The 72,089-nt window shown below is 36.1% G+C and overlaps 3 long non-coding RNA genes across 3 annotated transcripts; 2 read left to right on the top strand and 1 right to left on the bottom strand.

Annotated features, from left to right (window-relative positions):
- Nucleotides 1–14,654: 14,654 nt before the first annotated feature.
- On the bottom strand, nt 14,655–16,882 carry LOC120068063. Its single transcript, XR_005479078.1, has 2 exons — nt 15,117–16,882; nt 14,655–14,936 (listed from the first exon to the last, which is right to left on the bottom strand). It is a non-coding gene; the product is annotated as an uncharacterized LOC120068063 (long non-coding RNA).
- Nucleotides 16,883–26,558: 9,676 nt separating this feature from the next.
- Nucleotides 26,559–27,515, top strand: LOC120067044. Its single transcript, XR_005478910.1, has 2 exons — nt 26,559–26,782; nt 27,085–27,515. It is a non-coding gene; the product is annotated as an uncharacterized LOC120067044 (long non-coding RNA).
- A 1,611-nt stretch (nt 27,516–29,126) lies between these two features.
- Nucleotides 29,127–30,387, top strand: LOC120067043. The gene is made up of 2 exons (XR_005478909.1): nt 29,127–29,577; nt 29,962–30,387. It is a non-coding gene; the product is annotated as an uncharacterized LOC120067043 (long non-coding RNA).
- The last annotated feature ends 41,702 nt before the right edge of the window (nt 30,388–72,089 follow it).

Here is a 72,089-nt window from a genome sequence, read left to right as displayed (position 1 = left end):
ACGAAAAATGCATATAGGACCCATCTCATCTCTTTAACCTCTTGAGGCGTCTTAGGACACATGTCCTTAGACAGAGTGACTCCATGCCTGAACAGCAGTAGGCCTCTGTTGGAGTCCTGCATCGAGTACTTGAGCAACATCTTATCAATATACGATGTCTAAGACAGCACTAGCACTTTGTTCTTATGATCCCAAAATATCTGTATACCTTGAACAAACTGAGCCTCACCCAAATATTTTGTTTGGAATTGGGTCGCTAGTCAGTTCTTAACTACAATCAATAGCCCTACATCATTCCCAATGAGTAGAATATCGTCTATATACAACACTAAGAAAACTACTGAATTGCTGACGATCTTCTTGTAGACACAAGGCTCATCAACGTTTTGGTCAAAGCCGTAGATTTGATCGTAGTATCAAACCAAATATTTCAAGATCGAGACGTCTGTTTCAGCCTATAAATGGACTGATTCAGTTTGCAAACCTTTTGCTCTTGACCTTGGACAATGAATCCCTAGGCTACACCATATAAATGGTTTCCTCAAGATTGCCATTCAGAAAAGTCGTCTTAACGTCCATTTGCCAGATCTCATAATCATAATAAGCGGCAATGGACAGGAGGATGCGGATCGACTTTAACATAGCAACAGACAAGAAAGTCTCCTCATAGTTGACTCCCTCCACCTAGGTATAACCCTTTGCCACAAGTTGAGCCTTGAAGGTTTGCATCTTCGCATCGGTACCCCGTTTGTGCTTGTAGATTCATTTACAACCTATAGGTCTTACCCCATCAAGCTGATCTACAAGATCCCATACTGAATTAAAGTACATCGACTCGATCTCGAGATCCATGACTTTGACCCATTCATCTCGGTCAACATCCTTCATTGCCTTTTGATAAGACAATAGATCCTCAACGTCGCCATCGACTACCATAGCCAGGATTTCTGTGAAACCCAGATAGCAAACGAGTGGATTCGCAACCCTCCTACTGCGTCGAGGTTCCCTCAACTCTTGAGGTGGAACCGACCTACCAGATGAACTACATCAACAACTCTTGCTGATAAAGCAGGCTCTTCAACAACTCTTGTTGAAGTTTCACTAGTTTCGTTGGAAAGCTCACGTAACACAACTTTATTATGTGGATTTTTCTATCTAATATGATCCTCCTTTAGGAAAGTAACGTTCGTGGAAACAAACACTCTATTTTCTGACGGATCATAAAAATAACCTGTGTACCTTTGGGGTAGCCTACAAAGAGGCACAATCTCGACTGTGGTTCCAACTTCTTGGGATTAGCCTCAAGCACATGTGTTGGCCAACCCCATATGCGGAAATGACGTAAACTAGCTTTACGCCCATTCCACAACTCCAGAGATGTTCTCGCAACACTCTTAGAAGGAACACAGTTGAGTATGTATACCGTAGTCTCCATTAAAAAACCCTAAAATGAGTCTGGTAAGGAAGCGTAACTCATCATCAAATGAACCATGTCCAATAAGGTTTTATTTCTCCTCTCCACTACACCATTCTGCTGAGGTGTACCCAGTGTTCAGAGTTGGAAAACGATTCCATGTTCTATTAAATAGTCCTGGAACCCCGAATCCAAAAACTCTCCACCTCGATCCGATCGAAGTGTCTTAATCCGTCTATCCAATGCATTTTCAACTTTAGCCTTGACTCTTTGAACTTTTCAAAGGATTCGGACTTCTGTTGCATCAGATAAACATACCCATACCTAGAGTAATCATCATTAAAACTGATAAAATACTGATGCTTTATACATTCATTGTCTCCCTCTTATCTGCTGTAATTTCTGGTAGAAGTATTTCTGGATCAAGAATTGCCTTGGATACTTTTTGTTCTCCAAGAAGAGCTTTGATTTTTGCTTTCCATAGCTCGAAATCTCCCTTACTATCAAACTTTTCAATGTAAAATCTTGTTGTTGCCATCATTCAGTTAAGAACTTGAATCTTGGTCTTTCAAGAACTAATTTCTTGATTTTCTTTTTGCTCTGATACCAATTTAATGGGCTTAATTTTATGTTTTTGTAAAAAAACCCAATACTAGAAATGATCCAAAAGATGAAGAAGTTGGTTTGATGTGTGATTCTGGTGAAGCCACATTGCACAGCTTAGAAGCACTTGTTTTTTGTTAAGAAAATAATTCTTTTCTTCTCTCTTAGATCATTTTCAGTTCAAGTATAGAAAAAACTCTCTCTCTCTCTCCGATTTTTGAAATCTTCAATGGCGATTTTAACAGTTTTTGTGATTTTTTTGCATACAGATGAAAGTAGTAGAAGATGAAGAAGAAGAAGAAGATGATGATGAGATGATTTAGAGTGGTTCGACAACAAAGGCCTATATCCATTATGAAGATGGGAACAACTTTTATTCAGAGGATCAACTTTAAAGAGGATACAGAAAGCTAAGTTTTTCTTTTCTCTGATTCATTCTCACAACTCTATTAGTTTTGAATATGGAGTTTTATATAGAGAGAATGATTTAGTTAGTTATGAAACTGTTTCTTACAGATTGCTTTCACTTATTGACATAGTCTTTTGTCTTCAACAATATAGATTTTCAAATTTTTAATTTTATACCATATATATTTAACAAGCACTTTTTAAAAATTATAGATGAACTTAACACAAAACACACATTTCAAGAATTTTTTACACGTTTTAAAATAAATATTTAAAGATCTATTAAAATAACGTTGAATTTTAAAATAACTCCATTACACACTTTTTGAGGTCGAGACTTCATAGACACAATCCATATTCACTAAAAGCTTTTAAGTTTAACCTAAATTTTATCTATTCATATTAGTTCAAGGCTCATTTGGATCCACTTCAAAAAAAATTGTTTATGAAAAACTCATTTTTATTTAAAAAATTTTGATAAAAATTGATTAAAATACATTGAAAAAACTGTTTTGAGTGATTGTTAAACACTCTAATTTTTTCTAAAATGACTTATTTTTTAAATTAAATACTTAAAGATGTATTACAAACATACCCTTAGTTTTAAAATAAGACTACCTTTGAGTTAATGGTAAATTTAACAAAAGCAAGACAACTTAAAAGCACAACTCAACAGTACTAGGTAGCTAGCAAACCTTTCCATTCAATTTTTTACATTGATGGCTACAATATTACATTAAATGCATATTTACTTTTTCATGATGGAAATAAGCTTTAATCGAATGGAAAATGATCGTAAATGGGAATGAAAGTCCTTTGATTTTGCTTATTTGGAGTTGGTTGGAATCGTAATAATCAAAATCTCATTGTTGCTGTGTACTCGCATATGAAATTGGAATCAAACAGGTAGGATTACTAAAATGCTCTTTTACATTTTTTATTAATTAAAATGCAATAGTTAAAGGCTATGCTTCAAAATTAAAATGTCATATTTTGAAATAATGAACCAAACACCCCTTATATAAGTATAGTATATACCTCATATTTTGTTTAGTCAATTAAGCATCTACCATTATTGGAGCAAGGTTATGAAAACCATAGTTTGTTTAAAGTTCTCCCATTCTCATAAGTCATATCTTTAAGGTCTTATCTAGATAGACTCCTCAAAGGTTTGTTAATTCTTTTCCCATACTATGATTTTTTTTTTCTTTTGAAGCACACTTACCATAATGTTGATAAGCTAACCCGTGGTTATTTAATCTAATAGAATTCATAAATCTGATAATTTGGTTGTTATTTTGGTCTCAATTTGATTGTTGGATTTGGCTAATTTTGAAAATTGAGAGTATTAGCCCAAGTTAGAAAAGTGCCAAGGACAGGGCTTACAAGCTCAACTTTTATTGGGCCAGAATAAGATGGGTCAACTTTAACCATTAGCCCAAATCATGTTTTGTGGATGAAAGTTGATGGGGGAATTAAAGAATAATAGGGGAAAATGGAGTAAATATTGAGAAATACATATGTAAACAATTAGATTGAGGTACAAATATCTCGCTCTCTTTAAGGAGATTCAAGTCCTCTACAGTGTGTATTGAATTTCTTTATATCAACCATCGGTGCAACAGATATTCTCTAGCTTGTTCCCTCTAGGATACAACAAATCAACTAAAACGTTGTGTAGTTCAAACCACTCTGGTCTGAAAGGTTGAGCTCAAAGCTTTACAACTAAAACACCTTTTAATTTTGGTCAATTGCTCTTAAAAGAGCCTGAGAGGGTAAGAAAGAAAGATATATTGAGTATTGGTTGGTGTTTTGTGTTATGATCTGAGAGAAAGAAACACTAGGTATTTATATTGAATTTTTAGATCTAGACAATTAACATATAATTAATGAATTTCATTTTACATTCTCAAATAGCCACAAAAAATATGTTTTTTCTCTAGTTTATTAACAAAACTTCTTTTAACTTTTAACTTCTAACTTGTCTCATGTATGACTTAAAACTCATTAAAACTATTAAAATTGTAACAACAATCCCCCACTCATTTTTAATACTTAAAATAAGTAACAAGATAGATGATCAAAAGAAAGATAATTATGCATCATAAAGATTTGACTCTACATTGAACCTTTACTAGTAAAATTATAATTTGTATTCCAACGTTAGTAGTGGTCTCTGACTTGAACTATAACGCTAAAGAGGAAATAGAAAACTTATTATCCATACATAATTATCTAAGTGTTGTCATGAGCTTTATTATTAACACTTTAAGGCCTTAATCATAGTATTTCATGAATGTATTTGAGAATAAACTCCATATTCTCATTGAGAGCGGCCCGACTCTCACACTCATATACATAAAATTTTTCAAGGGTACTCCTACAATATAACACGCCCTACTCATAAGAGTTACGAATTTTATTAAGAATTTATTGAAAAAAAAATCAACCCACCATATCTTTATAGGATAATGCACTCACATCATAGGGATGGATCAATATATAAAGATAGTGCATTTCTTGGCCATTTATAATTCATTTTTCACTTTGAACCTAGTTCTCAAGATCTCTAATCACTAGGTAGGTATCCTTATATATGGCTCATGATAATTATAAGGGCTTCAACCCCATCTCTCTTGATGTGTTCTAGATCTTTTCTTTAGTTAAGGTATTTGTTAATAGATCTGCAAGATTATCACAAGATTTAATATAATTTACATTAATGATTTCATTACTCCAATAAGATCTCACAGTACTGTGTTTCTTCTTGTAGGTTTGGATTTATCATTATAAAAACAACTTTTTACTCTACCAATTATGGTAGTGGTATCACAATTTATCAAGATTGGAGATACTGGTTTCTCCCACTTTGGAATAAATCTCTTAAGTCAACTGGCTTCCTCAATAGCTGCAGCTAAAACAATAAGCTCTACTTCCATAGTGAAATTAGTAATAATCGTTTGTTTTTTTAGATTTTCAACAAATAGCATTACTTCCCAAGGTAAAAATATACCATGTAGTGGATAGATAATCATCTGACAATGTATTCCAGTAAGCATTAGAAAAATCCTTCAATAATATTAGGATATTTCTTTATAGAGTAATCCATTATCTTTTGTTCCCAATAAATATTTCATAACATGGTCATTGACATGCCAATGCTCCTTACCTGGCTTACTTATAAATCTGCTAAGAACTCCTACTACATATACATTGTTAGGTCTAGTACAATCAATTGCATATCATAGGCTACCAGTCACACTAGCATACTTCTTTTTTAATTTAATTTCACTACTATCATTTTTCAATAGGAAATAAGTGAATTGAATCAAATGGAGTAAACACGTGTTTACAATCAAAATAATTATATTTCTTAAGTATTTTCTCGATATAATGTGATTGATTAAGAAAAAATCCATCTGGACTTTTCATTATTTTCAAATCCAGAATAAAATTAGCCTCGTCAAGATCTTTAATATCAAAATGACTATTCAACAACTTTTTTGTTTCATTTATAACAAAATTATTTGAGCCAAAGATTAGTAAATCATCAACATATAGGCTAATAATAACATGAAAATTTTTCCATGATTTATGATAGATGCACTTGTCAGTAAATCATCAACATGCAAGAATCAAATTTTTCATATCACTCCTCTAGAGCTTGCTTTAAGTCATATAAAGATTTAGTAAGCTTACATACTTTGTTCTCTTATCCAGGCTCTAGAAAACCTTGAAGTTGGTCCATATCATTTTTTTCTTCTAAATCACAATTTAAAAAACTTGTTTTCACATCCATTTGATGAATATTCATTTAAAAGATTACAGCAATTGCACTTAACAATCTAATAGATGTGATTCTTGTAAACGGAGAAAATGTATCAAAGAAGTCTAAATCTTCCTTTTGTTTAAACCTTTTGCGACTAGTGTAGCTTTATACTTGTCTATACTACCAACTAGTTTCAATTTTTTTCTTAGAATCCATTTACACCCAATAGTTTTACAACCTAGTGGCAAATCAACTAACTTCCAAATTTTATTAGAAATTAGTGATTTCATCTCATCATTTACAACATCTTTCCACAAAATTGCATATGGGGATGTTAAAGTTTCTTGCAAAGAAATTGGTGTTTCCTAAATATTATAAACACAAAAATTAGGACAAAAAAAACTTTCACAGTTCTAGCTCTTTTACTTCACCTCAATTCAACTGGGGAATTGTTGTCATTATTATCACTAGGAGTAGAGGAACCAAACTTAGAAGTTTGGTCACTACTTTGACCCCACTATTTCTTCACTTGAAAGGAAATATTTCTTCGTGAAAAATTACATTATTTGATTAAAAAAATCACATTATGTTCAATATCAAGAAATTTATTGGTTGGACTATTAGTTGCATATATCCAAGAAAAATAGAAGAAGTAGCTTTATACCCTAATTTTAGTCTTTTATGATCTATTAGCCTTACAAAAGCTAAATATCCAAAATTTGACTTATACCATTTCCATAATTGAAAAGATGTAATCTTTGTCATTTTATGTGGTACTCTATTTAACACATGACAAGTAGTCAAAACTTCACCCCAAAGAGTAATAGATGCACCTGCTTCTAGTAGCATAGCATGTCAAACCAAGTGAATATCCGGAAGTAGTCTCATGAATTATTCCTAATGATTTAGCATATTAACTAAATTCAACTAATTCATATTCTCGACCTCTAATTCTTTTTAACTTTTCTATCAAATTGATTTTCAAATTCGAGGATAATTTTTTAAAATTCTCAAAAGCATCACTTTTATTTTTAATAAATAAACATAAGTATATTTTGACAAATCATCAATATAAGTGATAAAGTATCTATTTCTTCCTCTAGTTAAAATTCCTTTAAATTCACGTAAATTTGTGTGAATTAATTCTAGTAATTTGATATTTCTTTCAAGGTTCTTTTGTGATCTAGTTTTACTGTATGTTCAAAATTATTTTTTAAGCTAGGAATTAATTCAAGGCTACTAATTATCCCCACATATTTACTATTTATATGACATAAAGAAGCATGCCAAAAATTTAAATAATAGAGCATATAAACTGAACTGGTAGATGCTTTATTGATATTCTTGATGTTCAATTTGAACATTCCATCACATGTATAACCTTTCCCAACAAAAATTTCCTTTTTTGTTATTACATACTGATCAGATTCCATAGTTTGTTCAAAGTCTGCTTTATTAAGAAAATAACTCGACATCAAATCCTTTCTCATGGAGGGTGTGTAGAGCACATCTTTCAAAATCATAACTCTTCCAGGTGAACTTAATTCAACCTCACCAATCCTTAGAATTTGGGTGGCATGAGAATCACCAAGCATTATTATTTTAGGCTCCTCAAAAGTGAAAGAGATAACAACGTACATGTGCAAGCAGTTTGAATCTTAAGCACTCCAACTATATTAATTTTAAGGATCAAGCATGCATGTTCATAACAAGATTTTAGGGTTTAAGATTACAACCTCTGTAGAACTCAAAATTTCAGCAACTCCTTGGTAACTTCTGATCATGAACACTTCGTGGACTATTGCTAGAGTCTTTCCCGCTATTCTTTAGCCTTAAAACAGATTGTGAGATCCAATTTGTGAAGAAATTTAAGGGAATTTGAGAGAGTTGATAGGTTTTTAGTGTGTGAAAGTTAAGAACAAATTCTTCTTTAAATATGTAAAATTGCATGAAAAAATTTCCAACCAATTTTTCTTCTATTTATAGAAGAAACTCATGCAATCTAATTGCATGTTAATTTGACACCAAATAATCTACTAATTTAGTGGGATTCAAAGTGTTAAATTAAGTGGAAAAAGTGGGAAAATCCCACTTTCAAAATTCTTTTACTTTTAAATAAATTTTCAAAAAATCAATTTAAAATGAATTTTGATTTTAATTTGAATTTCATAAATTCAAATTTAGGTTTAAATAAAATTAATTCAAATAATTAATTACATAATTTAATTAAATTAATAAAACACCTATCTCAAACATGAATCCCCATTCATATATTCAATATTTAAATCATATTTAAATATTTTCAACCCTTTAATTTGTTTATTTTCATAATTAAACGTTAATTATATCACATATATTTAATTATAATTCCCTGAACCGATTTTGAACATTTCAATTCTCTCAACACATTGCCCCAAGGTTTAGTCTGATATGAGCTAGCAGGGAGACCTAATAGACCTACAGATCATGAGCTCCAACGATCCGAGATTAATCAGCTAAACTTTTTAATCCAATTAATTAGCATTTGTTTCTTTAATACAAGTAAACATCGTCAATTTTCTAGCGTCACACTTTAGGTGGTGGTGACCTTTTCCTTGGACTGACTTATATTTCTTTAAGTTCTTTACATACCCTTTAAGAAATGGATCAAGCCATGACATGGTTCAATTTATTTTTTTTTCTTTTACTGGACTGAACTTGAAGTTTTCTTCAAGATGCCTACGTACTCTTTATAATGAATAAGGATCAAGTCATAACATAATTCAAAAGATTTTTTTTTTCTTTTGTCGTTCACCTTTTAAGTTCATGCAGGCAAGAAGCACCATGCAGTTTATAATCTTACGATAAGGATTTTTTTTTTTTTTTTTTTTTTTTTTTACATATCAAGCATAAAATTTCATAAGAAACTTGTCGTTGATTGAGCCAATTGTTAATCCTTCTTGATCAACGATCTTGTATGCTCCATTTGTGTAGACCTTTTTGACGATGTAAGGTCCATCCCATTTAGGTGTGAACTTATTTCTCGTATGTCTCGTCGTGATAATGGGTCTTCTTACAGGAAGCACCAGATCACCGACTTGAAAAGATCTAGGTTTCATGTGCTTATCAAAGGCTTTAGACATTCACGCTTAGTAACACCCCAATGCTCGTTAAGCTTCCAGCCATTTTTCGTCAAGTGCTTCTAACTCTTGAAGCTGTAACTTGCCGTTGTCTTTTGTAATCAATGTTTCTTGTAGTGCCATTCTTAGTGATGGAATTCCTCTTTCCAAAGGGAGGACAACTTCTACTCCATAAACAAAAGAGCATGGTGTAACTTCTGTAGGGATAGGATGAGTGGTTCGATAATCCCACAATGTCTCACTAATCTTCTCTTGCCAATCACCCTTCGACTTAGAAACAATTTTCTTCAGTAGGTTGCATAATGTTTTGTTGAATATCTTAGCCAACCCCTTTGTAGTGGTGTATGACTTGTATTGCTTGAACTTGAATTTCTCACACAACCTATCCATCAAGTTATTAGAGAACTGCCTCCCATTATCTGTCACAATTTGATGGGGGATACTGTACCGATAGATGATGTGAGTATGGATAAAGTTCACCAAGTTTTCCTTTTTAGCTTCTCTCAAGGCGATAACCTCCGTCTATCTTGAAAAGTAATAAGTGGCTGTGAGGATGTACGAATGTCCTACTGGCGACTTATGTATTATAGGGCCAACAAGATCAAGTCCCCATGCTTCAAAAGGCCATGAAGTTACAATCGGATGTAGAGGCTCAGGCAATTGATGAATGAAGTTTGCATGGTATTAACAAGCCTCACACTTCTTTTGTTGGGAAAAAACTCGCAGTTCGTAATCATGGAAACATATTCTATTTTTCAATAAAAGTATTGTTGAAGCATTTATTCAATAAAAGTGTTATTGAAATTGCATTATGTAATAAAATCCAATAAATGAATCCATGGATATAATATGAATACTTTAACTTTATGTAGAGACAGAAAAGAGAATCAAGTTATAGTATACAGCCAAAAAGGTCTATAAGTATATGACTAAGATTGGAAACCTCATCTTGTGGGCATTATGGATGCGATCTACTTTGTATACTAACAAACGATGTGATCCCAAAATCGCTCATGTGGAAACATGCGAGTTGAGGCATCCTATGCAAAAGATTTTTGCATAAGACCGGACTACGAAATAGTCATTTTTCTTTATAATGACCGTATACTGTTACAATTGACTATTTCAAATTCGATATATTGGGGTTGATGCCCTAAATCTCGTAGGATCTCGCAGTTTGTAAACACATGTATGAACAAACACTTGTGATGTAATAATATGAGATATTTTCTTCACTGTTGTCTATGAAATATGAGATATTTTAGTTGCATTAACTACAAACCAATAAACTAAGATCCCTAGTTATCGTTGTGACTTAAGCATGTATATGGAGACATACAAGTGGATCATGCCTTAAGTGATAACCTAAATGGTCTGTAGTATATGGATATAGAAGGGAAACCTTATCCTGATGACACTATGGGTACGGCCCGCTTTGTAGATGTTACAAGTGTTGTTAAGTGCTACAGATGGTATGATCCTAATCATTCATGTGGAGACATGCGAGCGGGGGTGTCCTATACAAAGGAGTTTGCATACGATCGGACCACGAAATGTTTAGTCTCATTATATAATGTCGTTCATGACAGAGACTTTCATTTCATTAGGATGACTATAGGTAATATGACCTTAATCCTGAGTGAGTTGGGAACTCCTGCTTATGAGAGTGGTCCTTTGATTTGCATGGGTGCGAGTGGCCAGATTGCCAACTAAAACCTACCACTTTGGGGATTTTTCTGATTGGGGAGCTGGGAACTCAGCTACACAAGATGGAATTCACTCCTTCCCCGAAGTAGAGGTAAGTAGATAGATTGCTCCCTTAAGGGCTGATTCCAGGCCTTGAATGATATGTCGCCATACATTTTCTCATGGCTCGAGAGGTGTTTACTCATAGTAAGACTATGATATATTGTTCATTAGAAGAATCAGTGGTACTTAAAGAGTTAGATGTAACTATAGGGGCAAAACAATAAATTGGCCCAGCTGTACTTACGAGTGATCTGTGAAAGGTTACCGTATTGTTGATTGGTTATATCCAATGGACAAAAAAATATATCTGTAGTGGGAAGAGTGTAGTTGTCGGTCTTTAGTGGAATGCTCGACAGTTAACGGACAGTAGATTTCGTGATTAAAGAGTTTAGTCAGTTATTCATGTACCGTTGGAGCTTCAAGCTACAGGTTCATAAGGTCCCCTTGGTAGCTCAATGGATTCAAGTTGATAATCAGTTTTTGGGTTAGTTTGAAGTGTTCAAATTAACAAAAGGGAATTTGATTATATAGGATATAATTAAATTAGTTCAATTACATGTGATATAATTGATATGATGTATGAGATATATTAATTGGAGGATTTTGATATAAATATAATTTATATTAATTAAAGAAGAAGAGAACTATGGTTTAAATATTACATATGATGTGATATTAAAAATATAGGTTATAAATATAATATGATGAGTTAGTTATTATATTTATTTATAATTAAAACAATTATGTGATAATTGTGGTTGGTTATTTTCTCCATTAACCGTGAAGGTGGGAGGTTATTTTTAGTTTTGGATAACTGAAGATAAAATAAAAAGTGTTTTCATTTTGTTAAGGGATCGCTTCATTAGTTGCATTACTAATCGTTTACTCACGAGAGACTACACGATAGCCTTCTAGCGAGAGACTAAACGATAGTGTAAAGCGAGAGACTAAACGATCGTGTAAATGATCTAGTGATTTACTAAACTATCGTGTAAACAATATAGTGATTTACTAAACGATTGTATACTAGCGAGATTTACTAAACGATCAAGCATTCTCAGTCTATGCGATAGATAGAACCTTCTCCCACTTGCTTGATCATGTAGTTCGATCGTTTTCTTCCTTTATCCCTCTACCAAATTCACACAAAGCCTACACCTCTTGGATTCTCACTCCGAGAATACCAAGGTTGTCGAGTGGTAGTGTCGAAGGGTGCTTGTTCAAGGAGAAGACTGTTTGTGATTACTAGACAATTGGCAAGACAATCTGAATGATAGCGAGAAGTTGCTGTCTAGTTCTTCACGAGAGCGAGAGATTGATAAAAGAAGTGTTCTTCAAAGGTATGCCTTTCATTCCCTTTTTTATTTGATTACTAAAGTATGTTGTAATTTGTTCTAAGATGCATAACGGTTCTGTATGTTTGTGAATGCACTTTATTCTTTCACAATGGACTTGGAAAGATCTTGCTTCCGCTCACTGGTTCTCTTGAATAAGAGTTCCTTCACGATGACCTAAGGTAACTCGATCTTAATCCTGAGCTAACTATGAACTCCTGTTTATTCGGGATTATCCTTTGATCTGCATAGGCGAGAGTAGTTAAATAGCACTGCTAAACAAGCCTCCCATTTTGGGGATAAGACCGGATAGATAGCTGAGGACATAGTACTGCAAGATGGAATTCACCCCTACCTGTTTTAGGGTTAGTAGATAGGTTGTTCCCTTAAGTACTGATTTCTGGTCTTGAACAAAGAGGCCCCACCATTCTTGGCCGTGAGGGACATAGTTTATTAGTTGGACTATAAACCAATTGTTCAATAGAGGATCACTAGCAGCTTAAGGAGCAAGATGTATTTACAGGGGTAAAACGATAATTTTGACCTAGCTGTAAATATGAATGACCTGTGAAGGATCGACTTATTGATCATGGTTAAATCAAATGGATAAAAATATATCTATAGTGAGGAGAGTGCAACTATCGAGCTATAGTGGTCTGTCTTGGTGGGCAACAAATATTGATTAAGTCGGTTTAAAAAGTTAGCCAATTAATCTCAAGTCGTTGGAGCTCATGATCTGTAGGTTCATAAGGTCTCTCTATTAGTTCATAAAACATTACACCTTGGATTAGAATATTGAGCGAATTTGAAATGTTCAAATTCAAAATTAGGGCTAGAATTTGATTTAAATATTGATTACATGAATAGGGATTCATGTTTGAATTAGTTGTTTTATTAATTTACATTTGATATTAAATTATTAAATTAGAGAAATTAGAATTTCGAGTGGAAAAATCCAACATTTGATGTTTTAGTGGTTTTTTCCACATTTCAACACCTTGTCCACTCACTTAGTGCTAATTGAAGTGCCAATAAGTTGAATGTATGAGTGCTTTCATGCTTGAACTTTTTAAATACTTCTATGTCAAAAATTGGAGAGAAATGCATGCTGAATTATTGGAAAATTATGAGAATTTTTTAAATTCTCTCAAACCCTCTCCAACCCCAACCTCTATACCTCTCAATTTAGAGTTTCCACCACTCAATCCAAGACTGAGAATAGTAGAGAAGCTTCTCTTGGTGGTCTACTAGAGATTTGGAGTTTCTTCGTGGATTAAGCAAGGAACAAGAGGAAATTAACAAAGATATACATAAATGAAACCCACTTTCTATTGAAACTGTTTTTCAGCATGTTTGAACTCAAATTAAGTATAATTAGAGTGTTTAATTATTCTGTTAACTTTTTCATTTTGCATCTTTACTCTATCAATTGATATCAGAGCATGATTTAAGCACTCAATTAATGTAAATTTGAGTTTGGTGCGTGAAATTCTAGTAATGCATGTTTGGTGACTGATATGGTTTTTAATTCAACTTTGGCATTAGAATTCTCTTTCATTCAGTTGTTAAATTTGTAACTGGCTCTTGATTGATGGGTCTTAATGTATGATTAAGGGTTTGTAATTTTATTGGAGTCAATAGAGTTGAAAATAGGCTGTAATTGAAGATTCAAGCAAGCAAGGTCAGCTGCAGAAATTAAAAAACAACCACTGCCTTCGCAGCGTCATGACGCCATTGCAACGTTGGGATGAAGCATTGCAATACCGCTCATCCCAGTCCAGAGACACATGATGCGAGGATCGATTCATGGGAGATGGCCGGTTCGACCAATTTTGACTTCCTTGGGTCTAGTTCAACCCATTTTAGACCGATTCATCCACTTTTGAAGCTTTTGAGGGCCGCACTACTACAAAAATTGTATTACTTGACGTTTTTCCAATGTCAAGTAATATAAGCGTCGAGTATTCGACTGTCAAGTATAGTGTGATAACTTGACTCTGAAAAAACGTCAAGACAAATGTTTCTTGATACAATTTTTGTGTCAAGAAAGATAATACACTTGACATTGGTGGTATGTCAAGTTTATTGATTCTTGATATTGATTACGTATCATATATACTAACTCTTGACGTTTTTTAATTGTCAAGTATATGTCTTTTTTTTTTCAAATTAAATGCCTCAATTGATATTCTCATTTTTTGCCTTGTATTCCAACAATACAATTATATGAACTAAATAAACATTATACATTTAAGATCTATCAACTCAATATATTCACTAAAAATTCCATATGTTCAACTATGACCTTTCATATGAACACTGCTCATAAATTACAACAGTATTTCTTTTTCACATGTACATGCACAAAATAAAATCTCAACTATTGTTTTTGTATACAAAACTCAACTTTCAACAAACACAAAAGTGACTGTTTAATAAGTAACCTCTCAACAAAGTACATTATTTAATCTATACATTGAGCTTTGAAGTCTAAAGATCGAGAACTAAGGGTCAGGCAAGCCATGTTTAAGCAAGTCAACCTGCGAAATAGAATAAAAGGCGATAACATCAAATTTCAAAATATAGAAATAAGTGTTAAGATACAACAATGACAAAAAGTCACGCACAAGGAAAAATGTACATGATTGGCTTACTTTATGCAATGGAAAAATATCATACTCGTGACTTAAAAAATCTACAACTTAAAGTTAGGTACTTACTGGGATTTCATTCATTCTCTTTTGACCATATTCAACCTAACACTTACCTTTTGCTACAAAACAAACGAAGATGGGAGAGATTTGAGAAAATATAACAAAGAAGAAGAAGATTATCAACAAATCAAACATATGCTAAAATTTAAAATAGAAGAATGAAGATACCTTTCCCCCAACTTTCACAACTTTCACAACTTTCAGGCGAAAGAGACTTGACACAATTGTAATCCATCTATAAAGGGAATCAAAGTGCATCTTTAATAGAAAACTAATACAAGAATCAATGAGTAGAAGAGAATATTGGAAGCCCAATCTTATCTACAAGCAATAAAAAAGTTCTTCAAAATTTCATTCACCAAAATAACCAATTAACTCCAAATAGATTACCCAAAGTGTGGCTTGATCCAAATGTCACTTCAAAACTACAACAAAGTAATCTAACCTACGAAAAGTTCAATAATAATGGTTACAAAACGCAAATTCCAGCAACTATGTAACAATTTCAAAAGAGTTTCAAGGCCTTAATAGCTATCAACTGTGGCTCCAATCCCTTGAAATATTTTAATTGCACATCAAAAATTGAAAATAACTTAATTATTAGACCAATACTTCAATGGGTAACAAAGAACTATTAATACTAACCTGATTTATATTCCATCCCATCGAATAGAACATTGACACATAAGTTGGAATTTATAAATCTATCTATATGTATATAATATATATGATCCAGTATACATCAATCCCATGCATGCTAAAGTATTAAAAAAGTAAGAAGTAATATAAAATCAATGGATTTATGGTAAAATCCCTACCTGATACATTTTATCAAAATTTTGGTTGGCTGGTAAAGGGATCAATGGTATATTTTGTTGGTAGATTGGATGATTAGAAACATGACTATTGCTTTCCAATTGGCTGTTTTTGCATTAATTGTTACTTGATCAATCTTACTGATTAGTGTGCCCGTTGTATTTGCTTCTCCTAATGGTTGGTCGGGTAACAAAAATGTTTCATTTTTGTATCGAGAACGAAGAGGTTCAAGAGATAAGAGAATTAAGGATACTCACCAGAAAGACTAATGCAATCCATAATGATGTACCACCGAAACTTACCAAAACCTTGCGAAGATCGGTCTCAAACCTATTGGACAACAACTCAACTCCTTCCAACACTTCAAAATCAATCTTATCATCAAACATTCAAGCAAGCAAATCATTACAAAAGATGCTACATTATAGCCCAAATCACAAATTAAATATTTGAAAGTACGGGACTAGAATTGGAAAAATCCCAAATTATAGAGAATAAAATGATAATAAGAGAAAAATGAGTTAAACCAAACCTACAGTCGGTAAAAAAACACCCACATATACCAAGAGATCCACGGACAACTAACACCTCTGAAAGCCAGACACGCCCGTGGAAGACAACCCCTGAAACTGGAATCAATCTACCCGAAAAACACCTACATCGGAAACCCACTCGCCGGACGCAAACCGGAACCCACGCGGCTACACTAAACCAACTGGACACTCCACGCCTCGAACGCCAGGGTCGACGACAGACGTCTTCAAATGGGTGGTACACAATGGTACACGACTTCAGATGGGTGGTACACGATTTACCCGTCTGGAATGCCAGTGTCGACGACGGACGACTTCAGATGGCTTCAGACGGCTTCTGTGTTCTCTCTTGCTCAAAATTTGCAGCCCCAATCTCTTATTTTAGGTGGTACACGATGGGTGACCTAGTAAGAAGAAGATTAGATTAATTACAAAAATGCTACCAGCCCATATTTACAAGTTTGTCTTTGGGCCTTTAATTCCACCAATTTCCTAATAAAAGCTCACTTAAATAACTTGTTATTTTCTACAAATTTCTCATAACAAGACTAAAGTAAAAATGGAGAGAAAGATAAAAAGAAAATAAAAGGGATTTGGAAATTAGGTTTTCTTTTGTTCTCCCTTTTTGCTCTTTACTTTTTTTCTTTTCAATAAAGGGGGAAGGTCGAACGGACGCAGCTGCTGCACGTAAGAGGTTGAAGGTTGATCGACTAAATCTAGGACATTTAACTCTTTTACTTCTTTAAAATAATTAGTCAATTATTTTTTATATTTTCTTGACACGAAAAACGTATCAAGTAATAGTTCGTGTGAAAATATTCAAAACATTCCATTAATCTCCGCTTTTTTAACCCTTTTACTTGACATTTTCTTTTCTAGAAGGTCATTACTTGACGTTTTTTCCAAAGAAACGGCAAGTAATTAAAAACTACAAGTGTCAAGTAATGTAGATTTTGTAGTAGTGCCAGTTAGGGTGGTTTGGGTTTAGTTCGGGTTGGTTCGAGCGATCCAGAGGCTTTCTCAAGCTCTTTTTGCTTTAGTTTTGTAATAAATTAGTTTATTGCTTGTTTAGGATGCCAAAGTTGGTCCATATCAATGTTGTTTAAATATTTTATGCATGTGATGTATGTTATATTTAAATTAAACATGTATGTGCATATTATATGTCATGTATGAAGGAAATCAAACATAAGGATTTCTATGAGCAACGGAATGATCTTTCCAAATTTCATTCGTAAATGAACATTAACAATTACAATCTAAAAACGGAAACATACTGGTCATGCGAACAACGAAATTATAGCATGCTTTACTATACGATCAAGGGTAGAATTACACATACCTTTAAAGACTCATTTTCAACACCTTTGATCACGAACGCTCAAACAATCAGCAAGACTGCAACCCTGAATGCTTGAGCACTACAACCGCTACACTGCACGATCACAGGGACCACGAACTCAGCGATCTCCAAGATCACGAACACAGCGAATGACCTCCAATAAACCTTGACAATGTCAAGTTGAGTATGACACCACCACAATGGCTACCTTGGTATTCTTGGTGTGAGAATTCAGAAGTGTAGTCTCTGTGTGGACTTGGTTAGAGGATGAGACCGGAGGAAGAACAATCGTGTAAACGACTGAGCAAGTTGGAGGTAATAAGTCTATTGTATAGACGATGCTCAATCGTTTAACAGAAGCTATGCGATCATTTAGCTAATCGGCCAACTGAGTGACTATCGTATAGAAACACTCCATGATCATCTAGTCTCTCTTTAGCTGTCATTTAGTAAATCTCATTTACTTGACAGCCACCATGAGAACTTTCCGAGAATAGAATCTCTCACAAGAACATAACTAAAAATAGACAAACATTTTTCTTTTTATCTCACGGTTACAATGAAACTACCAATAACCTCCCACTCAATTGGTTATTAGAGAAAAATAGATAATTATTCAATAATTAATATAATTATAAATATACATGATAACCAACTTACCATACTATATTTATAACCTATAGTTTTAATATTTCATCTCATGAAACATATAAACCATAGCTCTTTTTCTAATTTATGGTACTTAATGTAAATCTCATTTACATTAATCCTCAACTTAATGTATCTCATACATCATATCGATCATATCATATATAATCGAATTATCTTTTGTCAATTTGAACATTTCAAATCAACACCAAGAACTGATCCTCAACTTGAATCCATTGAGCTACCAAGGGGACCTTGTGGACCTGTAGCTTGAAGCTCTAACGGTATGTGAATAACTGACTAAACTCTTTAGTCACGAGATCTACCATCTGTTAATTGCCAGACACTCCACTAAAGACCAACAACTGAACTCTCCTAACCATAGATATATTATGTGTCCATATCAACCAATCAACAGTGCGATAACCCTTCACAGATCGTTCGTAAGTACAGCTTAGCCAATAACCATTATGCCCCTGTAGTTACATCTAGCTCTTTAAGTACCACTGATCTCTCTAATGAACATAAGTCATAGTCCTACTATAACTGAGTCCTCTCTTCCAAAGAGAAGTTGTGGCCACTATGTTCAAGTCCCGGAATCAGCCCTTAAGGGAGCAATCTATCTATTTACCCCTGCTTCCTAGAAGGAGTGAATTTCATCTTGTGTAACTGAGTTCCCAGCTCCCAAATCAAACAAGTCCCCAAAAAGGTAGGTATGTTGAGTTGGCAATCTGGCCACTCTCACCCATACTAATCAAAGGATTGCCTTCAAAGGCAGGAGTTCCCAAAACACTCAGGATTAAGGTCATGTCACTTATAGTCATTTAGGTGAGATGTAAGTCTCCAGTATCAAGGGCGTCATATACAGAGACAAATCATCTCATGGTCCGGTCTTATACAAACTCTTTGTATAGGACATCCTCGCTCGCATGTCTCCACATGAATGGTTAGGATCTACCATCTGTAGTAGTTCACAACACTTACGTACCTCTACAAAGCAGGCCGTATCCGTAGTGTCACCAGGATCAGAAATCCCTTCTTAATCCTTATACTATAGACCTATTTAGATTATCACTTAAGGCATGATTCGCTTGTATATCTCATATACATGTTGAAGTTTACATACGATAACCATGGAGCTTTGTTTATTGGATATGAGTAAATGCCAGATAAAATAACTCTTATTTTATTCATAACAATGTGTATAAAATATAAACTACGAGACTCCGGGAGAATTAGGACACCAATCTCAATAATGTAGATTTAGAATCCCACCATAGGAAAGCATGAAAGCATGTTTCATGCATTGATATATGTTATAAATTGATTCTAATGTATATAGTATGCATGAGTAGGGTTTCATAAGATGAATATAATTATTATATTAATGTGTGGAATGCTTAAGTTCATGTTAAAGTCAAATTGATATTTGAAATCTATAACAAAGATAAGATGCATGCTTACTTAGATTTAATAACAACTTGTTTAATAGTTAAAATAGGTCGTTATATTATAAAACACGGTTACAAACTCAATCGGTCTATAATCTTGTCTAAAGCTGAAGATACTTAAATTGATGGTTTATGTAACAGCTTCTACTTGGGGATTTTAGCCGAATTACTGAGCATTATTAACCGGTTTTATGAGCATGCATAAGTGATGTGAGGTAATAAAATGGTTTTATCACTTATACATCGTAGGTTAAATCCAAATATAAATGTTATACTTGGATAAATCACATAGACTTAGGATGTTTTTTAGCCAAAATACACTTAAGTACAAGAGATACCCAAATAATTAGAACACTTCAGTGGGAGATTAATAATATATATGATATATTATTTTTAGCTCTTATGTCCCTAAGAGTTCACACCGTGAGATCCATGCTTGGTTTCGTATCGCTTTTATCGCAACTGCTCCATTTGAAAAGTGTTTGCATGGGTGAATATCAAGGTGAATAGAGGAAGTAGTTCATAAGTGGGTGCAGGAAATGTGTCAACATATTCTACGGTCTCTTCCATTAGCTTGAACAGTGAGATTCCTATGTTGCACCTATTGTCGTATTTAGGTGGCACTAGCTAGTCATTTTTACGGCGATCCCCTCGGAGGGTTGTAACATAGGATTCGAAACAACCCAAACTTCATAAATGAATAAGGTGTCTTAGTTTTGGCTTGAACATTGTCTTCCTATTCGAGGGAATATTCATACCGTTCTTTGAAATCTGAAAAATGGAGGGTCACGCTTACAAGAGTTACTAAGCATCAGTAAGTTCTTGATTGAAAACGATAACTAAATGACTATAGGAATAAGAGTTATTTTAGATATAGTATTTGGTCATGAATGTCTTGCTTTATTGAAGAAGTATTTGACTGCCCCTCGGTAGAATCTATTTTGACTCACTAAAGTATCGTTGTAAATAAATAAAGAAATATGGATACTTTATTACTTTTGCTAAAATTGGATTTAGATGAAATTTACTCATAGAATTTGTTTATGTTTCAGCATGTCAAACTCAATTATACAACTCTTTGCCTCAGATAAATTCAATGGAGAGGTTTATTCAAATTGGAAGTCAAACATAAATACAATACTAGTAGTTGATGATCTGAGATTCGTTGGAGGAACATCCTCTTCTTCCCAATCCTAACGCAACCCAAAATGCTAGGGATATCTATGACAGATGGGCTCGGGCTAATGAAAAAGCCAAAGCCTATATTTTGGCAAGCATATCTGATGTGCTTAACAAAAAGCATGGAACCATGGTCACTATAAGAGAGATCATGGAGTCGTTGCAAGGGATGTTTGGACAACCATCCTCATCGGCACGATAAGATGCTATTAAATACATTTACAATTTTCGTATGAAGGAGGGGGACTTTGTTAGAGAATATGTCCTAGACATGATGGTCCACTTCAATACAGTGGAGGCAAACGGGGTTGTCATAGACGAGAAGAGTCAAGTGAGTATAATAATGGAATCTCTTCTGATGAGTTTTTTAACTTTTCGTACAAATGCAGGGCATGTTTTCTAACTTTGATATAGTGTCTTAGCTTGTCGATTGCAAAGAAGAGTGCAGGGCATGTTATAGGAGAGTAATTGATTTTAGCTCCGGTTAAAGTCCTACTTAGATAATAGAGAGCATGCACCTTTCTTTTCTCTTCTTCTTGCGCCAACAATTCCCCCAATGATCTTTCCTGCGTGATAATATACAATATCAATGACTTGCCTACTACAAGAGCGCATAGGACAGGGGGACTAAGAAAGTATCTCTTTATGCTATAAAAAGCATTCTGGCAGGCCTCATCCCATTCAAAATTTTCTCCTTTTCTCGTCAGTCTTTGAAAAGGTTGACATTGACCAGCCAAGTTGGAAATAAACCTTCAAATGTAAGCCAGATGCCCCTGAAGACTTCGTAACTCACGTAAATTCTTTGGCCTCGACATCGATCTTGGATTGATCTACCTCAATCCCTCGATTTCTTACAATGAAACCAAGAAACTTCCCTAAGGTTACACCAAACACGCACTTAAGAAGGTTCATCCTCAACTGGTATTTTCATACACTATTAAACATAATTTTCAGATCCTTCAAATGATCTTGTCGTTTCTTGGACTTGATCACAAAATTATCAACATAGCACTCTACATGTCTGTGCAACACATCATCAAACACTTTCTGCATGGCTCGTTGGTAAGTGGCGTCAACATTCTTCAACCTGAAGGGTATCACCTTGTAATTGTATATTCCTTTTGGAGTCCAAAAGGCCGTCATTTCCTCATCAGCGAAAGCTGTATTTGGTTATACCCAGAAGATTCATTCATAAAGGATAGGTCCTCATACTCTATTGTTGCATCAACCATGCACTCTGTGATGGGCAATGAAAAATCATCTTTCGTGCATATATTGTTTAGATCATGAAAATCTATGCAAAGACGAAACTGTCCGTTCTTCTTTCTAACAGGGACAATGTTGGCTACCCACGTTGGGTATTTAACTTTACTAATAAACCTTGCTTCAATTAACTTATTAACTTTAACTTTAATCTGAGAAATAAGTTTTGGTCGAAAGCGTCATTGAGCTTGCTTAATTGGTCGACACCCATGTTTGATTGCAAGATGGTGGACTGCTACCTTCGAATCAAGCCCTGACATCTCTTTTTATGAGCAAGTGAAAACGTCCTTATGTTCAGTAAGTAAACTCATATATTTGTCTTCTTCCTCTTCAGAGAGAGATGCGCTAATGAAAGTCGGGTGTGGTTCCTCTACTGTGCCAAGATTCACCTTTTTGAGTTCGTCCACCATGGATTAACCACTATTCTCCAAACCTCGTGGAGCATCTTCCACCTCCTCTTCAGTCATTTCATCTTTGGAATCTTCAATGATGGTAATGTGGTGACATTAAATTTCACCTTTCTCATGCACTAAGCTTCCATTTTTAGGGTTAGTGAAGACAATGTCGCGCCTCTTCACCTTCAGTAAACTTTCACTTATGTTGAGAGTAATGAAGGTTTTTCTCTTCATTCGTGAAGGAACAGTACTATGAAGTTCCCTGTCACTTCTTGCCTCACAAGATGATTTCTCACCTAATGGACTTTCGGTATCTTTATGGCTGAGGCACCGCCAAATTGACATGCAAAATATCAGCTTACGTGCAAAATATCAGCTTCTTCTTCCTTATGGTTATATTGGGGACGACATTACGAGTTTCTCATTTACCCTTTATCTCACTGGAGACACGCTTGCTAAAGTGATCCTTAACACCCTCACACATAAGGTGATAAAAAATGGACACACGGGATTTTCTTTCACTTTTCATTAAAATTGTATCTAATCTTTCAAAGGTTGATGGTCGACTCACTACCAGACATTGACAGACAATTTCCTCTTCCCTTTTGTAAGGCAAAATCAACCTTCGAAAGGTTAAGTGTTAGCTAGAGCCAAGGGTCGTGCGTAAATTTTCTCTCTCTACTTCCATCATGCTCAATCTTTCAAAGATCAAAGCGTGCATAACAAGTGATCTGATGCGATCGAAGGCTAAGGTTTTTTTTATCCTCGCCCTCTTTTTCTCCTACATCATCAAATTCTTCTGCAGTTATATAATTTCTGTTGACCACCTTTTCCTTCGTCATTCTGCTTATGCAAGGCTCTGACAACTTATATCCAAGTCCCTTTCTCGATGCAAGTATAGCATGCCTCTCTCGCAAAAGCTTCTTCTGGGTCGAAGAAAGCTCGGGTCGCTCATAAATGCTCAAACTCTTAAATTCGTTGTGAGTTGTGAAGTCATTGTTGGGATTGGTATCCTAATTCTCCTGGTAGTCTCGTAGTTTGTAAACACTTTGTGAACATATTGTTATTAATAAAATAAGTGTTATTTTATAAGCATTTACTCAATCCAATAAACTAAAATCTGTGGTTATTTCATGTAACTTAAGCATGTATGTGGAGGCATACAAGTGGATCATGCCTTAAGTAATAACCTAAATGGTCTGTAGTATAAGGATAAAGGAGGGATACCTTATCCTGGTGACACTGTGGATACGACCCGCTTTGTAGATGTTACAAGTGTTGTAAAGTGCTATAAATGGTTTGATCCTGACCATTCATATGGAGACATGCGAGCGGGGGTATCCTATACAAAGAGTTTGTATAAGACTGGACCACAAAATGATTAGTCTCTTTATATAACGCCATTGATAATTGAGACTTATATTTCACTAGGATGACCATAGGTGACATGACCTTAATCCTGAATGTGTTGGGAACTCCTGCTCCTGAGGGCGATCCTTTGATTTGTAAGGGTGAGAGTGGCCAGATTGCCAACTCAACAAGCCTACCATTTTGGGGGATTCATCTGATTGGGGAGTTGAGAACTCAACTACACAAGACGAAATTCACTCCTTCCCCAAAGTAGGGGTTAGTAGATAAATTGCTCCCTTAAGGGCTGATTTCGAGTCTTGAACATAGTGACCACACCCTCTCCTGGCCTAAGAGGACTTAGTCATAGTAGAACTATGACTTATTTTTTATTAGAAATCAGTGAGAGTTAAATGTAACTACATGGGACAAAACGGTGAATTAGCCTAACTGTACTTACGAATGATTTGTGAAGGGTCATCGCATCGTTGATTGGTCATATGGACACAAAAATATATCTGTAGTGCGAAGAGTGCAGCTATCGATCTTTAATGGAGTGACCAATAGTTAACAGATGGTGGATCTCGTGATTAAAAAGTTTAGTCAGTTATTCACATACCGTTGGAGCTTCAAGCTATAGGTCCATAAGGTCCCCTTGGCTCAATGGGTTCAAGTTGGGAATAAGAATTTGGGTTAGTTTGAAGTGTTCAAATTAAAAAGAGGAAATTTAGTTATATGTGATATAATTAAATTAATTCAATTATATGTGATATAATTGATATGATGTATTAGATACATTAATTGGAGGAATTAATATAAATATGATTTATATTAAATACCATAACATAGAAAAAGAACTATGGTTTATATGTTTCGTATAATGAAATATTAAAATTATAGGTTATAAATATAATATGATAAGTTGGTTATCATATTTATTTATAATATATCCTTTTGGTTATCATATTTATTTATAATATATTAATTATATGATAATTATTCTTTTTCTTTAATAATCGATTGAGTGGGAGGTTATTGAAAGTTATGGTAACTGTGAGATAAAAGGAAAATAGTTTTCCAAAATTAGTGGTTGATTCATTTGTGTCATTTGACAAAAGAAGTAACTATTGAGTAAAAGTGTTTTACTAAACGATAGTGTCTCACAGCCTACACGATCGAGTTCTGAGTAGACTATACGATAGTTACTCGCTCACTCGTTGCTACACGATCGAGTAGTAAAGTCTATACGATAGGTTTCATCTTACTAAACAATTGAGTATCTAGTCTATACAATACACTTCACCCATCTCCCACTTACTAGATCGTCTACCTTCTGAATTTCTCTATCCAAAGTCACACAGAGCCCACAACTCCTGGATTCTCATATCGAGAATACCAAGGTAACTCTTGTGGTGGTGTTCCTGTTCAATTCGAGGGTCGAGGATCAAGTTGGACTCGATATTGATCGAGGATTCATCAGTTCGTGCTATTGGCTGTTCTGTTCGTTGCGTTTGAGTACTTCTTTGGGTGCATTGGAGATTGATCGAGGGATACTTGAAGAAAGAGTTCTTCAAAAGGTTTGCATATTCTATCCCTTGTTCATTCTTTTAAGAAGCATGCTTGTAATTTACTTATTATACATAATCATTTCCGTTTAGACTATAATTGTTTTATATTATTTCTTAATGGTATTTGGAACGATCTGCTTCCGCTCATGGGATCTCTATATTTAGATTTCCTTTAGTCATACCCTGCTTTTGCCAACAATTTGTAAGCTTTAGGACCGAACCCATTTTCTTCGTGTTTCGGGCATATTTACCTTTGTCAAGTCTTCCTTAGGTTCATGCATTTTTTGTTTCGTTATCGACGTGAGTGGTGTAACAAAACTTTCTTTTCAGATTTCAATATCCCCAACCTTCAAGCCTTTTGAGCACTCCGTAAAAGGTGACTCACCCTCCTTGAGCCTCGATAAAGGAACATATAGCGCAAGATCAGAGTACTTAGAGCCTTTTCATCTTTTAATACCAGTGTCTTTGTAACTCTACTGGATGCCTCACCCTCTTTCGAGCTAGAGGCTCGTGCCTTGTCCCTTGTCTCCTTCCCTGCATCTGCTTGTGATTTCGACTTGGATTCACCTCCATCCTTTATTAATGGAGTCTTCATAGGTGTTACCTCACCAACACCCTTACTCTTCAAATAAAACTTCACATCTGCGGAGTGAGACTCAACTTCTAAAAATGGATTAGAGTCTGTTTCAACTTTTTTAGATTGTGTTTTGAAGTGATTTTGGCATGACCAAAATCACTTTTTTTCTTGCTAAAATAAATTTTACATAAAATGATGGTGTTTGGCAATCTAATAAAATTGATTTTCAAAAAATCTAAAATCACTAAAAATTGATTTATGAAATATCAGTTGGATGGTGATTGTGTAAAAGATGATTAACCGAGAATCACCAGCAAAATTTCTCCTTATTTTATGTAGTTTTTGAAATACCTAAAATACCCCTATATTTAAGCATCAAACTATCATCTCTCTCAGGTCTTTCTCCCTCCTCATACAGCAGCTTCAACTTCCTCTCAAGAAGCTCTCCATCCTCACCGGTCCAACAACTTTGATGGCCTCTCAACGATCTTCTTCATCCTCGTAGTTCCAGAAGCTTCCATTGTCTCTTTTCCTTCTATCCTCATCATTCCAGGTATTTATTTGTATGATTTTGTAATAGTCTTGAGTTTTTCGTTATTTTTTATGGTCTATTCTGTTATTTTTATTGAAAGCATCCGGTTGTTTGTGGAAGAATCGGAGTGGGTTTTTTTTGGAATCTTGAGTTACTAAATCTCACTTGTTGATTGCTACCTAGAACATGTTTGTTAAAATGTTTATGTGAATTTTAGGGTTTAGGGTTGATTTTGATCTGGAATTTGGTTCTTAATGTGTGGTTTCGTTGGTGTTGTGAATGTGTTTGACAAAATTTTCTATTGTTTCTTCTATTTGCCTTAGAATTTGGTCAATTCAAGAGATCGTAGCTTTTCGAAATTCTTGATCCAATCGCGTGGTTGACTCTGGTTGATTGTTGGTAAAGTTTTGAGGAATGGGTATGTGAAGAAAACGTTCAAAAGATCATTGACACGCCCTTTAGAGATGAAACAATTTGAAAAAGCTGAGGAAAACAGTCCTTGGAAGGATCTCTTCGTTTACTGGTTTTTCGGTCTCAAAAGAATCTCTTCGTTCCATTGGCTTTTTTTGTGATTCCTTAATAATTTGTTAAAGTTTTGCTGTCGGAGTTGGGAGCTTGATTGCCATTTGAGAAAAAAAGGGGTTGCTCTGACTTTTTTCTGGGTGATTTCGGTTAGAAGGGTTGTTGAAATTTTGTCTAGATTGGAGGGATTAAAATTGAACTATGTTTTAGAATTTTGATGACTGTTTGTGCATACTAATTTTCCACCTTTCAATTTTTTGGTTTCTACGAGGTGGGAAAGGTTTTTTGAGGTAGTTTGCATGTGCAAAGGTGGCATTTGTGCATAAAATTTTGGTTTCATTGAAGTAGATAATGATGAGTCTCTTTTTAGCATATTCTCGAAGACCACCTGTTTTGGATCTATAAAAAATTAACCAAAGCTAAGATTCAATGGTTAGAAGCTACCTCTCTAAAACATTGATCAAATTCAAAAGGGTATTACCTAATTCTTATCAAAGACGATTCAGGTCCTCTATCCTTGTTGAATTGTGTTGGAATGTCCTCGTTGAAAGAGAACATCCGTTTCGAAACCGATAAGTAAGTTCATCAAACTTTCAAGAAGTAAGCAGAAATATTAAATAATGACAGGTAGAGAAGTTCAGGGCAAGGAACAAAGTTTTACCTCTTGTCTCTCTATGAAACCTTGCTGCTTAAGATCGTACAATTGGAAAGAAACTAAAAACATGGCATTATAAGGTAAAGACAAAAGAATGTAGTTAGACACAATGATTCCAATCATATTAGAAACGTAGATATTGGGAAGAAAATGAGTTGATAAATGTAGTCCATCCAAGAAACAATAATTCAATATCCTGCAGATATACAATATCAAATAAAAAAATACCAAGAAAAAATAGTACCCTACCATTGTTTGGCACATGTTTTGCAGATAAGAGTTCAAAGTTGATAAAGGTTTGATTAATGCAGATTTTTAGGTAAATTAGAAGTTATGAGCACTTTCCAAGTCCTTTCTTTTGAATATTAGGTGTCATATGGGAAACCACATCAGCTAGTGTATAACGTGGCTTGATTCTTAAGTTTAATTTTTTGTCATTGCTTTGGCCAATTATGTGTCATTGCTCTGGCTACCTCCATTTATTTCCACATTATTTTTAAGTTTATTTCATGTTGCATTATGTTGCTAATATAGGAAAATGTATCTTTTTTTGTCTTTTCTTTTATATTTGTTCCTGTCAAAGTTTTGTTTGAAGAATGAATTTACTCCCTTTTTCTTTTAGAATGTCTAAAAATATAATTCTTAGTGATGAAAAAGATAAGCACATAAAAGCTATTTGGGACGATACCACTCTTAATACATTAATACAAGTGTGTTGGCGAAACTTTAAATGGGAACAGGTCTAATTGTCATTTAAATAAAATTGGATGGAAAAATGTGGTAAAGAACTTTAATGAAAAGACTTGAAAAAATTATGACTATAGACAGTTGTGTTGGGATCGTCCTGAAATCTCTATTGTATTCTCGTAGTTTGTAAACATTGTATAAAAAAATTATTATTAATAAAATAATTGTTATTTTATGAGTATACATTCAATCAAACGAACTAAGATCTTAATTATTTTATATAATTTAAACATGTATGTAGAGATACATAGGTGAATCATTTTTAAATGATAACCTGAACGGTTTGTAGTAGATGGATAAGGCTGGGTACCTTATCATGGTAACACTATGGATACGACCTGCATTGTAGATGTTACAAGTGTTGTAAAGTACTACAAATGATCTGATCCTGATCATTCATGTGGAGACATGTGAGCGGGGTATCCTAGAGTTTGTATAAGATCAGACTACGAAATGACTAGTCTCATTATATAGCGCCGTTAATAATAGAGATTTACATATTTGATATAACATATAGTGTGTGTATATATATATATAATTATTAATTAAAGGGAGGGAGTTACAACTCCATCTCCTTAACTTTCTCAACCATAACGTGGATGTGTGGTGGTTCGGTTTTCTTCTTCCACAATTTCTGTTTTTTGAAACAGAGAACTCTCTCTGGTTCATCTCCCTGGAAAAACATAGAAGAAAAGCAAGTTTTCTTCTCCCTCCTCTCTTCCTTTCCTCCCTTTCTAAAATTCAAGCAAAGCTCGCAACTTTTGCTTGAATTTTCAATCCCAACAGAATACATAAAATTCTCTAGTAGTGGTGCCCATTTTGGGATTTCGGATCGAAGTTCGAAACGTTCGTGATCGGATCGAGAGACTACGCGAAGAAGATTGGCTTCAAGGTAAGTCCTCTTTTCTTTTCTTAATTCCCTCCAAAGCATGCTGTAATATTTTGTTAATGCATAATTTGTTCTGTTTTGTAAAATTTTGTGATTCTGTGAAAAACAAAATTGGGACCGATCCCCACATTTTCGTTGCGGAGTCTTCACAGGTTCCTTCAATTGGTATTAGAGTGGACGGTTTTGGTCCCATTTTTTTAAATTTTTTTCAGAATTGTTTTATAGAGTTATGGTGGGTGCATTCTAATGATTTTTTGAATGGTTTGCAATTTTGGACATTTCAGGATTAGCTTTAGTTTTACAGCTTTATGTTTACAAATTTGATTTGTAAGGGCCCATTGTTTTGGGTATTAAATGCTATCGAGTTTGTATTTTATTGTGTTTTAGTCACTCGTGCTGTTCCCGATGAGTATCTAGAGAAAACGAGGTCAAAAATGGAGGAAATTTGAAGGAGATTGCGGCTGTACAGTACAGGCTGTACCGCAGCATTGCAATGTTGCGATGAGGCGGAACGAAATTTTTTTCATAGCGTTGCAATGCTAGAACAGAATATTGCAACACTTCGAGACTTAACAAATTTTCTGGTTCGCACGCGGTTTGGTTCGTAGCTTGATTGGTTTGTGTTCGGTTCGCTTGGTTCGAGTAGTTCAAGGGTGGTTCAGAGGTTGAGCGGTATGGTTCGTGCGGTTCAAGGGCCGGTTCACTTGTTTTGAACAGATTTAACTATTTTGAATGTAATAGTTTTTTATTAATTAAATTACTATAAATGTTATATTAATTTAATTAATACTTTAGGAGTACAATCTTGATCCATAATTGTTGTTTAAATTATGTATATGATGTATGGTTTAATTATTTTATATATGACATAATGTATGTCATATAGTAAAAATCTCACCATAGGTTATGCATTATTCTTGCATCATTTATATTATAAATGTTATAATATAGTTACATGATTTAATTCTACAGCATGCTTATGTATCATATAATATAAGTGTTATACTATATGGTTGCATGTATTAATAATATATACATGCATCATTTTTATTATAAGAGTTATAATAGATAATATGGATGTATGTTTGAATGTATGTTATTAATAATTTCATTACTTCAATATATAAGCGTTAGGTATGTTTAGTAATTAAATGGGAATTGCATGATGCATGACACAATTTTAGATAATCTTATAAATGTTATAATTTTATAAAGTATGTCATTCGATACAATGTATGATTTTAATTCATTTCATTTATTTTATAAAAGCTATAATTAAATGAAATAGAAATTAAAATTATTAGTTCAGAATTGCATACAAACCTTATGTTAAAATCATCTTTTAAAATAGTTTTAAAATATGATTCAATCACAAATTTCTAATGAGATTGAAAATTAGTTTAATCTTTTTAATCAGTTTAATAGGATTAAATTGGTTTTAATAAAAGATTAAATTTGTAATAAATGTATCTATAAGAGACCTTTTGTATAAGACTAGTTCTATCTAGGTTGGGGTATTTAAGTTTGTGTTGGGAACTAACTTAGAAAGTTGAATTAGATAGATTTGCTACAAGCATGTAATTGTTGATTAAGGTTTGTTAAAGTGTTTAACGAACATTAATCAAAATTGTTTAACTATCCAAAGTAAGTATTACTTTTGGACAACTTAAACCGTCACTTAGTAAAAATAATTAGCTGTATTTTTCTAAGTTAATTAAATACTCAGTGGGAGGAAAAAGATGTATACGATATGATATGTCAATTTTTCACTCACGTTTCTCCCTTAATTTTCACACTGTGAGACTCATGTTTGGCCTCGAGGCGCCTGCTTGGCCTCGAAGCCCCTTGGGAGTGTTCCCCTTTGGATGGTGTTTGCATGGGTCAATATCAAGGTGAATGTAGAGAGTATTTATAGTAAGTGGGAGAGGGATGTGTGTCAACATGTCCTATGGTCTCCTTTACTAGTTTGCAATTGAGATCTTATTGCACGGCCTCGAGGCGCCTTAAGAGCGTCTCCCTTTGGGTGGTTTAGGCATTAGGTCAATATCAAGGCGAACTCCAGATATAGATAAGATCACTTTAGTATTTGTCCCAATCGATTTTTCCCTTCGGTTGGCTTATTGGGGCGGAACTTTAGGGTCTAAAATGAAGGGTCACACTTACTAAAAATTGTTAAACTAGTAATGATTTCTTGACTAAATCAATTATGACTGATTGTTTTAGGAATAAAAGTTATTTTGGTGTAATAATTGGTTGAGAATGTTTCAGTTTAGTGAAGGGATAATTGGCTACACTTCGGTAGCTTTTATCCTAAATCTGAAGCATCATTGAAAAAAACAATAGATGTTATATGGGGTTTATTTAGTTTTTGCTAAAATTGATTGGATGTTTTAGAGTAATGCTAAAATCTAATGTAAATCAATTTGTTTCTTTTCAACAAATATGTCAAATAATATTTTTCCGTTATTTACCTATAGTAATTTGACCATTTTTAATTATTCAATGTGGAAAGATTCAATTAAAACGTATTTCGTGGTTAATGACCTCAACATTGTCTTAACTGAGGATTGTGAAGGAACTCTAATGGGAGAGAACCTTGAGTGAAAGCGAATCGATCAAATTCCATTTTTATTGAATACAAAGTTTACAGTAAACAAGATATGCATTTAATTCTAAATTATAGCATGCTATAGAAAGGGTTTCAAGAAACCTCACCTTTGAAGACATTTTCTTCACATTTTCCCTCGAACAAATCACGAACTCCTTGAAGACCTTCTTCAAGATTAACCTCGAACAAGTATGAACACTACCACGAATGTGAAGGAAATCGGAACATGAAGATTTCCATGAGCAGCGGAAGGATTGTTTCAAATTTCAATCGTATATGAACAACACAATTACAATCACAAAACGGAAATAACAGGCTATGCATAAAGCGAAGTTACAACTTGTTTTCTATACGATCAAGGGACGAAATTCACATACTTTTGAAGACTCATCTTCAACACCCTTGACCACGAACACTCGAATAACCAGCAAGACTGCAACATGAATGCTCGAACACTTCAATCACTATACTGCACGATCACAGCGAACTCGAACACAGCGAACGCAACGAACAGCCACCACAGAACCTCAACTAGTCTCAAGTTGAGTATGACACCACCACAAACGTTACCTTGGTATTCTCGGTGTGAGAGTCCAGAGTGTGGGCTCTGTGCGGACTTGGTTAGAGGATGAGACCGGAGGAGAACAGTCGTGTAAACGATTGAGCAAGTGGGAGATAACAGTTTTTATCGTATAGACGATGCCTAATCGTTTAACAAACGCTATACAATCGTTTAGTTGAAGCTGCACGATCGTTTAGCTCATCGGCCAGTTGAGTGTCTATCGTATAGAAACACTCCACGATCGTCTAATCTCTCCAAGCTTTCGTTTAGTAAATCTTATTTACTTGACAACCTTTCCGTGAGTAATTTCCAAGAATGGAATTCTCAAATCAACAACTTTTGCAAATCCTTCTAAATTTAGGAAAACATTTTTCCTTTTATTTCACGATTACCATGAAACTACCAATAACCTCCCACTCAATTGGTTATTAGAGAAAAAGATATAATTATCCAATAATTAATATTATTATAAATACATATGATAACCAACTTACCATAGTATATTTATAACTTATAGTTTTAATATTTCATCTCATGAAACATATAAACCATAACTGTTTTTCTATTTCAGACACTTAATGTATCTCATACACCATACCGATCATATCATATATAATCGAATGACCACTTGTCAAGTTGAACATTTCAAATCAATACCAAGAACTAATCCTCAACTTGAATCTATTGAGCTACCAAGGGGACCTTATGAACCGTTAGTTCGAAGCTCCAACGGTACGTGAATAACTGACTAAACTCTTTAGTCACGAGATCTACCATCTGTTAACTGTCAGGCACTCCACTAAAGATCGACAACTGAACTATTCTTACTATAGATATATTATGTGTCCATCTTAACCAATCAACTGTGCGACAACCCTTCACAGATCGCTTGTAAGTACAGTTCGACCAATAACCTTTAAGTCCCTGTAGTTACATCTAACTCCTTAAGTACCACTGATTCCTCTAATGAACATAAGTCATAGTCCTACTATGACTAAGTTCTCTCTTTCAAAGAGAAGTTGTGGCCACTATGTTCAAGCCTTGGAATCAGCCCTCAAGGGAGCAATCTATCTACTTATCCCTGCTTCGGGGAAGAAGTGAATTCCATCTTGTGTAACTAAGTTCCCAGCTCCCAAATCAGACAAGTCCCCAAAAAGTTAGACATGTTGAGTTGGCAATCTGGTCACTCTCACCCATAATAATCAAAGGACCGCTCTCAAAGGCAGAAGTTCCCAAAACACTCAGGATTGAGGTTATGACACCTATAGTCGTTTAGATGAGATGTAAGTCTCCAGTATCAACGAAGTTATATACAGAGACGAACCATCTCGTGATCCGATCTTATATAAACTCTTTGTATAGGACACCCCCGCTTGCAGGTCTCCACATGAATGGTCAGGATCTACCATTTGTATTAGTTTACAACACTTGCAAACCTTTACAAAGCGGGTCGTATCCGTAGTGTCACCAGGATCAGGTATCCCACCTTAACTTCTTATACTATAGACCTATTTTGGTTATCACTTAAGTCATGATCCACTTTTATATCACATATACATGCTTAAGTTTACATAAGATAACCATGGAGTTTTGTTTATTAGATATGAGTAAATGCCAAAATGAAATAATAGTTATTTTATTCATCAAACAATGTGTATCATTACAAACAACGAGACTCTAGGAGAATTAGGACACCAATCCCAACAATCTCCCACTTTTTCTAATGCCTCGGGAGACTAATGTACAATACAAGATAAATACATGTACAATATATAATAAACTAGGGCTACCCCAGTATCATCTCCCATTTTCCCTAGACAAGATGTCGCATGTCCCGCAGACCCAGACTCTTCAGGTGACCTGACGCGATCAGCAACGTTGTGCTCTGATGCGATCTTCCTGACTATCACATCACCGCGATGAACAATCTCCCTGATCAAGTGGTAATTTCGCTCTATTTGTTTGCACCAACGATGATTCCGAGGCTCCTTTGAATTTTTCAGAGCCCCGCTGTTATCACAATAAAGAGTGATAGGCAAATCTATATTTGGAACAACTTCCAAATTTGTAAGGAATTTTCTCAGCCAAATAGCCTTCTTAACTGCTTCACAAGCAGCTACATATTCGGCTTCCATAGTGGAGTCTGTGATGCATCCTTGTTTGATGTTTCGTCATACTGCAGCCTCTTCATTCAGAATGAACATTGACCCTGATGTCGATTTGCGCAAATCTCTATCAGTCTGAAAGTCAGAGTCTGTGTATCCTGTAAGGATCAGATCCTTATCTCTATACACGAGCATGTAGTCCCTCATTCTCCGAAGATACTTGAGGATCGTCTTGACTGCCGTCCAATGATCAAATCTTGGATTGCACTGATACCGACTTACAATCCCTACTGCATAGCAAATGTCAAGTCTGGTACACAATATTGCATACATTAAGCTTCCTATAGTCGAAGCATAGGGAATCAGTCTCATCTCTTCAACCTTTTGAGGAGTCTTAGGAAACTGATCCTTAGACAATACGATTCCATGCCTGAAGGGTAACAAACCCCTCTTGGAATCTTGCACCTTGTACCTGATCAACATTTGATTAATGTATGATGCCTGAGACAGGGATAACCGTTTGTTCTTGCGATTCCGAATAATTTGGATCCCGATAATATATTGTGCCTCGCCCAAATCTTTCATTTGAAACTGGGCAACTAGCCAACTCTTAATGTCAATCAGATACCCTACATCATTCCCAATGAGTAGGATATCATCTACATACAGTACCATGAAAGCTATTGAGTTGTTAATGATCTTCTTGTAAACACAAGACTCATCAACGTTCTGGTCAAAGCCAAACGACTTCACAACAGTGTCAAATCTGATGTTCCAAGATCGAGATGCTTGTTTTAGCCTATAAATGGACCTATTAAGCTTGCAAACTCTGCTCTTGATCTGGAACTACAAACCCCTCTGGTTGAGTCATATAGATGGTCTCCTCAAGATTACCATTAAGAAAGGTAGTTTTGACGTCTATTTTCCATATTTCATAATCATAAAATGTGGCTATGAACAGGAGAATCCTAATAGACTTCAACATGACAACAGGTGAGAAAGTCACTCTTACTTTATAACGCTGTTTACTGTATAAGATTGACTATTTCACCTAGATAACGTAGGTAACTCGATCTTAATCCTGAGCTAACTATGAACTCCTGTTTATTCGGGATTATCCTTAGATTTGCATAGATGAAGGTTAGCTCAACAGTTCCGACTCAATAAGCCTCCCATTTCAAAAGTAAGACTTAATAGATAGCTGGGGACATAGGGTACAAGACGGAGTTCCCGCCTCCTAATTTAGGGATAGGAGAAAGGTTGTTCTCTCAAGTACTGAATCCAGGTCTTGAACAAGGGGCACCACCTTCTCACTGGGTTGAGAGAGTTTGGTTTAGTGATTGGATCACAAACCAGTTGTTCATTAGAAGATCAGTAGGAACTTGAGGAACAAGACATAATCTCGGGGGTAAAATAGATATTTAATCTAACCATTATTATGAACAACCTGTGAAAGGTCGATTTGTTGATTATGGTTAAATCATGTAGACATAATATATCTACAACAAGGGGAGTGCAACTATGGGCTTTAGTGGAGTGACCCATTAGTTAACGAATGAGGATTAATCTGGTTTAATGAGTTTAACCAATTAATCTCGGATCGTTGGAGCCTATGATCTGTAGGTCCGCGAGGCCCCCCTACTAGCTCGTATTGGACTAGCTCTAGAATAACATGATAAGTTGATTTGAAACGTTCAAATTAGAATTAAGGGAATTAATAATTATATGAGATATAATTACATGTTTAATTTGAGAATTAAATGTAATAGGAGAATTTATATTTAAATATACAAAGATGGATGTGTGTAAAAATTAATTTAATATTCGATATTAAATTAAATTAGTTTTATTTAAAAATTAATTATCTAAAATTAAATTTTCAGTTTTAAAATCAAAATGGATTTTAAAAAATCAAGTTTTGATTTTGAAATAAAATTGGAAAATTGAAAAAAAAAAACAATACACGAATGGAAAAACAAGTTTTTCCATTATCCATCTTCTTCACGCTCACACATTTTCCATTTCTTCTTTTTCATTAACTCCAAGCATGAGCTGCAATTCATGCAACTCTCTTCCTTACATGATGATCTGCAATATATTGAAAAGATTAGAGTGAATTTGAGACATGCAATCAAGAAAGAATTTTAGTAATTCGTGCTGAAGAAAGTGTTATTCAACAAGATTGTTGTCGTGAGCAATTCTCCATCATCTCTTGATTCAGCTTGTTTTGTGTCCCACAACTCAATTTAAAGCACCAAGAGAATAAGGAAGATCTTGAGGTGGTTTGCAACAAGATTTGGAGAAGATTGCAGATGGAGATCGTGATTTAAAGAGGTTCTACAAAGGTATGTCATGAAACCCACTTGTTTTCTGCAACAACATGCTTTATATTTTGCCAAAAATAATAAATTAAAGTGCTTAAATGATCTTTGTTGCTTCCGCTGTTGCTGATACATTTCTACAATTGGTATCAGAGCATTAGATAAGCATTCAATTTGGTTTAATTTTGATTTGGTGGGTGTTTTATATGAGAAATATGAAATTGATGCACTGATATAGTTTTATGAGTTTTGGCATTTTAATTCTCTTTAATTTCTCATTTAAATTTGTAATTGGCTCTTATTTGATGAGCTTTCCAAGATTCTATAATTTATTTGGGGTCATTAGAGTTGAAATTAAGATGTAATTGAAGAAACAAGTGAAGGAGGTTGAGCTACTGTTCTAGTTTTTCATCTTTTGCTCAAAATCGTTGCTAAGGTTCAGTTACTAAGCGATCGTCTAGTTCCAGGCGTTACATGATGTGAAGAAAAGCTAGACGATCATATAGCAATGGGTGTTGGTCGTTGTGATGATGGACGCTAAGCGATCGTGTACCTACGGAAGCTAGACGATGCATTGATATGCTATACGATAGCACTATGCGATCGTTTAACTTTTGCGTGGGAACTAAACGACACGTTGGATTTGCTATATGATGGCACTACACGATCGTGTAGCTGTGGTGCGTGATAAGCAATACGATGAAGTGCTATGCGATAATGCTGAGCGATTGTCTAGATGCGGGTGCTGAGTAATCGTGTAGATGCGGTGCTAAGGAATGCGTTGAAGTTTCTATATGATGGAACTAAATGATCGTTTAGCTACGATGTTGAACGACACGATGATGTTCTATACGATAGAGCTAAGCGATCGTTTAGTTGTGGCAAACACTAAACGATGACATGGAGCGCTAGGCAATGGTGTTAAGAGATCGTTTAGTTATACCCAAGAGCTAAACGATTACTCTATGCGATAGACAGACGACACTAAGCGATCATGTACCTCTTCTCAACACAAGGCGATGGTGTTAGACAATTGCCTGCAGCGCTACACGATCGGCCTTAGCAAGACTTTAAGGTTGGACCGAGAGTAGCCAGTTCGACCGGTTTTCTGAAGGTTCAATCTGGTTCAGCCTTAAAAGGTTTTGGTTGGTCTGTTTCAGACTTTGTTGGTCCCGTTCAGACTCATCCAGTCTGGTTCAGGATGCTTAGGTTCGATTTGGAGCGGTTCGAGTTGTTCAAAGACGGTTTTGAAGTTGTTTGTAATAGTTAGTCTTCTGTTTGCTTGTTTATGCCAAAACTAAAATCATATCAGTCTGTGTTTAATTATTTATGCATTTTATGTATGTTATAATTAAATAAATCTTGTATGTGCATACAGTATGTGATGTGTTATTTTATGAATGGAAATATGGATGATATGCGTTGGTGGATTGCGTTGTGCACTCAAGTTTCCCTAGCGGAATTCAAGTGTAAATTCCCCTGAGTTTCCTGGTACATCCAGGGTCGAACACAGGGACTTGTGAAAAAAGTTATGTTGGTAATATTTATGAAAACTTTGTGGTGACCAAGTAAATAAATAAGTTTTGGGTGTGTTGTTTCGTTGATAGATGCAATGAGTAAGCGATGAACGGGTTGAAAAGATCGTTAGCTAGCGTTACTCGGGAATGCGTTAAACCTTGCAATCATGTTACAACCATGCATAGCAAGTCATTTCCCAATGCAAATGCGATGCTCCTAAACCTAGGACGCATGTATTGAATGCAAAATGTCCATAGAGCTTATCCCTAAGTCTATACTCTTGTTCTATGCGTTGATGCAAAATGCATGAAAGCAAGGTGACCGCATACAATCTTATCTTATTGCTAAGATGCATGCGATGCGTTAATAACAATAGTGCTCATTTCTAAGCGCCTATCTCCCATTTATGTGTTCTAATCTAGTTCTTCCAAACCTAGATTCTGACCTGACCTTCCCAAGTCTAGATCCCGTCTTTAGACTACCCTCCCGAGTACCTCTAATAGACGAATGAAGCATACATAAACAAGATAATCGCAAAGATTAAGATTTCCTCGTTATGCTCGCTAACTACTTCTCAACCCATTCAACTAATCTAGCTACTCATGCATAAATAACAGGGAGTGAACAGATATAGAGAAAAACATTCCATTCTTATAACTGAGTTGAGTACAAAATGACAATGGAAAGTAAAAGTAGAGAGCCTGGTAGCAATTTCTTACTGACCGAGGCTTTTTATACTGAATCTCTATTCTGTTCTACAAATGTTTCTGCTTCCACAGGTGTCGGCCCTCTCTCTGTCTTGAAGCTTCCGGTACTTAATTTGGATCCAACTGTCATCAGCTCTCTGTCTTATCGCTCTTAATTGTCCTTTCACCTGGATGTGCCTACTATGTTGCGCTGACCAAATTGTGGTGATTCTTCTTGGGCGAATGTTTACGAGCACGATCAATGCAAAGTCTTGCGGTGAAGTTGCGCTCGACCAATGTACTCTTATGATCGCAATCTCTGCATTGTGTTAACTCATATTCTGCACCAAAAATGTAAAGATCAAATGCTCTAATGCGTTCGATGCATGCGACCGCAATATTATAGAATTTATGCTTAATGGACGCAATTTAACATATTTCATCAACGCAATCCAACATTGTTTAAGAACTTAGTACTATGATAACGTGCATTTCTGCCCGTTATCACACCCCCAAATTTAAACAATTCTTGTCTTCAAGCATAAGCTAAAGATTCCTTTAGCAAGTTAACCGCAAAGTTCTCTTTCCTAAATCTCTCAAGGATACTTCATTCAAATCCTATATACCAGAATTTTCTTAAGTCGTATTCATCTCTTCTTAAAATATTTCTTAGACTTAGGGATTACAAGCTTAACTTTCAAAAAGACTTTACTAAATTCAGGAACATCGCATGATTTATTTTAAAAGAAAATTTTCTTCCGGGGTGTCAAATGATTTTATCCTTGCACAAAAATTTTCTTCATTGCTATTTTTTTCTGACCTTGGGCTGATCCGGGTGCCTTGCCTTCATTTTGGCTTGCCCCCATGTGTGTCATGCGATATCCAGCTACGAGCAATGCACTCTTTCTCAGACTAACTCATATCGATTTGGCAGTGGAGTTGCGATCATTGATTTATGCATTGATCCTAGTAACTTACTTTCGTTTTGGCTTGCCCCCACGTGTGTCATGCGGACATCCAACTACGGGTAAGAGCCTTTCACAACTTAACTCCTATTAACATGGGTTTTCCATTGCGTTGATAGTGGAGTCGTTATTCTCAAATATATATATATATATATATATATATATATAGCAAGGTCGAAAATAGATACCTCACCCCCTAAAATGTGGCAATGTTCTCATTGCCAAAAGAAATTAAAATAGGTCATGCGATGGTCGTAGAATGCTTGTAAAGAGAATTTGAAAGAAAGCTAGTAAACCCCTAACTTCTAGAAATATTTCATGAGGTGACTATTTTAAGACTAAATTGACTCTAGTGTATACGAAAGAAATAGAATCATATATTTCATCATTGAAATCATACTTGGCAAAGAAACAACATGCGGTAACTCACTAAATTTATCTACTTGGCAAATGATTGCGGTAATTAAGGAGGATGCGGTGATAAAACTTAAAATGCAATGGTATAGCGCAAGATTTAAAATAAAGATAAGGAAGAGTACACCCCCAAATTTTGCACTGCCGCCTGCATTGTGTATTGATGCATCTATCCTTGCGGCGATCTTTGCTCCTATGGATTGCAGCAATGGAATGAGATCATTTGCTTCTTCGCAATCTTGTGCCTTAATCCTTGTAAATAGACAAAGATAGGGTCAAATGATATTAAAACAAAACAACGCATTTTTGAAAAAAAAAATTTAACTTTTTTTTTTTTAGAGAAATAAGTGAAATACTGATAATCGTAAAATGACGAAGAGTTAAATGTTCAAGATTTGAGTAAGGGATAGTCCGATTTGTTCAACTTTGCGTAGACTATTTCTGGCTGGAAATCTCCTCCGCAATATGCTTTTATCCGTTGTCCATTAACTTTAAATGTTCGACTGCCATCCTCAGTGATCAGTTCCACCACACCATGTGGAAATATTTCTTTGATGATGAAGGGACCAGACCAGAACGATTTTAATTTTCCCGGGAAGTGCCGCAATCTCGAATTGAAGAGTAAGACCTTTTGCCCCACTCGGAGGTTTCTAGTGCATATGCGTTTATCATGTCAGCGCTTGGTGCACTCTTTATAAATCTTCGCATTCTCATATGCGTTGACCCTTCATTCTTCTAGCTCGACCAACTGCAATTTTCGTGCTTCCCTACTTTCTTCAAATCAAAATTCAGTTTCTTGACTGCCCATAATGCTTTATACTCCAGTTCCAATGGAAAATGACATGCCTTGCCAAATACCAACGCATAGGGGACATACCTATTGGTGTTTTAAATGCGATCCGGTATGCCCACAACGCATCATCAAGCTTGCCCAATCCTTCCATGAAGGTTTTACTACCTTTTCAAGTATCAATTTAATTTCATGATTGGACACTTCAGCCTGGCCATTTGTTTGCGGATGGTATGCGTTGGCCACCTTGTGGAGGATATTGTACTTGCGCAGCAGCTCCTTTATATTGTGATTAATAAAGTGTGATCCTTCATCACTGATGATGGTACGGGGAGTTCCAAAACGAGTGAAAATATTTTTCTTGATGAACTAGGAGACTACCACCGTATCACTTGTGGCGCATGCAATTGCCTCAACCCACTTGGAAACGTAATTGACGGCCAATAAGATATAATGCTTGCCATGCGAAGGAGGGAATGGTCCCATGAAATCAATCCCCCAGACGTCAAATAATTCAAGCTCCAAGATGGTGTTCATTGGCATTGCGTTCTTCCATGAAATGTTGTCGGTGTGTTGACACCGATCACATTTCATTGCGTAGTCAGCAGCATCTTTAAATAATGAATGCCAAAAGAGTCCACTTTGCAAAACTTTGGCTGCAATACATTGTCCTCCAAAATGCCCTCCATATGGAAAATCGTGGCATTATGACAATATGCGTTGTTGAGATGCATTTGGTGCACATAATCGAATGATTTGGTCTGCACCTCTTCTATACAGATTCGACTCATCCCAATAATAGTGTTTGCATTCATGCTTGAGCTTCCTCTGTTGATGGTAGGTGTAATCTTCAAGGAATTGTTCACAAACCAAATAATTAACGATGTCCGCATACCAGGGCAATTCTTCTATGTAGAACAGCTACTCATCCGGAAACACAACACTCACTTCAGATTCATTGTTGTCAACCTCAGGATTCTCCAATCTGGACAAGTGATCCGCAACTTGATTCTCTGTCCCCTTCCGATCAAGAAGCTTCGCACCGCCTTCATGCTGGTTAGAGGTGGAAGCTTTTCAATTGCGTCGATCTTTGCTTTGTTCACCTCCAACTCTTCCTGGGAAACTTTGTGTCCTAACATTATACCTTCTTTCACCATGAAGTGACATTTTTCCCAGTTGAGCATCAGGTTCGTCTCTTCACATATTTTCAGAATTTTCTCCAAATTGGCTAGGCAGACTTCATACTTGTTCTCATAAACGAAGAAGTCATCCATAAATATTTCCACTGAGTCCTCGAGATAATTTGAAAAGATCACAATCATGCATCTTTGGAACGTGCTTGGCGCATTGCAGAGGCCAAATGGCATGCGACGAAAAGCAAATGTCTCATATGGGCAGGTGAATGTGGTCTTGTCTTGGTCTTCAAGAGCTATCATGATTTGATTATACCCGGCATATCCATCCAAGAAGCGATAAAAATCGTTCCCTGCTAATCTATCTGGCATGATCAATGAATGGCAAAAGGAAGTGATCTTTCCTTGTGGCCGCATTCAAATTGCGATAGTCCATGCAGATGCCCCATCCAGTGATGATCCTTTATGGTATTAATTCATTGTTCTCATTTAGGACTACCGTCATTCCGCCCTTCTTCGACACACATTGCACGGGGCTGACCCACGTGCTATCATCTATGGGATAGATAATGCCCGCATCCAGCCATTTGATAATCTTCTTTTTGACGACCTCCTTCATCGCAGGGTTAAGTCTGTGTTGATTTTCAATAGTTGCTTTGTGGTCGTCCTCGAGACGAATGTGGTGCATGCAGTACGCGGTGCTGATTCCTCTGATGTCAGCGAGCGTCCAGCCAATTGCTCGCACATGTTTCTTGAGAATGCTCATCAATACATTCTCTTGATCTTCGTTGAGCGCAGAGAAAATTATCACTGGCAGCTTCTCATTCTGCCCCAGAAATGCGTACTTCAAATGTGTTGGTAGGGTCTTCAGTTCAAGTATTGGTGGTTCCACCAGGGAAGGTTGCATTGTTTTTCTTTCTTCTTTTGGCTCTTCTTCTTGTGTTGCGATCATTTCTTCTTCTTTGTTTGTTTTTTATGATCGCATTGCAGGCAGCTACGGATGCGTTGGCATCCTTTTCTTCACACTCTTCATCAGACTTTTCTTCTTCAATCAAATTCAGGTCATCGTCAGAATCTTGTAGGTCTTCCTCATCCGGGAATTTCATGGCACGAATTATATTAAATTTGAGCTTTTGTCCGTTTATGCTCAAAGTGATTTCTCCCTTGTGTACATCAATTTGAGCACGACCCGTTGATAGGAAAGGTCGCCCCAAAATGATGGGCACATCTTTGTCGGCCTCATAATCTAGGATGATGAAGTCAGCTGGCAAAATAAATTTATCAATTGTGATTAGCACATCCTTCACCTTACCTTCTAGATGAACCATAGATCTGTCAGCCAATTGGAGAGTCACTGATGTGGGCACAAGTTGCCCCACATTTAATTGTCTAAAAATTGACAGCGGCATCAAATTTATGCTGGCCCCCAAGTCACACAAGGCTTGCTCAATATAGAGTCCTCCTATGGAGAAAGGAATAGTGAAGCTCCCAGGATCGGTCATTTTCGGTGGAATAATAGATTTGAAACTTTGCATTAATGCCACCGTGATGAATTTCCCAGTGCCTCTTTTCTTAGTTACCATGTCCTTCAGAAACTTGGTATAGGCAGGCATTTCTTCAATCGCTTTACTGAAAGAAATGTTAACATGTAATTGCTTTAACATAGATAAGAAGCGTTGGTACTGTACCTCTTCATTTTTCTTCTTTCTTAGCCTTTAAGGGAAAGGTGGTAACTGAACTTTCACGGCTCCCGTTTCATTTGACTTTAAGGTCGACGCAACCTCAGGTTCCACTGCTTCATTTTCTCTTTCTTTTTCTTGCGTTACCGCAATCTCAGGCTCAGTTGCGATGGAAGTTGTTCTACTATGCTCCTTCTTTTCCCCTTCCACAGTCTTTCCACTGCGCAATGTCACAACCTGACATTGCTTCTTACCTGATCCCCCTGAGTTGGTTGAACTTGGCAATGCCCCTTGCGGTCGACTCTTCAGCTCATTCGCAATCTAGCCCATTTGCAATTCGAGGATGTGGATGGACGTAACCTGACTTTGAAGCACTGTCTCGTTTTTCTCTATATATTGCTTCAATAGGCTCTCTAGAGGAGAAGATTGTGTTGGTTGTTGTGAGCTACTTGCTTGGTTGCTCTGCTGACCGTCGTTGCGTTAGAAAAATCCTTATGGCCCTTCTTTTTGCGCCACAGATTGAAACTTTTGTTGTTGATTCTTCCAAGCAAAACTGGGGTGTTTCTCCACCCGGGGTTGTAAGTGTTTGAAAAGGGATTATTCTTTACAAAATATACGGACTGTGGATTTTTTGGGCAATCTTCCATCGCATGCCCATCGCCGTAAGTCGCACACCTTGCGGTGTTTTGACTTATTGCGTTAATTTGCCCACCTTGCGGTGTTGGGCTGCTGATCGCCATTCTTTGAATCAAATTCATCATTGCGGTCATTTGGTTTTGTAATGAAACAATGGCACCGTTATTTGCATCAGAATCTTTGAGTCTCAATCTCTGGTCCTGTCTCTTATACACATCTAGATGTGTATAAGAGACAGGCATAGTCCCTAATGGGCCTATTGCGATCGTTTGCCAACAGAATCGGATTCGCCATGACATTATTATCATTTGGTGCTCCTCCTCCAGGCTCCCTGTCTCTTATACACATCTAGATGTGTATAAGAGACAGCGCTGGTACTGTCCTCTTCGTTTTTCTCCTTCCTTAGTCTCTATGGGAAGGGTGGTAACTGGACTTTCACAGTTCCTATTTCATTTGACTTCAAGGTCGACGCAACCTCAGGTTCTACTGCTTCATTTTCTCTTTCTTTTTCTTGCGTTACCGCAATCCTCCATCGCCTGTCTCTTATACACATCTAGATGTGTATAAGAGACAGTCGTTTTCCAACAGAATCGGATTCGCCATGACATTATTATCATTTGGTGCTCCTCCTCCAGGCTGCTCCGTCATCTCTTCTTTATCGGATTGTGGTTGTTGTTGGCGGTCTCGTAGTCCTCTTCGAAATGTTCTCTCAATCTTTTGGTCTTAGTTCGCCAGAGATTGAGAGTTCTGCAAAGAAATCACAAAAATTACTATTAACAACTATTTTGCCGAAGTCCCCGGCAATGGCGCCAAAAACTTGATGCATTATTTTATGGATGGAAATATGGATGGTATACGTTAGTGGATTGCGTTGTGCACTCAAGTTTCCCCAGCGGAATCCCAGTGTAAATTTCCCTGAGTTTCTTGGTAAGTTCAGGGTCGAACACAGGGACATGTGAAAATAGTTACGTTGGTAATATTTATGAAAACTTTGTGGTGACCAAGTAAATAAATAAGTTTTGGGTGTGTTGTTGCATTGATGAAAAAGAAGTATATAAAGGCGGTGGATTTGAGAAAGATAGTTGTGTTTATAGATGCAATGAGTAAGCGATGAATGGGTTGAGAAGATCGTTAGCTAGCGTTACTCGGGAATGCGTCAAACCTTGCGATCATGTTACAACCATGCATAGTAAGTCATTTCCCAATGTAAATGCGATGCTCCTAAGTCTAGGACGCATGTGTTGAATACAAAATATCCATAGAGCTTATCTCTAAGTCTCTGCTCTTGTCCTATGCGTTAATGCAAAATGCATGAAAGCAAGGTGACCGCATACAATCTTATCTTATTGCTAAGATGCATGCGATTCGTTAATATCAAATTGTGCTCATTTCTAAGCGCTTATCTCCCGTTTATGCGTTTTAATCTGGTTCTTCCAGACCTAGATTCTGACCTAACCTTCCCAAGTCTAGATCTCGTCTTTAGACTACCCTCTCGAGTACCTCTAATAGACGAATGAAGCATACATAAACAAGATAATCGCAAAGATTAAGATTCCCTCGTTATGCTTGCTAACTACTTCTTAACCCATTCAACTAATCTAGCTACTCATGCATAAATAACAAGGAGTAAACAGATATAGGGAAAAACATTCCATTCTTATAACTGAGTTGAGTACAAAATGACAATGGAAAGTAAAGGTAGAGAGCCTGGTAGCAATTCCTTGCTGACCGAGGCTTTTTACACTGAATCTCTATTCTGATCTACAAATGTTCCTGCTTCCACAGGTGTCGTCCCTCTCTCTATCTTGGAGCTTTCAGTGTTTTCCCAAGCTTACCGGAACGATCTACCGGCATACCTTCTTCCTCGCGGCCTTAAAAATGGAAGGAAACTATGGACAGAGACGTGAACTTGTAAAGTGATGAAGAAATCGACTGCTTAACCCCCTCTTTGAAGAATGCACTTGGTATTTATAGAGTTTCCATGGTGAAAGGCGGTCGGCTTCTCTCTCCCAGTTGTACGGATGGGACAGCTTTAATTCCTGATTGACGCGCCAGATGATTGTTACCGATAAAGCTGAATGTACTTTGTGACCGTTATCGGCTGTCAACTTAATTTGGATCCGACTGTCATCATCTTTCTTTCCCATCTCTCTTAATTATCCTTTCACCCAGATGTGCCCACTATGTTGCGCTGACCAAATTGGGGTGATTCTTCTTGGGCGAATGTTTGCGAGCACGCAAAGTCTTGCGGTGAAGTTGTGCTCGACCAATGTACTCCTATGATCACAATCTTTACATTGCGTTAATGCATATTCTGCACAAAAATGTAAAGATCAACTGCTCTAATGCGTTGGATGCATGCGACCGCAATATTATAGAATTTATGCTTAATGGACGTAATTTAACATATTTCATCAACGCAATCCAACATTGTTTAAGAACTTAGAATTATGATAACGTGCATTTCTGCCCGTTATCAGTATGCCAATTAGATTTAAAATCCCACCATAGGAAGCATGTTACATGCATTGAAAGTATGTTGTAATCTGTTATAATATATAGTATGCATGTTAGGGTTTCTTGTATTTAATATAAGTGTTATATTAAATATTGAATGCCTTTATGTATGTTATGGATGTTTAGCATGTCTAAAGTTTTATAAGTTGTTATAAAATTGGATTAGACGTTTAAAATCCATAAACAACAGTTGCATGCTCATGTAGGTTGGCCACCTTTTTTAATAGTTAAAACTTATAAAACTCGGGTTACAAACTCAACCGATATATAATCCTGTCTATGGCTGGGGGTACTTAAGTTGACGGTTTACGAAACGTCTCCTACCTGGGATTATGGCCGAATTATTGAGCGTTGGTAACCGATTTTATGAAGCCTACGTGAGTGATGTGAGGTAATAAAACTGTCTCTTATACACATCTAGATGTGTATAAGAGACAGTTCCTATGTTGTGCTTGCTTGTCATTTTTAGGCGACATAAGCTAGTCGTTTGATGGCGGCTATCCCCTCGGAGAGTTGTAACATAGGATTCGGAACAACCCAGGCTTCAGTAAAATGAATACTATCTTATAGCTGTCTCTTATACACATCTAGATGTGTATAAGAGACAGCCCTGGAAGTGACCTCCATTCGGAAAAGTGTTTTGTATGAGTCAATAACAAGGTAAACGGAGGAAGTAGTTCATAGTAAGTGGGTGAAGGATATGTGTCAATATATCCTACAATCTCCTCCATTAGTTTGAACCATGAGATTCCTATGTTGCACCTGCTGGTTTGCTTTAGGCGGCCCTTGCTAGTCGTTTAACGACGGCTATCCCCTCGGAGAGTTGTAACATAGGATTCGGAACAACCCAGGCTTCAGTAAAATGAATACTATCTTATAGTTCCATCTTAGATATTGTCTTCTATTTAAGAGGCATATTCATACTGCCCTATAAGATCTGAAAATGGTGGGTCACACTTACAAGAATTACTAATTGTTAGTAAAGATCTTGAGCGAAAACGATAACTAAACGACTACAAAAATAAGAGTTACTCCTGAAGGAAATCGAACACGCGGATTTCTATAAGCAGCAGAAAGATCATTCCAAATTACAATCATATATGAACTTTACAATTACAATCATAAACAGAAACATAAGGTTATGCATTCATTACAGAAATTATAGCATGATACTAAAAATGATCAAGGAGAAATGCTATACACATTTGTAGACTCATCGCCAAGCTCCTTGATCATGAACGCTCGAACATAGCAACACAACAACCTCGTACGCTCGTCCAATGCGACCGCTATACTACACGAACAACGCTCACTCGAACTCAGTGATTGCCTAGGTCACGAACAGCACGAACGACCTTCGCAGAACCTCGATGGTGTCGAATTGAGTATGACACCACCAAGAAGGTTACCTTGGTATTCTCGGTGTGAGAATCCAGAGGGTGGGCTCTATGTGGACTTGGTTTCAGGCAGAAGACGGAGGAAACACAATCGTGTAAATGATTGAGCAAATGGGAGAAGACTGAACCTATCGTATAGGTCGATGCCCAATCGATTAGCAAAAGCTAAGAGATCGTCTAGCAAAAGCTATGCGATCATTTAGTTCATCACTTAGCTAAGTGTCTCGCCTACAAATACTACACGATCTTTTACCTTATCCAAGCTGTCGCTTAGTAAATCCTATTTACTTGACAACTTTCGTGAGATTTTGAGAGAAAAAAAATCTCAAAACACAATTTTGTAAAACTTACACATTTCTAAAAATAGGAAAACATTTTTCCTTTTATCTCACGATTACCATGAAACCACCAATAACCTCCCACTCAATTGGTTATTAGAGAAAAAGAATTAATTATCCAATAATTAATATTATTATAAATATAAATGATAACTAACTTATCATACTATATTTATAACCTATAATTTTAATATTTCATCTCATGAAACATATAAACCATAGCTCGTTTTCTATTTCATGGTACTTAATGTAAATCTCATTTACATTAATCCTCCATTATATGTATCTTATACATCATACTGATCATATCATATATAATTGAATTACCTCTTGTCAATTTGAACATTTCAAATTAACACCAAGAACTGATCCTCAACCGAATCCATTGAGCTACCAAGGGGACCTTATGGACCTGTAGCTTGAAGCTCTAACGGTACGTGAATAACTGACTAAACTCTTTAGTCACAGGATCTACCATCCGTTAACTGTCAGGCACTCCACTAAAGACCGACAACTAAACTCTCCTTACCACAGATATATTTTGTGTCCATCTTAACTAATCAACAGTGCGACAACCCTTCACAGATCGTTCGTAAGTATAGCTCGGCCAATAACCGTTATGCCCCTGTAGTTACATCTAACTCCTTAAGTACCACTGATCCCTCTAATGAATATAAGTCATAGTCCTACTATGACTGAGTTCTCTCTTCCAAAGAGAAGTTGTGGCCACTATGTTCAAGCCCTGGAATCAGCCCTTAAGGGAGAAATCTCTCAACTTATCCCTGCTTCGGGAAAGAAGTAAATTTCATCTCGTGTATTGAGTTCCCAGCTCCCAGATTAGACAAGTCCCCAAAAAGTTAGGCATGTTGAGTTGGCAATCTGGTCACTCTCACCCATACTAATCAAAGGACTGCCCTCAAAGGCAAGAGTTCCCAAAACACTCAGGATTGAGGTCGTGTCACTTATGGTCGTTTAGGTGAGATGTAAGTCTCTAGTATCAACAACATTATATACAGAGTCTAGTCATCTCGTGGTCCAGTCTTATACAAACTCTTTGTATAGGACACCCTCGCTAGCACGTCTCCACATGAATGGTCAGGATCTACCATCTGTAGTAGTTTACAACACTTGCAAACCTCTACAAAGCGGGTTGTATCCGTAGTATCACCAGGATCAGGTATCCCATCTTAACTTCTTATACTACAGACCTATTTTGGTTATCACTTAAGTCATGATCCACTTGTATATCACATATACATGCTTAAGTTTACATAAGATAACCATGGAGCTTTGTTTATTGGATATGAGTTAAAGCCAGAATGAAATAACAGTTATTTTATTCATCAAACAATGTGTACCATTATAAACAACGAGACTCCGGGAGAATTAGAACACCAATCCCAACAATTTCAGAGATGGTGTTTGGTCAAAATTGTTTGCTTTAGTGAAGGAGTATCTGACTGCCCGTCGATTGCACATATTCTGACTCACTAAGGTATCATTGCAAATAAATAATGGTTATGGGTATACTATTACTTTTTTCTAAAACTAGATTTTGGATTTAGTTACAATTTGCTAATTAGCATGTCGAATTCTTCTAGAATACTCACTTCCGATTTAAATAACAGTAAAATCAAATCAACAAACAAATTACTAGCGGTTGATTACACCAAAAGAGTTTTAACAGAGGATTGTCATCCATCTCCCAACTCATTTAAAATTTTGAATTATGTAGATGAGAATGCAGAATTCGAACAACAAGTTAAATATGATTTACTTGTTATCGAAGCATGTTTAGTGGAAAACAATAAAATCTGGATAATTTATTCAGGTGCTGTTAATCATGTTTGTACTATCTCACAGGAAACAAGTTCTTGGAGACAGTTGACAGAAGGTGAAACAATCTTTTAAGGTTGGGACTGGGGAGGTTGTTTCAGCTAAAGTAGTGGGAGATATGAAGTTATTTATAGGAGATAAGTACATTTATTTGAAAAATGTATATTATATTCCTTCTATGAAAATGAATCTAATATATATCTCTTGTTTGCTAGAACAAAATTATAAAGTTTATTTAAAAAATGATGAAGTGTTCATCAATATAGCAAGTAAATAGATCTGCTCTGCAAAATTAGAAAATAACTTGTATATGTTAAAACCAACTGAGGTTAAAGCCATATTGAACATAGAGATGTTTAAAGCTGCTGAGACTCATAAGAAAAGGAAGATTTCTCCAAATGCCTATCTTTGGCACTTGAGACTGGGTCACATAAATCTCAACAGGATTGAGAGATTGGTTAAGAGCGGTCATCAAATAAGTTGGAAGACAGTTCATTACCACCATGTGAATCCTGTTTTGAGGGTAAAATGACAAAATATCTTTTTCTGGAAAAGGTCTTAGAGCCAAAGAACCCATAAAGTTGATTCACTCAGACCTTTGTGGGCCTCTAAATATTAGAGCAAGAGGAGGGTATGAATATTTCATCAGTTTTATAGATGATATTCCAGGTATGGGCATGTTTACCAAATGCACCAAAAGTTTGAAACTTTTGAAAAGTCCAAAGAGTATAAGGTTGAGGTTGGAAACCAATTAGGTAAATAGGTTAAAACACTTTGATCAAATCGAGGTGGTGAGTATATGGATATAGAATTCCAGAACTATTTGATAGAACATGGAATTCAGTCTCAACTCACAACCCTTGGCACACCTCAGTAAAACGATGTGGTAGAAAGGAGAAACAGAACCTTGTTGGACATGGTTCGTTCCATGATGAGTTACGCTCAGTTACTCCAATTCTTTTTGGGGACACGCAGTTGGGACTGCAGTGTATATTTGAACATTGTTCCCTCGAAAAGTGTTTCTGAAACACCTTATGAGCTCTTGAGAGGACGTAAAGGAATTTTATGTCACTTCAAGATTTGGGGTTGTCCAACACAGGTGGTGGTGCAAAATCCTAAAAAGTTGGAACACTATTCAAAAGTATGCCTATTTGTAGGCTACCTGAAAGAAACAAAAGGTGGTTTCTTTTATGATCCTCAGGAAGATAAGGTATTTGTATCGACAAATGCAACCTTCCTGGAGGAAGACTATGTAAAGAATCATCAACCTCGCAGTAAACTAGTAATAGAAGAAATGTCTAGAGAAACAATAAATGTATCAACAAGAGTTGTTGGTAGAGTAGGTCCTTTAATAAGAGTTGTTGATAGAGCAGGTCCATCAACAAGAGTTGTTGATGAAACTGAGACTTCACATCCTTCTCAAGGGTTAAGAATGCCTCGTTGTAGTGGGAGGGTTGTGCAACAACCTGACCAGTATATGGGTTTAAATGAAACTCAAGTCATCATACAAGATGATGGTTTAGAGGAAGCTTTAATCGTATTCCTGATCACATTAGGGATTGGATTAACCAATAGAATGATTCAAGAAAGGTTTCAACACTCGGGCGAAACTGTTTTTAGATGGTTTAGTTTGGTATTAGACGTTGTTTGTCGTTTAATAGTGGACACCATTAAGCCAAATGATCCGCAATTTAGAGCAACTTCAAATAAAATTAGAAGTGATAATCAATATTGGCCATCCTTTAAAAATTGCATAGGAGTAAATAATGGCACCCATATATCAGTTTTTCTTCCTAAAGATAAACAAATACCATTTATTGGTAGAAAAGGTATTACTACCCAAAATGTTATGGTCGTATGTGATTTTAGTATGTGTTTCACTTTTACTTGGGTTGGCTGGGAAGATGCTACTCATGACTCACGTATCTTCAAGCTTTAGGAAGACCTCATTTAAATTTTCCTCATCCACCTAAAGGTTTACTTTGAAAATTTTAATATTAAACTATACATACTTTATAATTTTTTTTACTTACTATGTATTCTGTAGGTAAATATTATCTTGTTGATGTTGGATATCCACAAATGAAAGGATATCTAGGCTGTTATAAAGGAGAAAGATATAATCTTCCTGATTTTTGTTGTGGGAGTCAACAAAGAGGTAAGAAAGAAATATTTAACCATAGACATTCATCTTTAAGATGTACAATCGAGAGGACATTTGGTGTTTGGAAAGACAGATGGCGATTGTTATGCCAGATGCATAGTTTTCTTTTTGATAAATAAGTGAAGATTGTTATTGCACCAATGACACTTCATAATTTTATAAGAACTCAGTCTACAACTAACTTTGAGTTCAACGAGTTGAGTGTTTTTGAAGAAAATGAAATTTCTTGTCATGGAAGGGAGATGGAAGAGGAGTAGGAGAAAATTGCAAAACTCCTTATATCTCGTTAATGTTTTTATTATATAGTTTGTATTTTAATAGATAATATCTAGTTTAAGTATTTTATAATGATACAAATATTTCTAAATTGGATGAGATATACGTTTTGAATTTTCTTTTGTTTTTATTATGTGTATTTTTTCGGACCTCACATATCAATCATGCATATAACAATTTAACAATAAAACAAATGAAAAATAAATTAATAAAATTAAATATTTATTATAAAATAAAAGTCCAAATATAAGATACAGTAATTTGGTAATTTTAAAATCACTTTTAGAACCAAACATAATAATTCAAAATCACTTTTATATATTTGAAAATCACTTTAAAAAGTTTGGAACCAAACATAAATTTGATTGTTTAAAAATGAATTTTACAAAATCAATTGTTCCAAAATCTCTTTTTCTAAAATCACTATTTCAACAATCACTCCCAAACACACCCTTAATCTCGTCTTGATAGAACTTGAAACATTAATGCAGTGTTGACGTTATCGCCCCATTTTCATGAATCCAAGGACCAGTAGCTTATAAGTGGTATTCGAGTCTATGACATGAAACAATACGTCGACCTTCAGGTCGCCAATTAAGAGTTCTAAGCATATCATGTCTATCACCCTTTGGTTGCCTTGGTTGAAACCTTGACTTACCAACTTGTTGTTCGACAATTCTTCCATAAGGATGCCCAATTACTTCATAGTCATCTTCTGCATTATATTGACGACTGATCCATTGTCAATGAGAATTCGTCCATCTCTCTGTTTTCGAACGTATCCCGAGACGTATAGAGACCTATTATGCAGTTTTGATCCCAACAGTATACCTTGTCTGAGAAACCTATGGACGTACAGCAAGAGGCATACACGAGCATCGTAGAGGTCGGCACACTAGATGCATTGGACTCTAACAACGTGTCGATGAGGGTCATCTTAATTGCTTGAGGGAGTGGCAACAAGTCATCTATGCTAAACGATAATATGTCTTTTGATTCTTCCATCACCTTTGATGAACTCAAAGAAGTATCCTCTTCTCCTGATGTGCTGATGGCGTGACATGCAACAACCTCTGGCACTTTCCTCGAATAGCAGCCATAGAAGTTCTCCAGTAGGAAATCTGTTAACTCACTTATCGTCTGGGTTAAGGGAAGTCCTCATCTTCCTTCTCAACAAGCCTAAGCTCCCAAGCCTTCCTTTTTCCTTTCCTTTTTTGAGTCTTGCTTCCTCTGTTGTAACTCTGATAGAAGCGTGAATCTTTTTGGGTAGAACTCGGCTTTCTCTTCTTTCAATGCGTTACGAGAATCCATCCTTCATCTTTGTCATCATCAACATGTTCTTGAAAATCTCTCATTCGGACCACTTGCTGAAACCAAATGACTACAGGTTCAAATGTCGTAAACTAGACTAAACTATCTTTTTCATCATAACAAATATTCGATGTTGGAGCACTCGGAGTTACTGCCATTGCGACATGATTTGTTTGAACAACCTCGTTCAAATCAAGCTTAATTTTTCTATCACAAACCAATCTTAGAATAAGCTTCTTCAACACAATTTTTTTTTTATCGGATGGCTAACGACCCTATGATACTTGAAGTAGTTAAGATCATCTACTTTTTTGGCTTGCTCCAGTTGTTTGCATTCTAGTAGCTGAATAAGCTGCTTTTTCTAGCAATTGCTCAAGCATATCTGCAATATCGAAGTCAGGAAATGGATAAAGATTTTTCTGCTTCTTCTTCAAAGTTAGGCGATGTCTTTCGCCTCCAACGTCTTTCTTCTCGATTTTCTTATCTTTTCCTTTCGAAGAAAATTTTAGCATGGTCGTATTAACGACCATTAACTATTTTAGCATGGTCATATTAACGACCATTAATTCCTTCGTGGCGCTTTTCACAATCTTCTCAATGCCCTTTATCTCTTTCTTGTCCTTCTTCATCTCAGGGATCAAGAAATATTTTGTCCCCCTATTAGCGATGCTCAACTTCATATCATAGGCGCGAGTTTCCAATTCCTCAAACCTACGAGGTTTTATTCCCTGCAAAATATGAAAAAATCTCTAGTGCATACCTTGGGTGCATATTTCTACTGCAGACAGTTCCGTAAGTTGACCTTTGTAATCCAAGTTCAGAGCTCTCCATCAGTTGATTTAATCGATGTTCGACTCTCCTTTCTATTGTTTGGCATTTGTCAACTCCATCATACTAATAGTGCATCTGGTGCTGTAGAAGCGATTCAGGAACTCTCTTTCCAACTATTCCCAACTGTCAATCACTTCAGGCTCTAGATTAGTGTACCAATCTAAAGAATTTCCTTTCAGGGTTCTGACAAATTGTTTGATTAGTATATCTCCTTTGGTTCCTACGTTCTCGATATGTTTCGACAAAATGGGCAATGTGTTATTTCAGGTTACCCTTCCATCGAATTGCTAGAACTTCGAGGGTTGGTACCCAACATGCATCCTCAAGTTGTCAATTCTTTAGGTGTGCGACTTGGAATACATAAAAGAGGTTTAAGACGAGCCTCCATACTAAGCCCTTATAGAAGTCATGATCATATCTTGCAACTGTTGGACTGATAAAGAGGCATTAGAGTTTGATTGTTGCAATTAAGCTTCTTGTAACACAGTCTTCCCTTTGTCATTTTTCCTGATAGCAAGGGTTTGACTTGACTTAGCAGTTTCATGAGCATGCACTTGCTCTATTAAGTCAGTGATCTCATGATCTCACTCCTCAACAGCTGTCATCAGAAAATTTATCTTTTTTTCCATTAAAAGACTCTTCGACTTACTAGAGGCAAAAGTAGAGTTTTCAAACAAGGGATTTTTCTTGATGACAACCCCACCTTTAAAAGACTCTAACATATGCTTTAGAATTCTATATGCGATGACGAAGCTCTGCTCTTGTCCCAATAAAACCTCATTTAAGCGACTGCAGATAACAGGTCTCATGTAAGAGTCGCTTGCAGTAGTTACTTTGGATGCAACTTTCTTTCGTGCCATTGATTTTCTTGGATGATGAGAGAGAGATGAGAGATAGAGTTTTCCCACTAGATGTGTCAATTTGTTCGCATGAGGTTTCCGGAGAAACTTATTTTGTGGAAAGGAACTTGTGTTGATGTTGATGTTGCTATTGATTTGATGCAATGTGCTTCGATCTCTGGTACTTGATTCTCTGATTCTCTCTCAGTTAAATGCGTATACTTGACTTGAAGAAGCGGAACGTGTGATTTTCTTGAAGTTGAAGTTTTGGAAGAGTCCTTGTATCTTTAGAAGACTTGTGTATTCTAGGAGTATGTAGCTTTAGAAGTCTAGGAATCTTTTGATTGTTGGGAGAATTCTCTCTGGGTTCTTTGGAATCTAGAATTTCTGACCCCCACAAATGAAGAGAGCTCCTCTATTTATAGAGTTCTCTGGTGGGCTTCGTGGGCTTAGGCTTGATTGGTCCATGGGTCTGGCCCTTGGGCCCAATTAGTTGGACTTGGACCTACTTTGGCCTTTGCGCAAAATTAAGCCAACTTTTGGACTTAACTGGACTTTAGCCCAAATTATAATATCAAATTTGCCCAAATTAATTTCACTCAATCCGACGTTTGTGATGAAAACACGTGGCATCTTCAAACTTTGCCTATGTTTTCAACTTCAATTTAGGGACACATGTCAATTTCAAATTGGTCCCAAGTTCAATTATTTGGAGTTCGTCATTTATTTAGTGATGACATGAAAATTTGTGATTGGTCCAAATTTTCTCCTTCATCATGGAGATAATTTCAGAAAAATATGTGTCATAAGCAAAAGGAAAATCTCTATGGAAGTATTAATTACTCGCATTCATGTGGAAGAAGAAACAAGAGGGCAAGATGCTTCGATTCAAGAAGGCAATAAAAACCTTAAAAAGGTAAACCTAATCTCTTCTAATTATAGTTGATCTAATGGTCAGGATCCTAACAACAGTCATTTAAAGCCAAAGAAGAATATGGAAAAAAAAAATAAATCTCAATTTTCTAATTAGAGATATCCAAACCAAGTGAATAAGAACCAAATATATCCTCAACACTTCAAACCAATTTGTTTTGTTTGTGGAAAAAGTGGACATATTGCTCAAGTTTGCAGACTTTGAAACACAAGAACCTGTGCCATAGGCCAATGTTACCGAAGAGTCATTTGTGGCTATAATAAGTGATATATTTATGGTTCAAATTGTTGAATAATGGTGTGCTGATTCTGGAGCCAATAGACATGTCTGTTATGACAAAAATTGGTTCAAAGTTTATACTCCTTTTTATTGGGTTGTATGTCCTAAAACTTGTGGTTTGTAAATATAAAATGTATTTTATTTTTTCAATAAAATTGTTATTGAGGTTTATTCAATAAAGATGTTAATGAATTTATGAATTACACCTTTTTTAACTCTACATCCAATAAGCTAAGAACCCCTGGCTATAGCATGAATACTTGAACTTTATGTGGGAACATAAAAGTGGATTAAGTTCGAGTAATAGCCAAAACGATCTATAGTATAGAGATAAGGTTACATACCTTAACTTGGGGACACTATCGAATGCGGCCCACCTTACATTAGATACAAAAATGTGATCCTGAATCGTTCATGTGAAGCCATGTGAGTCGGGCTGTCCTATGTAATAAGTGGCATAAGACCGAACCATGAAACAGTCACTTTTACTTTATAACCCCGATTACTGATAAGACTGACTATTTCAATTCGATGACTTACGTAATACGATCTTAATCATGAGCTAACTATGAACTCCTGTTTATTTGAGATCATACTTTAATCTTTATGGGTGAAAGTAGCTCAACATTACCGACTCGATAAGCCTCCCATTTTAGGGGTAAGACTAGGTAGATAACTGGAGACATAGTCTTACAAGATGGAATTCTCTCCTGCCTGTTTCTAGGATTAGAAGATAGGTTGTTCTCTTAAGTGCTGACTCTAAGTTTTGAACAAGGAGCCCCACCCTCTCATTGGCCCGAGAGGACTTGGTTTGGTAGTTGGACCACAAACCAATTGTTCATTAGAGGATCAGTGAGAGTTAAGGAGCAAGATTTAATTACAGAGGTAAAATGATAATTTTGATTCGACTGTAATTCTGAACAACTTGTAAATGATCAACTTACTAATCATGGTTAAATCAAGTGGACAAAAATAAATCTACAATGAGGAAAGTGCAGCTACTGGGCTTTAGTGGAGTGTCCCAGTAATTAACAAATGTTGGTTAATTGGGTTAAAGAGTTTAGCCAATTAATCTCGAATCGTTGGATCTTATTATCGGTAGGTCCATTAGGTCCCCCTGCTAAGTTATATCGGACTAAACCTTAGGAAAGTGTGTTGAGAGAATTTTAAATGTTCAAAATTGGTTTAGAAAATTATAATTAATTATATGCGATATAATTGACGTTTAATTATGGAGTTAAACAAATAGAAGAGTTGAAAATATTTAAATATGATTTAGATATTGTATGCATGAATGGGGATTCATGTTTGGGTTAGATGTTTTATTAATTTAATATTTGATATTAATTAATCAAATTATTTAATTAATTATTTGAATTAATTTTATTTAAAATTAAATTTGAATTTATGAAATTCAAAATTAAAATTCAAGATTCATTTTAAATTGATTTTATGAAAATTAATTTAAAAGGAAAAGAATTTTGAAAGTGGGTTTTTCCCACTTTTTCCACTTAATTTAACACTTGAATCCCACTAAATTAGTGGATTATGTGGTGTCAAATTAACATGCAATTGGATTGCATGAGTTTCTTCTATAAATAGAAGGAAAATTGCTTGTAAATTTTTTCATGCAATTTTGCATATTTGAAGAAGAATTTATTCTTAACTCTTACACATTAAAAACCTATCAACTCTCTCAAATTCCCTTAAATTTCTTCATCCCAAACCCTAAAATCTTGTTATGAGCATGCATACTTGGTTATTAAAATTAATGTAGTCAGAGTGCTTAAGATCCAAATTGCTTCTGCATACCTGTTATTAACTCTTTCAATTGGTATTAGAGCAATTTTAAGCACTCAATTTGCATTAATTTTGGCTTGGTAGGTGTTAATTCATGTGATGAATGTTATGGTGGCTGAAGTGGATATATTACAGATTTGGAATCAAAATTTCTCTTCAATTAAGTTGTAATTGTTGTAATTGGCCCCTTGCTTATGGGCTTTAATGTGTGAAGAAGGGTCTATAAATTTGCTATAGTCAATAGAGTTGAAATTAGGCTGTAATTTGAAGTTTTGGAGTAAGGCACATCAAAAAATGAAGCTGGAAGTTGCTTCTGTCAAATGGCTCTACGACGCTCTGTTTGACATAATTTTAGTCTTTAAGAATGCAATGATACAAGTCCATGTCCCCATTACCAGTTCTTCGGCAACGGCGCCATAAACTTGATGTGACATAAAATTGTGATGATGCCATAAACTTATAAGCATAAAATTTATCTTCTTATATCATACAACGTTTAAGATGCAGTGATTCTAAATAGGCATATGGATGGTGATGAATGATGGATCATACAAGCTCATGTTACCATAAACTCAATGACTTGGAATGGAAATGGAATGTGGATGTTGTGTTATGCTTATGCAGACACACTTTATGTATGCGATACTACTTCTCGATATGCGTTATTTATGAGAATCTTGTAGTATATTATGCATTGGAACCAAGTATAATTCTACCGTAAGTTTCTCGGTGTGATCCGAGGTCGAACACAGGGATTGTTTTAGGTTAATTGCGTTATATTCGTGATATATGCGACCGGGAGTTTTTCAATTTAATAAAAGTTGTGTGTACAGGTATTTTAAAAATGCGATAAAGTAAATTGTGCAGTAAAGTAAAGATAAGCGATAAAAATGCGATAAGACAGTAAATTGCGTTAAAAGTAAAGTGCGGTAAAATAAACCTAAGCTATGATGATACAAGATACAGGTTACATGATACAAGATACCAAGGTTAAGACTGACTGTGAAGATTATACAAAGATCATGTTAAGCGGTGGCAAGGCTTGTGTGCGAAGCAGAAACAGAAAGGATAATGAATATAAACATCGCAAGTTCCTTAATTGCGTTAAAGATATAAGTATGGTTCCGCTTTCCTTTGGCGTACACCTCTCGATGATCGACCGCATTTCCCATATCTCTGTGGTAAAACAGGGACGAACGTAGTGAACGCAAGGTTGCTTCCATCTCTGGAAGTACTTCTTGCTTTAGTTAACGCATTCTTCTAACCTTCTCTCGACAGATCAGAATGGCATCTTCACTTCTGCTCTCACAGATGAAGATTCCTTCTAGCGTGCTTTAGCTAAACATATTTATTTCTTTAGCACAGCTTAAGTTACTTGTTTAATTCATATTAATCACCAAGGGATTAAGAAAACATCGTGGAGAAAGCGATTAATGGAGGAACAGAAATAGACAGAAAGGTGGAAATGAGAATGATCATGACAATTAATTATAAAATCAAGCGTCTGATACATGGTTGTGAATGATTTAGACTAAGAAGATGAAGTACAATTGATGAATAAGAGTTAGAAACAGATACAGAAGAGTGTCAATGTCTTGACACCAATCTGAATGGAGAGATTGCTTGCCGGCGTAGATGGAGTGAACGGAAGGATGAGCCTCCCTCTCAGGCTTGCTCAACCAGTAGAGTTGATCTAGGTACAGAGCTTCATGGTGGGGATTTGGAATGATTCGCCCTAAGACTCACCTCTCGGCCTTGTCTCTTTTCTTCCCGGATCTTCTTCAATCAGCACTCAGGTCAGCCTCTCTCTCAATAGCCTTGTATCAATTATCCCCCGTATCAAGTATATTTTTCAGTGAATTCTTTGAAGGTATTTATAGATGAGAGCTTTGACTCTCTAATACTTGTGGTCCCCACTTTATTGTTATGGAAATTTTGAAAATGATGGAATAAATATTCCTTCTGTTATGCAATCAATCCATCGAAAATGCACAACGGTTAGTTGTACACGTGTCAAAATCCTCCGCGATTGCGTTGCTCGTTTGCATCTTTCGATCGTGTGCCCGCATGCAGTGTTGTTTTTATTACCGCATGCGGTTGAAGTTCAGCTCTGGATCGACTGTCGCATGCGCCGTCATTGCGTTGATCGTCTATTAATTCCTGAATGGTGGGCGTAATGCGACGTAGATACGTTAATCTTTTTCTCTTGAGCCATTAACGCATATGGTGACTTGATTTCCTGCAAAACAGACTTGAAATATTCTTTTCTACCATCGCAATAGTGTTAGTGGGTGTATTGAAGACAATTTATAATTATTGTATTTCTTAACCAATTTCCATACAATTGACGCAACTTTCCCCTCTTTTAATCGCAATATCTAAATAAAGTAGTATAAATAACTTGTATTTCTACAAGTTATTACGCTTCTTCAACGACACCACGACACTGTTCATCAGCAGTCTTGGAATTGCGGCAGTATCGTGGTGCTATTCTTCAAGGTTTTTAGAAATGAATGCGCACAGGAGAAACAATCCATCTGGACCAGTTTGGTTCGGTTCGTTCTTACTCCAACCGGTTTAGCCAAGTTTCAAGCCTTAGAATTCCGATTCAAGGGTTTTTCACCTGATTTGGGCCGGTTCGAAGTGTTCAGGAGTGGTTCAAAGCTGAAGTTGAGTTATTAGTGTAATAATTTAGTTCTTTTCTTGCTTAGGATGCCAAAACTGGTCCACTTGAATGTGTGTTTAATTAATTATACATTACGAATGTATGTTTTAATTAAATTAAATCTAGTTTGTGCATAAAATATGTCATGTAGATTTAAAATCCCACCATAAGAAAGCATGTTGCATGCATTAAAATTATGTTATAAGTGTTATAATATATATAATATGCACGTGTCAGATTTCATTAGATTTAATATAAGTTGTTATGTTAAATTATGAAATGTATGATATATGTTATGGAGAATGTCCAAGTTATAAGTGTTATAAAATGAATTAGACATTTAAAATCTATAACAAAGATAAATGCATGCTCACCTAAGGTTAACAAATGATAACTTATTTTAATAGTTAAAATAGGTCGTTATCTTGTAAAACTTCGATTACAAACTCAGCCCGCAAGATTCTGTCTAAGGCTAGAGATACTTAAGTTGACTATTTATGGAACACCTACTACTTGGGGATCGAATCAGTTCTTTAGTTTTGTTAACCCGATTTTATGAACATGCATGAGCAATTTGAGGTAGTAAATGGTTTATCGTAGGTAAATCCAGTATAGAAGTTATACTTGAATAAACACCTAGACTTAGGTTGTTTTAATTAGTCGGAATATGCCTAAGTAAAATTTTACTCAAACCATCTAGAACACCTCAGTGAGAGATTAATGATACATATGATATATTATTTTTAGCTCTCACGTCCCTAAGAGTTCACACCATGAGATTCATGCTCGGTTTCATGTCATTTTTTAGGTGACCACTCTATTCGAAAAATGTTTGCATGAGTCAATAGTAACATGAATAGAGGAAATTTTTCATAGTAAGTGGGAGAAGGAAGTGTGTCAACACATCCTATGGTCTCTTCCATTGGATTGCACCGTGAGATTCTCTTGTTTCGTCTGCGTGTTGTTTTTAGGCGACCACCCTTTCGAAGGGTTGTGACTTAGGGATTGGTAAGAATGCAAACTCCAAAAATGGATAGGGTCTCTTAGGTCTATCTTCAGCATTGTCCCTTGGTAGCTTGTTGATATCAATCTCTGGGATCTAAAAATGGCAGGTTACACTTACAAGAATTACTAAGTGTTAGTAAATTCTTGACCAAAGAGCGATAACTAAATGCTATAGGAATAAGAGTTATTCTGGTATTAGTATTTAGTTAAGAATGTCTTAGTTCAATGAATGAGTAATTAACTGCACCTCGGTAGTGGTTATTCTGACTCACTGAAGTATTGCTGCAAATTAATGAGATATGGGTACCTTATTATTTTTTGCTAAAAACTTCATTGGATTTAATAACATTTCACTAATAGAATTTTTTTTATATTTTCAGCATGTCAAATTCAATAATTCAACTACTCGCTTCAGACAAGTTTAATAGTGATAATTACTCAACATGGAAATCAAATAGACACACGATACTAGTAATTGATGATTTGATGTTCATTTTAACGGAGGAATGTCCTCTAGTTTTCGACCCGTCCTCAAACCGAAATGTTCAAGATGCCTATGACAAATGAGTAAGAGCAAATGAAAAAGGCCAAACCTATATTTTAGCAAGAATATCTGATGTCTTGACTAAAAAACATGAAAGCATGGTCACCGCTAAAGTGATCATGGATTCATTACAAGCGATGTTCGAAAAACCTTCACATCTGTCAAGCATGATGCCCTTAAGTACGTTTACAACTGTTGCATGAAGGAAGAAACCTTTGTTAGAGAACATGTTTTGGATATGATGGTCCACTTCAATGTGGCAGAGACAAACAATACTGTCATAAATGAAAAGTGTCAAGTTAGTTTCATCATGTAATCTCTTCCAAAGAGTTCTCTGCAGTTTCAAACCAATGCAATGATGAATAAGATTGATTACAATCTAACCACTCTCTTAAACGAGATTCAGACTTACCAATCTCTTATGAGAGTAATAGACATGAAGGAGAAGCAAATGTTGTTACCTCCAAAAAGTTTTAAAAGGAATCATCCTCAGGAAAAAAGCCTGGACCTTCCACTTCACATAATAAAAGTATTCCAATGAAGAAGAAAGATAAAGGAAAAAGAAAGGTTCCTATAAAATGCAAAGCAAGGGGAAAGTTGCAGACAAAGGAAAATATTTCCGCTGCAACTAAGATGGGCACTGGAAAAGAAATTGCCCCAAATACCTAGCTGAGAAGAAAGTTGAAAAGGAAAAACAAGGTAAATATGATTTACTAGTTGTTGAAACATGTTTAGTGGAAAATGATAATTCTACATGGACACTTGATTCAGGAGCTATTAACTATAATTGTACTTTTATTCAGGAAACTAGTTCCTGGAGACAGCTTGTAAAGGGCAAGACGATTTTCAAAGTTGGAATTGGAGAAGTCATCTCAGTTAAAGCAGTAGGAGACCTGAAGTTGTTTTTTGGAGATAGATTCATTTTACTTGAAAATGTATTTTATGTTCTTGATATTAGAAGGAATTTAATATCTATCTCTTATTTGTTAGAACAATTGTATAAAATATCTTTTGATATTAATGAAGTGTTCATTAGCTCAAAAGGTGTTCAAATATATTATGCAAAACTTGAAAACAACTTATATGTATTAAAACCAACTGAGGCTAAAACTATTTTGAATACTGAGATGTTTAAAACAGCCGAGACTCGGAATAAAAGACAAAAAAGTTCTCCTAATACCTATCTTTGGCACTTGAGACTTGGGCACATTAATCTCAATAGAATTGGGAGATTGGTCAAGAGTTCACTCCTAAATGAATTAGAAGACAACTCTTTACCTCTGTGTGAATCTTGTCTTGAGGGTAAGATGACCAAAAGATCTTAGAGTCAAAGAACCCTTAAAACTCATACATTCAGGCCTCTATGATCCTATGAATGTTAAAACACAAAGAGGGTTTGAATATTTCATCAGCTTTATTGATGATTATTCAAGGTATGGCTATGTTTACCTAATGCCTCATAAGTCAGAAGCTCTTGAAAAGTTCAAGGAATATAAAGCTAAGGTTGAGAACCCGTTAGGTAAAACAATTAAAACATTTGATCAAATCAAGGTGGTGAGTATATGGACTTGAATTTTAAAGAATATTTTATAGAACATGGAGTCCAGTCCAATCTCACAGCATCCGATACACCTCAGCAGAATGGTGTATCAAAGAGGAGAAATAAAACTTTGTTAGACATGGTTCGTTCAATGATGTTCTATGCTAAATTGTCTAGTTCGTTTTGTGGATATGCAGTACAGACTGCTATATACATTTTGAATATGGTTACTTCAAAACGTATTTTTGAAACAGCTTATGAATTTTGGAGAGGGCGTAGAGGTAGTTTATGTCGCTTCAAAATTTGGAGATGCCCAACACATGTGTTAGTGCAAAATCTAAAGAAGTTGGAACGTCATTCAAAATTGTGCCTATTTATAGGATACCTTAAAGAAATGAAAGGTGGTCTATTTTATGATCCTCAAGATGACAAAGTGTTTGTATCGACAAAAACTACATTCTTAGAGGAAGACCATATAAGAGATTATCAACCTTGCAGTAAACTAGTATTGAATGAAATTTTCAAGAAGTTATAGATAAATCAACAAAAGTTATTGATCAGGCAGGTCCTTCGATAAAAGTTGTTGATGGAACTGGCCAGTCACATCGTTCTCAAGAGTTAAGAGTGCCTTGACGTAATGGGAGGGTTGTTCAATAGTCTGACCAGTATATGGGTTTAACAGAAACTCAGGTCATCATACCTAATGATGGTATAGAGGATCCATTGACATTTAAACAGACGATGAATGATGTAGATCGAGACTAGTGGATCAAAGTCATGGACCTCGAAAATGTACTTCAATTCAGTTTGGGAGCTTGTAAATCAGCCAGATGGGGTGAAACCTATTGGTTGCAAACAGATTTAAAAGAGGAAATGAGACCTAGCTGGTAAGGTACAAATCTTTAAAGCTCAATTAGTGGCAAAAGATTATACCCAAAGAGATGGGGTGGAATGTGAAGAAACATTCTTTGCTGTTGCCATGATAAAGTTGAGTACTCTTGTCCACATCCTCCTTTTATGATAATGCAATTTGGCAAATGGATGTCAAGACAACCTTTTTGAATGACAATCTTGAAAAGAGTATCTATATGGCTCAATCAGAGGGGTTCGTTAAACAGAGTTAAAAGTAAAAGGTTTGCTAGCTATAATGATCCATTTATGGATTGAAACAAGCATCTAGATCCTAGAATATGAGATTTGACACTGCGATCAAGTCTTATAGCTTTGAATAGAATGTTGACGAACCTCGTGTCTACAAAAAGATTGTCAATAAAATTTTAGTATTCTTGGTATTGTATGTTAATGACATCCTACTTATTGGGAATGATGTAGGATACCTGACTGATGTTAAGTGGTGGCTATCAACATAATTCCAAAATGAAAGATATGAGAGAAGCTCAGTTTGTTCTTGGAATCCAAAACTATTTTGAATCGCAAGAACAGAACATGAGCCCTATCTCAAGCATCATATATAGACAAAATATTGTCTAGATATAAAATGTAGAATTCCAAGAAAAGTTTGTCATCTTTCAGGCATGGAATTCATCTATTTAAGGAACAATGTCCTAAGACATCTCAAGAAGTTAAGAATATGAAACGTATTCCCTATTCATTAGTAGTTGGTAGTCTGATGTATGTCATGTTGTGTACATGACCTGACATATGCTATGTAGTAGGAATCGTCAGTAAGTTTTAGTCCAATTCTGGATATGATTATTGGACTGTCATTAAAAATATACTCAAGTATCTTTAAAGAATGAGGAACTGTGTGCTCGTGTATGGCAGTAAGGATTTGATCCTTACAGGATATACTGACTCTGATTTTCAGACTGACATAAATTCAAAGAATTCTACTTCGAGATCAGTTTTCACTCTAAATGGAAGAGCTATAGTTTGAAGAAGTATTAAGTAAAGTTGTATTGCTGACTCCAACATGGAAGCAGAGTACGTGGCTTCATGGAAGTAGCAAAGGAAGCAGTATGATTTAAAAAGTTCTTGGCAGATTTGGAAGTGGTTCCAAATATGCATTTGCTTGTCACCCTCTATTATGATAACATTGGAGCAGTTGCGAATTCCAAAGAACCTAGAAGCCATAAGAGCAGAAAGTACATTGAGCGCAAATACCATCTCATTAGGGAGAGAGTGCATTGAAGAGACGTGATTGTTGCACAAATAGCCTCAAAATACATCATTGTTGATATGTTTACTAAGGAACTCATGACTGAAGTGTTTGAGGGTCACCTAGTAAGTCTAGGACTATGGGTTATATAAATTAAGGACAAGTGGGAGAAATCATGGGTATGTGATGCCCTAGTTTATTGTATTTATGTTTTTTCTCTCTCACACTCAACATTATATATATATCAACCCACTAGAGTTTTAGATCAAGTGGGAGTTTGTTAGGTTGTATATCCTAAAACTCATGGTTTGTAAACATAAAACATATTCTATTTTTCAATAAAATTCTTATTGAGGTTTATTCAATAAAGATATTGTTGAATTTGTGAAATGCACCTTTTTAACTCTAAATCCAATAAACCAAGAACCCTTTACTATAGTATGAATACTTGAACTTTATGTGGAGACATAATAGTGGATCAAGTTTGAGTAATAGCCAAAACGATCTATAATATAGGGATAAGGTTGTGTACCTTAACATGTGGACACTATCAGATGCGATCCACTTTGCATTAAATACAAACAATGTGATCCTGAATCGTATATGTAGAGACATACGAGTGGGAACGTTCTATGCAATGAGTTTGCATAAAACCAAACCACGAAATAGTCAATTTTACTTTATAACGCCATTTACTAATAAAACTGACTATTTCAATTCGATGACCTAGGTAACTTGATCTTAATCCTGAGCTAACTATGAACTCATGGTTATTCGGAATTATTCTTTAATCTACATGAGTGAGAGTGGCTCAACATCGCTGACTCAATAAGCTTCCCATTTTAAGGGTAGGACTGGGTAGATAGCTGGAGATATAGTCCTGCAACATGGAATTTGCTCATGCTCGTTTCTAAGGTTAGTAGATAGATTCTTCTCTTAAGTGCTAACTCTAGGTCTTGAACAAAGGGTCACACCGTCTTGCTGGCTCGAGAGGGACTCGATTTGTTGGACCACAAACCAATTGTTAATTAGAGCACCAACGGGACATAAGGAATAAGATGTAGTTACAGGGGTAAAATGATAACTTTGTCCCAACTGTAATTATGAACAACCTGTGAAAGATTGAATTACTAATCATGGTTAAATCAAGTAGACAGAAATATATCCAAAGTGAGAAGAGTGCAGCTATTGGACTTTAGTGGAGTGTTGATGACATGCAGAAATGCATGTCATCTTAGGCCTTTTACTCAGAATTATGAGGGCTGTAAGCGGAATATGCGGCAATTATGTTAGGAATTCATGAGAAAATGAGCTTGCGTTGTTCAGCATGATGAATCTTGGTTAACCCATTATCATATGTTATTATGCGTTCAATGTTCTATTTTTGTAGCTAACGCAAAAAATGGACACAAACACGGAAATCGGACCACCGCATAGACGATTGCATGTAGAGAAACACTCCATCGCAGAGGCAAATGCGTTCGATCAACGCATGGACATTGTGGTAATCAGCCGTATGCGTCCATCGCATGGGAGTTGCGATCGTCAAACGATTGCAGTCATCGTGTTGTGGTATTAAGCGAATGCAGTCACTGTACGATTGCGGCTACACAATAACGCATAATAGAGAGATCAACGCAAGGTTGGTGGAATGAACGCATCAACGCATCTACCTTGGGAAAATCAAAAGATGATGTTGACATTTCACCTACCACGCCGTTGGTAGCAAAGGTTCAGAAAGGACTAAACGCGCCGAATGTCAAAATCAGAGTAGTCCATTAATACTATCGGCAATCCAGGCTCTATATAAAGAAGCCGATGAGCAGAATTTCAAGCGATCCAGGGTTTTCGCCCAAGGTTGAATCCAAGGTGTTCGCCTGAGGTTCATCTAGGGCGGATCCTTGTGATCCAGACAAATGCGTGAAAAGAAGTTTGAGAGTTCTTCACCTCCTTCACCCATTCTGAGTGACGACCAGAACCTTCGACCAGAGCTAGATCTCGGGAGAGTCAGCTCCACCGCCCATCCATGGCACCACCAGCAGCCTTGACGCACATCCGCTGGAAGCAAGTCATTGCTTCCAGCCAGTCATTTCATTTTCCTTTCTTTTCTTATATTGTATTGCATACATTTTGTGGTTAAGGAATTAATACATGATGTGTTCAATGCATTTATGTGTTTCCTTCAACTCCATGTCCATCTTCTTTACTTAGCATCTTTAACTTTCATTGCATCACTTAGTGAGATTGCTTGAGTATCGCATACTTAGTCATGTGGATTAGGGATATGAAGCATGTAGCAAACCACCGAGAGGTGTGCGTTGCGTGAGTGTGCGAGTAAACCTTATTTGCTTAATGTGAAGCTGTAGCAACACCTGTCTATAGGCTAAAGCAATGCTTGTCTATGAGTAAAGTTAGCAACAACTAACTGCCTGGGAGGGTAAGTGGTTGGTCGCATTAACCAATGTATGAATTATTCACTAGAGATAGGAATAATCTTGCGCCAACCAAGTTTATGCAGTTACCTTGTCTTATAAGCGCATCATTCATCACTTAGGCATACTTGGAAGAGTAGTCTAAAATCCAAATCTAAGACTCGGGAGAGTGGATTGGAATGCATAAGCAACAAGGAAACTTAAGAATAAGCTCTGTTTGCTATCACACAGCGTATGCACCCTATGGAGAGGATATTGCATGCGTCTAGGAGGTAGGATATGGCGGTTGTATGCGGTCATCTCGACACTTATGCATACCCACCGCATACGTCCTAGAGTTAGGCTCAAGTGTGTGTAGCATGATTGCATGGCTTGCGTTGACTAGGGTTGCCCTTGCGGTCACTCTTATGATTGCAATGAAAATATCTCCGCATTTTATCTATTTTTTCCATTCATTTGTCTCATGTCAAGAGTTTTCGTGTCTCTACCTCTCATTCATATTCTCATTGCATTGTCTGTTAGTTAGGAGTAGGAGTAGTGTTACTGTAGAAACCCCTCCATCATTCTTTTATTTAAACCGCCGCATGCACATTACCGCATTCATTTTGCAACAAGTCCCTGAGTTTGACCTTGGATCACCCGAGAACTTGTGTTCGTGTTATACCTGGCAACGGTGCCAAAAACTTGAATGCAAGTTTTCTTGTTATGCGTCATGTCATAAGTTTCTTGTGCTCACGCCAAGTATAACGTGAACGCAAGTTTCTCGGGTGATCTGATGTCTAACTCCTGTCTCTTATACACATCTAGATGTGTATAAGAGACAGAGTATAACGTGAACGCAAGTTTCTCGGGTGATCTGATGTCGAACTCAGGGACTTGTAGCAAAATGAATGCGGTAATGTGCATGCGACGGTTTAAATAAAAGAATGATGGAGGGGTTTCTACAGTAACACTACTCCTACTCCTAACTAACAGACAACGCAATGAGAATATGAATGAGAGGTAGAGACACAACAACTCTTGACATGAGACAGATGAATGGGAAAAATAGATAAAATGCGGAGATGTTTTCATTGCAATACTTAAGAGTGACCGCAATGGCAACCCTAGTCAACGCAAGCCATGCAATCATGCTACACACACTTGAGCTTAACTCTAGGACGTATGCAGTGGGTATGCATAGTGTCGAGATGACCGCATACAACTGCCATATCCTACCTCCTGGACGCATGCAATATCCTCTCCGTAGGGTGCATACGTTGTGTGATAACAAACGGAGCTTATTCCTAAGTTCCCCATTCTTGCTTATGCGTTCCAATCCGCTCTCCCGAGTCTTAGAATTGGATTTTAGGCTACTCTTTCAAGTATGCCTAAGTGATGAATGATGCGCTTATAAGACAAGGTAACCGCATAAACTTGTTTGGCACAAGATTAATCCTATCTCTAGTGAACAATGCATTCATTGCTTAATGCGACCAACCACTTACCCTCTCGGGCAGTTAGTTGTTGCTGACTTTACTCATAGACAAGCATTGCGTAGCTTATAGACAGGCATTGCTACAGCTTCACACTAAGCAAATAAGGTTTACTCACACACTTACGCAACGCACACCTCTCGGTGGTTTGCTACATGCTTCATATCCCTAATCCATATGACTAAGTATGCGATACTCAAGCAATCTCACTAAGTGATGCAATGAAAGTTAAAGATGCTAAGTAAAGAAGATGGAGATGGAGTCGAAGGAAACACAGAAATGCATTGAACACATCATGTATTAATTCCTTTATCACAAAATGTATGCAATACAATATAAGAAAAGAAAGGAAAATGAAATGACTGGCTGGAAACAATGACTTGCTTCCAGTGGATGTGCGTCAAGGCTATCGGTGGTGCCATGGATGGGCGGTAGAGCTGACTCTCCCGAGATCTAGCTCCGATCGAACGTTCCGGTCGTCACTCAGAATGGGTGAAGGAGGTGAAAAACTCTCAAGCTTCTTGTCACACATTTTTCTGGATCATAAGGATCCACCCTAGTCGAACCTCAGGCGAACACCTTGGATTCAACCTTGGGCGAAAACCTGGATCGCTTTAAATTCTGCTCATCGGCTTCTTTATATAGAGCCTGGATCGCCAATAGCATTAATGGACTACTCTGATTCTGACATTCGGCGCGTTTAGTACTTTTTGAACCTTTGCGGCCAATGGTGTGGTAGGTGAAATGTCAACATCATCTTTTGATTTTCCCAAGGTAGATGTGTTGATACGTTCAT

This window comes from Benincasa hispida, chromosome 12 (assembly GCF_009727055.1).
Source record: "Benincasa hispida cultivar B227 chromosome 12, ASM972705v1, whole genome shotgun sequence".
In the NCBI taxonomy this organism is placed as follows: domain Eukaryota; kingdom Viridiplantae; phylum Streptophyta; class Magnoliopsida; order Cucurbitales; family Cucurbitaceae; genus Benincasa; species Benincasa hispida.
The sequence above is the reverse complement of the archived record's forward strand: the minus strand, read 5'-3'. Positions and strand labels throughout refer to the sequence as shown.